At 37.4% G+C, this 62,190-nt stretch overlaps 1 protein-coding gene and 3 long non-coding RNA genes across 5 annotated transcripts; 2 read left to right on the top strand and 2 right to left on the bottom strand.

Moving 5' to 3' along the window:
- Nucleotides 1-4,239: 4,239 nt before the first annotated feature.
- On the bottom strand, nt 4,240-5,617 carry LOC138124829 (uncharacterized). The gene is made up of 2 exons (XR_011157288.1): nt 4,988-5,617; nt 4,240-4,933 (listed from the first exon to the last, which is right to left on the bottom strand). It is a non-coding gene; the product is annotated as an uncharacterized lncRNA (long non-coding RNA).
- A 5,251-nt stretch (nt 5,618-10,868) lies between these two features.
- LOC138123626 (uncharacterized) lies at nt 10,869-12,396 on the top strand. 2 transcript variants are annotated; one of them, XR_011156868.1, is made up of 2 exons: nt 10,869-12,124; nt 12,222-12,396. It is a non-coding gene; the product is annotated as an uncharacterized lncRNA (long non-coding RNA). The 2 variants fall into 2 exon arrangements; XR_011156867.1 differs by having other exon boundaries at nt 10,869-12,170.
- On the bottom strand, nt 12,334-13,568 carry LOC138123627 (uncharacterized). The gene is made up of 2 exons (XR_011156869.1): nt 12,680-13,568; nt 12,334-12,562 (listed from the first exon to the last, which is right to left on the bottom strand). It is a non-coding gene; the product is annotated as an uncharacterized lncRNA (long non-coding RNA).
- A 12,977-nt stretch (nt 13,569-26,545) lies between these two features.
- Nucleotides 26,546-27,929, top strand: LOC138124093 (putative nuclease HARBI1). Its single transcript, XM_069039024.1, has one exon. It carries the CDS (start codon nt 26,623-26,625, stop codon nt 27,694-27,696), a length of 1,074 nt encoding a protein of 357 aa, XP_068895125.1. The 5' UTR covers nt 26,546-26,622; the 3' UTR covers nt 27,697-27,929.
- The last annotated feature ends 34,261 nt before the right edge of the window (nt 27,930-62,190 follow it).

Raw genomic sequence — 62,190 nt, 5'->3', positions numbered from 1 at the left:
CTTTTGTATTTAATGTTTTGTTGGAAAATAATGACACTAGTTTTATTGTTTTGTAATATTTTGAAAACTTGTGGTATGTTTGAACGGGCTACAGCTAGAACAAACACGGAAATGGACAGCAAGAATCAACAATTGGAGAGCGAACCTCCCAGGAATGAGCTTCAGCAGAATGAATTTTCCTCCGAAAAACCTGTAACGTTCGAAGATAAGGGTACTCAGTTTTACTTTTTCGAAGAAACAAGAGAAAATTACAAGTTGATCGTTGCAACCGTACGCGCGATGGAAATTTGAGCGAAGCTGGAACTTAAACCTATATCCCTGCTTCAAAAGAAAAAATTATTGTTGAGGCTCAAATCAAACCAATCACCAAAGATAAATGTTGTGGCGAGGAAGAAATTTTAGTTAATACTGCAGTTGGGTCTGATCGTGATATTCGAGTTTGAAGAAATTATGAGAGAAGTTGTTTGATTATTTACAATACACCTGAACAGCCTCCAAATATCTCCTCACAACAACGCACCGCAGAGAACCAGCAATTTGTGACTGACTTTCTTAGTTTTCTGGAACCTGACGCCGCGCCGTCCTGCCGAATTTTACCTGTTCTCGACTAGGAAAATACAACGAGACTCGTACCACTTCACGTCCTATTAAACTACGATTTGACATTGAAGATAATGTGGTTCAAATTTTCCGCAGAATGAAATCTCGCCGTTCTCATCTCTTGGCCAGTCCCAAATACAAAAATCTAAAAGTCTCTTCAGATCGTACGCCTAAACAAAGATCGTTATTCAATAAAGTTAAAAGTGAACTTTAGGCCAGAATTGAGAGCGGTGAAGAAGGTCTCACGTTAAAACATGTAAATGGTATTCCTCGCATCGTTTCTGTCAATTTAAACAATTAAAGCCCAACTCTTCTGATAATTCCATCTATTATCAAAACGTACGCAGTATTCGTAACAAACTAAATATTAGCGTGTCCAGAAAGTTCTGAGCGTTTTTTAGAAAAATAGTTAAAAATAAATAAATACCTATTACTTAAAAAATTAAACAACAATTAAACTAAATATTGCCGTTATTGTCAATGACTTCCAACCATCTTTGTCCCAAAAGCTCAATTCCACAACGATAGAGGATGGGCTCTTTCGTCCCGAAGGATTCTTATCTTCTTCCCCATTCAGCGCAAACCATCGCCGACAAGTGGACTCTTTTACCGTCCCCGCACCTTCAATTCTACATAAATATTTCTTGTGGCTGCTGCTGCTGAATGTCCACATTTAAATTCATATAACATTAAATTACGATTTTGTTCTTTTTCCATGTAAACAATCAATTAACAGAATGTAACCAATTGAAAATTATTTAACTAAGAAACGTCAAATTGTTTATGGACAAGTGTACTTCATATTTTAAAAAACTAACAAAAATTACCAATTGATTTTACATTTATTTTATATCGAGAAACAGAATACCACAAAAACGCTCAGAACTTTCTGGACACCCTAATAATTTTCTTGATGCGTCTAGTTCGCTGGATTGTGATATCATTTGCATTACTGAAACATGGTTGAATGATGATATTTCTACATCGGAATTTATTTCACCTTACTTATATAACGTTGTTAGATGTGATCGTAATTATAACCTCTTGAATTTTCTAGAGGAGGTAGTGTTTTCTTAGCTGCCAAATCCACACTAAAAATTGAACAGATAGATGTCTCGGAGTTGCGTGTTGCACTTAATTATCTTATAGAGTTTGTTGGTTGTAAATATTTCTTAGGCAAGGATGAGTTTCTTATATTTGTTGTTTATTTTCCTAGAACCCCATCTTTGCCTAAGCTGACTACTTTCTGTAACTATTTTGAACATAATTTTGTGTCTACCAACAATATTATTGGTGACTTTAATATACCGCAGTTTATCCAAAAGGATAATTATAATTGAAATCTTGTTACGGTAATTAACAGATCTAGCCAATATTTGAGTTTAAAACAATTTAGTGATGTCAAGAATTTATCTCACAGATTGTTGAACCTCGTTTTTTCCAGCCTTGAGTGGGTAGTTATACATGATTCTACACCATTTGTGAATGAGGACTGGTACCACCCTGTACTATCAATATTTGTATGTTTGTCTACTTATGATATAAATTTCGTTCCATCTAATAATGCTAAAACTTACAATTTTAAGACAGCTAATTATGTCCTATTGTATCAGGAACTATTAGCTACTGACTGGTCATTTCTTAATTATTACCAGAGATTTAAGGAATATCGCAGGTTGATCAAAAGGCAAATCGCCTCTGCGCGTGTTGCTTACTTAAGTAGCATACAAAATAACATAAGAGATGATCCACGTAAATTCTGGTCATATATTAACTCAAAAAAAGGTGTCTCTAGAATTCCGGGAAGAGTAACGTGCAATGGTGATGTCTTTGATGCACCTCAAAATATAGTTGATGCATTTGCTTCCTTTTTCCAATCTGTCTTTATAGCATCTGATCCAGATCCCCTGATCTCGGACGTTAATGTAGTATCCGACTCATCTTTAAATATAATTCAAATTTCTGAAGCTGATATTTCTGCAGCTATAGTCTTGATTAAGAATTCTTTCACTGCAGGACATGACCAAATACCAGCCTTGTTGGTAAAAGACTGTAAAACCATGTTTATTCAGCCGCTGTTGACAATCTTTAATGCTTCACTTCGGCAATCTAAATTTCCTTCTTTGTGGAAAATATCCAAAATTATTCCGGTTTTCAAAAACGGTGATCGTTCTATTATAGACAATTATCGCCCAATATCTATTCTATCCAATTTTTCCAAGATTTTTGAAATCGTTTTATATTTTATATACAGTGCATTTTTTTTAACTGTTGCCATAGGGAATTGCATGGTAAAACTTATACCCCCCTGTTAACTTTTGTTCTGATGAAAATATTCAAACCATTTTTGGAATAAAGTTTGAAGATTTTTTAAACTATCGAACAGAATAGAATTCAATATCCTAAACTGTCGAAAAAGTTGTGAAAAAAATATTTTCTAGCGCGCTGGAATAATAGTACGTCGAGCGGCCGCCAGAATAGCGTCCCTGTCGGCTCAACCAGCACCTGACCGACCATCTCCACTTTTGACTTTTGTCACTTTCATTTAAAAAATAGCGAGCGGGTTGCACACAAAATGTTGTGTACACCTTGGCTACGAAATCCTTTGACGACCTCGAGATTGTCTTGTCTCGGCCGCAAAGCGGCCTTGACGACAATTTTTCTCTCGGTTCGTCAAAGTAGGATTTCGCAGCCTTGCTATACAAATAACTGTTTCTGCATTAGGAGTTTTATTTGCTGTTCATCGAACAGTTTCGATAATTTTTTATTCCTTACTCGAAGAAATGGCCCAAACATGCAGCAACTTTGTCCAATGACCACCAAAAGAAACTATTCAGGCTTTAATGCCACAAGAGTTTCGTGATTTCAACGAAAATTGTCGCGTTATTATTGATTGTACAGAATTCCGGCTGAGCAACCTGCAGACATCTCCCAGTGAGTTTACTAGTATTCTCATTATACAGGTGTCCCAGAACTCGCGGATCAAACTTACAGTGCGTTTTCCTTGGTGATAACTGAAAGCAATGCCGTTTAAAAAAAAGGACAGGGTATAATCGATTTTTTGTAATGAATAATTAAAGTTAACCAATCAGAAGGACGCTGTTAATTTGAATTTCACGTAAATTTAACCAAAGGTTTGAATTGCCTAGCAACATAATTCTAATAAGAATAGTATGGAATTTCAAGTAAATGTTTGGGCAACTGCGAAGATTTTGACAACGTCAAGTTATAATTTCATTCGAAATTGTCAAACTTCGTATTGAAATCATGTATACAGCTGCAGAGAATGCCGAAATGCTCATAATTTATGGAGAGTGCCGGTGCAATGCACGTGAGGATGGAAGGGAATATGCAATACGTTTTCCACATCCAAATTATAACGTATTTCTACGGTTGGTGTACCGTGCTCGAGACATTGGGTCCTTGGTGCCTAGCTGACAAGAAATTGGTGGTCCCCCGCGAGAAGTTAGAACGCCAGAGACTGAAGATGCTGTTCTTCAGTACTTTGATGACGACGGTAGAAGAAGTATATTTGAAGAACAATATTTACCGCGAACCTATCAATATTTTAGAAGAAATAAATGACCAAATTCACGAAAGACTGGCTACTGTTATTCCTAATATGCTTAGACTGAACACTTGTTATAAATTATTCTTTTTATTTTGCATGTTTCTTATTTCATTTGTTGCATTCTACATCGTTTAGTTATAAAATTTGATCTTAAATTTTTACTAATAATGATGCTAAAATAAATAGGTTAGTTCAATCCAGTTTTGTCTTCTTTTTTTCAGAACTGCCACTGTCGGGGCGTAGAGCCACCCCCCTCCTTTCAGAACCGAGAACCACCCCTGCGTGGGTGAAGAGAGAGATTTGAGACGACAGTACCGAGATGGACTCAGGGTAGAACAGTCAGAGTCACAAGTCAGAAGTCATTCTTACCCAACATCTCGAGTACGGTCGTACGGTCCAAAGAATTGTATAAATGTAAATAAAGGTTTTACACAAAGCGATACGGTGTGTCAGTTCACGCGCGCCTACAGTCAAACCAGTGAAGCCTCCATTAGGCTGAGCAAACCCAGGAGCCCCATTTGGTTCCGAGCAATTCCTGGAGCCCCCATTAGGCCCCAAACAGCCACTATGCTTGATCTGTTGCTCAAAACCTACGTGTAACTCCAGCTTTTTTTGCATTGTCAAAAATGTTCCTAAAAGTCTTTTCTTTCATTTCGACGATGACGAGTCCCGCTCGTGTAGCTGCGCTAATACGTTGCAGATGCAGTGTGATGCACAGGAGTCAGGATAAATTTCTTGTGATTCCGATTCACTTCACAGGCCCTGCATATTTCACTTTTTACTAAGATTTTTAAGGTAGTAATATGTATTACTTACTTGACGCTACGTCGCCATTTTACCTTCCTTCAACAAAGGTTCAATTCATCATATCCCTCCCGTCAATTTGCCATACCCCTCAAGGTTACAATTGCTCTGGAAATTTTCACTCATAACATAACAAACCATATTTCATTCATTGTCGGAATAAGAAACTAACTTCTTGCGTTCCCTGATTTAGATTCTATACATTTGTTCGCCTGCCTTTGGCGAAATTATCCCATTTTTGGTTATTTCAAAAATAGCTGTCACTTTTGACGTCTGTTTCGACAAGTTGACCAGATAAATATTGAAAATAATTTTATTATTCATCGAATTATACGTTGCTTGGCAATTGAGGGAAGGTACTCAATTTTCTCATAAAGGGAAAATTAGATCGAGCTCTATTGGTCAATTTGATTAATTCATAACTAAAAAGCTGTTGCACCCTGAATATTTTTCTAAACGTTTTTTACCTTCATTACCATCAAGGAATATACAGTTTCAATTTGATCCGCGAGTTCTGGGACACCCTGTATAAAGGGGTTTCGAGTAAAAATATTGGTCGGTTGTACAACCCATAGGCAAATATCGTTCGTGTCTGAAGCATACGGAGGTAGAACTACCCATTCCCAAATCACGACAAGCAGTAATTTCTTGCTTTTGCTGGAAGCGGGACATGTTGTTTTAGCGGATAAAGATTTTACTCAATTAAAAACACTTTTGGATGACTCTGGAAAAGCACTACTTGTCATGTCTCCATTTTTGCGAAACGAAGTTTTTACTGCGAATTTAGTCTCCTGCTCGGACCCCATGAGACTTATTGGAACCGCGCCTTCAAGTTTTGGAATTTCCAAAGAAGAACAAAGAATGGTAAAATTTCTTGGTTTTGATCCAAAGTTAACAATAAAATATCTACTTTCTTAACATGTAAACTGAAAACAAGCAGACCTCTATCATCTGTTAGAACAATGCCATTGATTATTATTTACGGGGCAGGACTCTACATCAAGATTCTCTTGAGCTATTTGTTTGGGGTTACAAGAGGCTGTGGGTCTAGGGACAATCCACAGCAACCCAATTTATTGCTAGCTTAAAAACTCAAATTTTAAATGGCCTAACAAATCAAAATCTTTCTGGAACAAATTGTGTCGATGACTAACACTATCTTCTGAGCAACTTGGTTTCATTTATAACAACGCATAAAGAACCGACATCAGCTGACCCGACCTGTTTCGTTAAAAATTTTGAAAGTTTTATAGATTGTTCTGCAGTGATACACAATCATTCCTGAATTTTTTGTAGAAGTGGGTATTTTCGCTCGGGCGGTAATATGGCGGCAAAGCTAAAATAGGGACAAATGCACCAGCCTACATGAAGGCACAAGTAGATTTTTCACGGTTGGATTGTGGAAATCATGATAAAATTGTTTTAAATGCCACTCTTCGCGAAGCGATAAGAATGGGATTCCTTGGTGGTGCAAAAGACACACTGCTTCACAAAAACAACTGCAAAAAGAGGCTCGAGAGACGAAGAGAGTGAAACAGGCACAAAAGAAAGTTGCTCGTGAGACAACAAAGAAAATTAAACATTCTTTCACACAATTAATTGTTACAGTGAATATGAATAAATATAATGGTGCTATTCTCTAAGCAAAAGTTGCCCACTGTAACTCTATAACTCTATAAGCTACAGTCTGTAACACAAAGTAGGATTCTCTAAGGGAAATTGTCTCTGTAACATACATTCTATAGCTTACAGTCGCTGTAAATTTATGATGCGACAAATCGTCACCATAAGCACTGTAAAGCCTCTGTAAGTCATAATAAATGTCACTCCATGTAATCTTGACGTTTGGTTTCTTCTTAATTCTGCCTGGTTCTACCGATTTTACCGACTCACTATCACAAATATAAACATGAACAACGCCGACAGAGTTGTCCCAATAATAATATATCTTCTGCTAGATGAATATGACAGAAGGTAAAGCTTTTTCCATATACTTACCCACCCTATTCTTATCTGTAAAAAAACATATTATTATCGTAGAAATCACATGCGAATTGAACGCCGACGTCTGCGTGACTAAATGAATCCATTCGAGGCTCCAGACAGTGAATTTATGAATAACTTTAGGTTATCTAAAGAATTAACCCAAAATTTAATTGAATGGTTGAGGCCTTACGTTCCAGGCCGCATCAGATCAACCGGCTTACCACTTTTTTTGAGAGTTCTCTCCACTCTGCATTTTTTGGCAAAAGGATCTTATCAGCATGCAGTAGGTGCTTGTTTCTGGGTTTCTGTTAGTCAGACATCGATTAGTCGATCAGTAAATGAAATTTGTCGCCTTATTGTTGATATATTAATGCCCGAATGGATTCAATTTCCGACAGAACCTGCCGAAAAGGCCCAAATAAAACAGAAATTTTTTGAAAAAACAGGTTTTAGAGGTGTTTTAGGATGCATTGATGGATCGCATATTGCAATAATAACTCCACCGATCACTGATGAGAATCACCCTCCTCATGTTTATATTAATAGAAAAGGATTTCACAGCATAAATGTTATGACGATTGGTGATTCTGAGGGTCGAATTCTTGCATGTGATGCGCAAAAGTAGGGTTTTCAAATTTGTATTTTTCTACTTCAAATTTAAACTTCGCTGCTTCTAATTCTAATTTCTTTTCTTCCAATTTCAGCTGTTTTTCATTATAATTATCTTTTTTATATTCTTCAAGCAATTCCTCTCCTATTGTTTTAATGGAGCGATTTTCTTTTGGCATCCTTGTTCTTTTAAAAAGTTTTCTTTTTACATTTTTTCTTACGCTAAATTTATGTTCACAAATAGGTTTACTTTGTTCAGGAGAATTTTCTTTTTCAAACATTGCCGTCGCTTCTTTTATCTCATTATCCAGTGAAATGTGTTCGTCACTAATTCTATTATCATCGCCGCTACAACCAGGTTGGGGTGAATGATTTTTTCTCTGCTGCTGCAAACCCGCAACTACAAGAACTTCTGGAGATCCCGTCACCACCACCTTGCCCCAAACAGCAAGACCTCGATCTTCTAACGCTGACAATTTAATTTCTTCACCGACACCGCCACCAGTTTTTAGTCTGCTTGCGGCAATTTTTCTATATTTCGCTCTAGTGGCATTTTTCCAGTCACCAAATCGCTGTCAATTTATAAATATGAATAGACGAAGTAATAAAAAATGTATTTCTTACCTTTGCCCATTCTTTTGACGATAAAACGGGACCAGCACCAATCGCGTTTAATTTATTGGTCAAATTATCCCAAGATTCCAAAATGTAATTTGGTGAAATCGTTGGAGTTAATTTGCCAGAACGAAAAATATCATCTGTTTCCATTAGTTTCACATATTCTTCGTATTGTTCGGAAGTTGTGTTTTGGCACCTTTTACGTTTTGCAATGTTCATTCTGACACTTTCCACTTTTGATAAGTACGAAATTTGTATTGTTCATTCTGGCAAAGCTTACTCCACTAATTTTCAAATGTATTAAATAGCTCTGTAAGGCAAATGCTTACAGAGGTATTTAGAGAATACGAATTTTATGTATCTCTGTAAGGACGTTCCTTACATTGCTCTGTTAGCTACATACTGTAACTTTTTACATCGTGTAGTGAAATTTTAGAGAATAGCACTATAAAAGTATAAAACGACATCAGATTCAATTTTGACCAATACCTCTGTATTCTAATCTTCAATTACAAAAATCGTTTGTTAGCGTCAAAATTTAAAGTACCACAAAAAAATACTTATACAAGTCAAATCATGCCTTGTATCAATGCAAGGAGTTTCTCAGTTTAGCGGTAGCAGAACGGAGCAAATAAACAAACGAAAACTTTGTAAAAATTGCTTAAAAACCAATCATGACTCAGACAGCTGCACAGGTGGTTATTGCCGGGTGTGTGGCAGTAATACACACAACACATTATTACATAAGAACACATCGGAGCAATTGGGTGAAATTAACAATGAAGTAAATGTCCTAAATTCGAGCACTCCAATCAATGTAATTTTGTCAACAGCAATGGTGCAAGTCCGAGATCACGCAGGTAATTTCACCCAGTTACGAGCTTTCCTCGACGGTGGGTCACAGTCCAATTTCATTACAGAATCAGTTTTGAAAAAGTTAAATTTGCCATGCTACAATACAAATATCAGTTTGTGTGGAGTTAACAACAGGCACAGCAAGGTTAATAAGAGCACACGCTGATTTTCAAATCAAATATCAATAATTTTCAAGCATCAGTAAAATGTTTGGTGTTGCCGACCACTACTAAAAACATCCCAGCCAGTCCGTTTACGACACTCATCGTTGTTATACCGGTGTCCCGAAAATGGCGCACTTCCCATGCACTACGGTGTAGAAGAGATTACCATAAACGTGAGAAAAATGTTAAAAAAATTCTATTGGACTTATTTTCTGATTTGGCGGTCTTTAAAAGTGGCACTTAACAGGTCAGGTCAGGTCAGGTCAGGTTTCGAAATAGTTATTTGTGCAACGAGATAGGAAAAGTGACTTTTTTCCGTACGAGATGCGGGATTTTTAATCGAGACGTAGTCGAGATTAAAAACGCGTCAAGTACGGAAAAAAACACTTTTCCTTCGTGTTGCACACATAATTTTTTCTAATGAGGTAGAGAAAACCCTTACCTCTTGAGGATTTATTGAAAATTTTGGATACAAAATTCGAAAAATCGAGTAGCTCATTTTGGTCGTTATGGAATCAATGTAAACACAAATTTTCACATTAGAAAAATTTGCGAGTTCGTTTAGTTGTGAATGTATTTGCGATTAAAAATGTCCGAAGATGCTGAATTTGTTAGCTCGGACGTAGAAGAATCAGCAGCATTAGCAGTCAATAAGTTATTACCCGTGAAATCGCGGAAAAAAACATGATAAAGCTTACCAACAATTTGAGGATTGGTGCCGTGAAAAGCGAGTGCGTGATATTACTGAAGAAGTTCTACTGGCCTATTTTGAGCAAAAATCAAGAAAACTCAAAGGCTCGACATTATGGAGATAGAAAAGTTCCTAAGGGAAGCGGATAATGGCACTTATTTAATGATGAAGGTAAAGGTGACTTTTATGTGATTCAAAAAATAACTGTTTTACTCTTTAAAGGTGATGTTGATAATCGGGATCAGTGGGGCATGCCGTCGCGAGGAATTGACTTTTCTTGACGTGAAGAACATTACAGACAAGGGGTCTTATATCATTATCCAGATTCCAGACACTAAAACAAACGTCAGGCGAGAATTTACAATATCACCAGGCAATTTTGAAGGTTTGGATTTATTAGAAATATTCAGGACATACTTTGTTACTTTGTTTGTTAAAAGAATGCAATAATGTTGTAGTACATATTTATAATAAATACTTAATATAATTGCTGGTTTTCATTTGTTTTACTGTTCCTAACTAGGTAGGAAAAGTAGTACTTTTCCTAACCGAAATGAATGTGGAAATGTAACAGTTTTCGATACCGAATTAGAAAAAAAATGTATTAAAATGTCATGAAAACTACCTCTAATCGTATATATTATCTCAAGGTACAAGATCACTCACTATCAATATCCGATTCTGCATAATAGAGAATTTAGAAGTTTAGGAAATTGTAAAAATTATCTTAAATTCACCAAGGCAACACTGCAAGGTAATGATGTAGAGATATTTTCATATTTGATGGCGGAAATAAAAAAAGACTGAGAAATGTCACAAATTTGTATTGTCAGTGTCAAATTTCTCAAAGACGTTCCTGATTTCGACAGAAATGCAGCAAATTGGCAATAAGAAAATTATTTATCGTCGAACTAGAGACAAAATTTGTAATACGTTTGATTATATGAGAATAACTTTTCCTTTTGAATCATTGACAAAAATTGGTTTCCTTAGAATTTATTTTTTCAATCTACAGGGTGTTTATAAATGTCTGTGATCGCGGTTTGCCATGAAATTAGATTCATACAAGTGGTAACCAGTACTATAATAAATTTGAAGTTAAGTGTAATCTGACAACAAATGTCAGTGCAAAATGTCAATGCCATCAATGTTTTATCCTTTTACCAATAAAGTGATAGCCGTAGTACAGGGTTATTATAAATGTTTGTAGTCCAAGTAGGCCATGAATTTGTGCCGCCTTGTTTCGATTGTGCACTGTATCTAGTGGAATATTGGTATGAGTGAGCTCCTGACCAACTGAAACGGTAAAAGTCGCTGTTAATGTCAAATCACTTGATTACCGCATTTTTTTCCTTCGAATCAAAATAAGTCTTTAGTAAAAGTTAAGAGTGTTAAGACCACAGACGACGACGATGAGTATACAACAGTGATCAAGGTTAGGTTAGTAAAATTCTGTAAGTTTCAAGTAAATTTATTTTCAGGTTAACTGTTCTCTTCCAAATTCTCTCTTCTAATTATCAGTTTCTCCTAAACACATTTTGATTTTTAGGATTGCAATGGGGTACACCGTGGAACAGACTACTTTCATTATTATTTCATTTTATTAAAATGGTGTACGAGATGAAAACAGAATGCAATCATGTAAGGATCAATATCTCGCAAAGTTTCCTAATTTAGAGATAGAGGAACAATCTTTAATGACCCACATTCGATGGATTGTGAATAGACAAAACTAGAGATGCTTCAAAGGAAAAGTTATCGAGAAGGCTTCAAGTTGGTGAAGTTTTGAGAGAGAGAATGGAACAAAATCCCAGAACATCATTGCTGTCAGCACAGTCAGGTGTAGCACTGACCACTGAGCACATGTCAGAAAATTGTGAAGAAAAGATTAAATTTGCACCCTTATAAAATGTCATTGTTTCAAGAACTGAAACCAGCAGATTATCCATGTCGTGTTGCATATTGCAGCTGGTTTTTAAACAACCTAAATGATAACAGAACTTTGGATTTGTCATTCTTTTCCAACAAGGCATGGTCCTGCAAGGGCGTAGCAATGATTTTTTGCTGGGGTGGGCCAGACTTTAAACCAGACAGATGATAGATAGATATTGCAGATGTATCTTGTTTTTAATGTGTTTTACTTTTATTCTGGAGTGGGCCAGAAGGATTCTGGGGTGGGCCGGGCCCACTTGGCCTCCCCCTTTACTACACCCTTGTGGTCCTGCTGTAAGTTCATAACCTGATGTACTCAGGGAGACGTTAGAACTAATAAGTATACCTCCTCTTCCATATTTGTTGCTGATTTCATTAACAACTATTCCAGATTGGATCAACACATCCACCTGTCTGACGTCGCCCATCTTGTGTATCCTGCTCCTCCACATTATAACATTGGAAATCATTTAATGCACATTAACAACAATAAAACCTTGCTGGACAGTTAAATAGCTTTAATTTGTTGCCATATAACACATAAATAAAATGTCTATTTACAATGATTTCATTCTCTCATTTTCCATCAACAGTTTTGGAATCTTGTGGTACTTAACATTGTTTCCTCGAAACTTTTAAAACAAAAATGATTCAGTACCCATTGAATAATTTAACAGCAACAATTCAGTTCTACACACCTGCGGTTAAACACCAGTGGATAAGTTTACAAAACTGAAATAGAGAAAATTAAATTTTATTGTCCGTATGAGATGGATTGAACTATATGAACTTTAAAATTCACTTTGATAACAAATCCCGTCTTGATGGATTTAAGTCACTGTTACTCACGGTATTAAAACGTTGGAACAATCTCTTTAAACGAATCTTCACTGTTGTGGTTAATAATTCAAAGAATTTTTCGAAGGTAAACATAACCTCCTAATGTCAAGAATAATAATCTACTTCGTATCATTTTCGTATTGAACTATGAACGGCAAAAGAAAAAATTTCATTTGTTTTCATGGGCTCGTTGACTACAAACATTTATAATAACCCTGTATAAGTGGTAGGTAAACGTGAAATAGACTTATCCAATTCAGGCAGATTTGATTTCAGTCAAATCTGTCTTAAGCCAGGTTGAAAAAGAATGAAGGTTAGAGGAGGAACAATCTCAAAAAAAAAACAGGATTCATCTGGTCCGGATGATAGCACCCTAGAAGAGCTTAGGGTTACCAGATGAACATACGAATGGTGAGAAAAGCAAACGAGAGCAGAGGAGCAGATCAGTGGATTTAGACTGAAGTGCCAATCTCCGCAAAGAAATGTTTGGATTATCTTCAATTCTTTCGCGGATATCTTCCACAATGTCTTGAGCAACTGGTGGCCTACCTGAAGACTTGCTTTTTACGACGCTCCCAGTTTCCTGAATGCGTTCTAAAGTTCGTCTGATTTTCTGACGTAGACAATGATGGTAATCTGGAAATCTGATGCGGAATTGATCGAGATAAGGCTCGACAGAGTATGCCCAGACACCATCGTTACCTATACCGTTCCTAAAATAAGCCTCTAAAATGAATTTATTTTGTTCGAATTCCATCTTTCACAATCTGTCTACTTGACGTATAATTATTTTGACGTGCATTGCTAGTCAAGTTCACGATTTTGTAGAGAATTAGCTTTTTTCAAAGGCAACGTGATAACAGACATTTATAAACACGCTGTATTTAGCGAAAATTTAAATTTACCTAGACATCCTTTTTACCGCGTTTATGAGAAATTTGACACTGACAATACATTTTTGTGACATTTCTCAGTCTTTTGTTTCCGCCACCAAATATGAAAATACCTCTACGAGTATATACAGGGTGGACCATCGTATGGCATTTTTTAAATTTAACCTATTTAAAATGGTCAAAAAAAGATAAAAATTGGAGGAAATGATCTTGAATTTTGATACTATAACATGGCATAATTATTTTTTTGAAAACAAAATTGATGTGAAAGTTGATTTTGATAGCAATTTATTATCAAATTATTAAAGCTATCAGATTTTTTTTCTTCCACTGCATCTACGTAATGCGTACATTATGATGATATGCAAAACGGAATTTAGATTGGTATAGTAATTGAATAAATCGAAATATTAAATAATGTAATGGAAAACACGTTTATTTATACCCGAGTTCTTAACTGACAAACCTCGTCAACTGGTGTCAGGCTGATTTACAACAAGAGTAAAAAATAAGGTTATTAACGTAAAGGTTGTTTTAGAGTTTATATCATGGCATTGACAATACTGCCCGAAATTTTAATTCCACAACTGTACCATCGACACGAGCTATGAGTAATAAGATCCAGGTCAGTACTTGAATCTTCTATTTTTGAATTGAATTTTTGAAAGTGACTGATTGTTAAAATAGTTTTGCTTACTCATTCAATGCTAAGCATCGAAGAACGAATTACATTTAGCTAGTTATTTTACCCGCTTATTAATCCAGGTAAAATCAAGATTAGTTGAAAATTTAAGTAGCCACTATTCAAATCCTATCTACTCAAGGGTATTTTCTCGGTTTATTAGATTTGTTAAGTACTAGGAAAAATGATTTATTTGAATTTTGAAAATTTACCTGCTTGCTGTTCTTTTAAGAATTTACCTGATTGTAACAAAATGTTTAGTTTAATATCACCCGTACCATCTGAAACCACACCAAGAGTTACATGGTGAAGATTTTGCAAATCGAGTGACTTTTGCGAATGGGCAGAGGAAAAAATCCGGAATGATGAACATTTTTTTGAAAGAGTTGTGTTTACCGACGAATGTTGTGTGAAAAATAATGGTGCGGTAAATAATAGTATATTGTATATCAAGAGTTGAAAATGAAAGATTTCACACGAGTTTGCAGAATTGAGCCACAAGCCGTAGGCGCGTGGCTTAAGCAAACGAGTGTGAAATCGAATTTTCAACACGTGGTATACACGATATTTTTCCGACGACCACAAAAAAAACGCTAATATTCGGCATCCCTTCAAACTTCAAATATCATTCGACAGAGCTGCGGACAAAATAATTATGCCGTTGCGCGGAGATAGACATCGTTAATCATCGGCCCGTGTACAATATAAAAACACACAGCTGTCGGCCAATCAGATTTCTCAAATTTTTCATTGTACACGGTTAGGCTGTTCGTTCGTGTTCGTGTTGAAATCGTTTGCAATTTTAAATTTTCACTAAGGAAAAACCGTGTGAAATGTGCCATATTTCACAGTGGTCGTCTGAAAACACAATTTTCCGACGACCACTATGAAAAATGCGTAAATTCGCACAAATAACTATTAGTGAAAGTTGGGTATTGCATGCAAATAGCGAACCCGTGTGCAATGAAACTGGTTAGCCAATCAGATACCTTCTAGCCTGTGCGCAATGAAATGATTGCACACGGTTGTAATAACCATGGCCACCAATGTATGTTTTGTCCGCAGCTCTGTCGAATAATATTTGAAGTTTGAAGGGATGCCGAATATTAGCGTTTTTTTTTTGTGGTCGTCGGAAAAATATCGTGTATACCACGTGTCGAAAATTCGATTTCACACTCGTTTGTTTAAGCCACGCGCCTACGGCTTGTGGCTCAATTCTGCAAACTCGTGTGAAATCTTTCATTTTCAACTCTTGATATACTTACAATATACTATTACACTATTGGGCAATACAAAATCCGCATTGGATGAGGGAACAAGATATCTAAAATCGCTGGTCCCTTAATGTCTCTGGAGGTGTTGTCAACAATAGGATTGTGGGGCCGTTTTTTTTTTGAAGGGCCAATGAATGGTGAGAGATACACCACCTTTTTGCAAGACGAGCTAAATGATTTGCTAGATGCAATTGTCCCAGTAAATGAAAGGTTTCGGTTGTGGTTCCAACAAGATGGAGCGCCTCCATCCAATTAAAAATCAACTATTTTATCTGAATCTGATTAACAAAAAAATTTTAAGTCCGGCCCTGAAATAAACACTACCCTCGGCTCGTCAGAGGTACCTTTTGTGATTTATGGTTGGTTGTAATACTTTACAGCGGGCATTGTGAACGCAAATTTGTTGCGGACAGAAGTTACAGCAATAAATCCCTTATACTTTCACGACAAAAATCACAAAATCTCAATTAATTTAAAATCAAAGGTTCCTATCAAATTTTAAATTTCGGGAATACATTCTCCATAATATTTTAAATGTAATTATTAAAAAAAAGAAAATTGGATTTCTGATTTTTTTCACTTTATAGCGTCTCGACGCTGTTTAGAAACTTAATTCAAAAAAATAAAATTACTATGGTGTAGTACTTTAATTGAAGATTGTTACCTGCAAGTTTCAATTTTTTTTAACAACTAGAAATAGGTTAAATCTTCAAAATGCCATACGATGGTCCACCTGTATATCTTTGTTTACATTGTACAGGGTTATTCTAAATGATTGTAGTCGAAGTAGGCGTGAAAACTCAATGTAAAATTTATGGTTGCCGCTCCACATAAAAAAAAAACATCAAAATGATGTGAATAAGTGAGTACACACGGGAGTTAAATTGGGTGCAAAACAACTCAATTTTTCTGGATTCAATCGTTAATTTAACAAAAATAAATAAAAATCTCATCACCGCACTAAAGCTAAAAAATGACAGTGACAGCGACAAAACTGACAGTTCACATGAAAGCGGCAAAAATGTAATAACATGGGCATGGCCTACTTCGACTACAATCATTTAGAATAACCCTGTACATACTATCATTTTTGCAATAATTGATTTTTTTGTCTGAAAATTTTTTTCCATATTTTTTCATGTACATTTAAATATCCTCGTTTTGTGATTCAACAGTTTACTGATTAAACTCTTTTAACCAAAATTTTAAGACAATATAGTTATTTTTATATTAAGTGCGCGAAGAGAGTGTTTTTTGTGCATGAAAAGATCTTTTACGCCGAGACGAAGGTCGAGGCAGTATAAGCCTTTGAATGCACAAAAACATCTTCGCGCACGAAATATAAACAATATTTTTTCTATAATTGATTCAAAAAATTGAAATTAAAAATTCAAATTTTTGAAGGAACTCTGAAGTTTCAATGCAGTGACCATGTTGCTAGGTAACTAATAAAAAACAGTGCGTGAAATGAAAAACAGAAATAGTCGTATGCGTGAAATTGCATTTCACACACTGTTTTGTATGGTTTCTATGGTTTCGATCTTACTAACAATGCAAAAAAAAATACACGTCAGAAAATGACCCACTTCAGGCACAGATAACTATGCGTGAATTTCAATTTTTTGAATCAATTATAGAAAAAAAAAGTTTTTTAAAACTACACTACTCAAAAAATAAAAGTATTCACTTTTTTGAACTTCGATATTTTTAACTTAACCGACCAAAGGTAGGTAAGTTATTGTGATCGGTCCAAAATTTCGAATTGCTAATTTCATCAGATCTTTACGTTTTGAGGTCCTCTGAACACGTTTATGAAGTTTTTAGAATGATGTCTGTCTGTGCGTCTGTCTGTCCCACTTTTCGTTCTCCCACGATTACTCAAAAACGCTTTGACCGATTGCTTTCAAATTTGACCAACACAAACTTACCCGTGGTCTCTCGAGTTGAAAAGCTTTTGGTGTCAATCGGACCACGGGGGGTGGAAGAGGGTGGGGGTAGGTCGAAAAAATTATAAGGGAACATGGAAATTTGACTTTACCGTTTGAAAGGGCATGTGTTTTTATGTCGGAAACGATGTTTACTATTTGCGGATTTTTCCAATATGGCGGACTTATGAAGTAATTTACGTCTTCATAGATCGACGGCGATAACCGCTGAAACTTTTAACAAAAAAATCTCGGATCTTGCCATTGGAAATAACTCTGTAATAGTAACCACCGAATAGAGTTTGGTGTCAATTCGACTACGAGGGGTGGAAGAGGGTGGGGGTTGCTCGAAAAAATAATGAGGTGACATGGAATTTTTTGTTTTTTTTTGTTTGATAAGTTGACCAACAGGATGTCCCAATTATAGGTCAACTAAGTACTGATGAATTAAGAGACAAAGCTAAAGCAGAAACCAAAGGAAACGATGGAACCACCATTGAGAATTAACAAAACCATCTCAAGCCATACCAAGCAACTAGCATTCTATTGCTGGTCTCGAACAAGAGGGTTGAGATAGCACTTCCTGATAGCATCGATGCCACAACAAAATATGTCAACCGTATCCTCAATGTTTCCGTAATTGATCATCATCCGGACGACGGGCGACGAGAGTCCAGTATTTGTCCGTCTAGTCGGAAGAGAGAATGTGTTTTTCGTGCGACAAGCCGGACGATTAACCTTAAAAGTAACTTGCGATAATAAATCTGAACAGTTGAGAAGACCATGGATCAATTTGAACAGGAAAACCACTGAGTGCTCAGCACGTCTTGAAAGTAGTGATGACATTCCAAGCTGTCCCAAAAGAAGATCGTTTGGATGGCCTCTGGGTGGGTAACTACCAGTTAACATATGTACCCCATTCTTCAAAAACCTGCGTTGAACACGTTCTAGAGAGGCTATGTGATTGTTGTACATAGGCGACCAAACTAATGATGCATACTTCAAGCGAGATCGAACGAAGGTGAAGTAGAGCAGCTTTAATGTGTCAACATCCGAGAATTCTCTGCCGTTCCTCAAAACAAAGCCGAGAGACTTAAATGACGAATTGACGATGGACTCAATATGGTCAGTGAACGACAGCCTGGAGTCAAAAATAACACCAAGATCTCGAACTAAATTACTACGCGAAAGTATTCTGCCGTTGATGTTATAATTGAACAGAAGAGGTTTAGTTTTCTTGGTGAAACTGACCACCTTGCATTTGGCGCAGTTCAAATGTAAATTATTGTCAACGCACCACCGAACGATGTCGTCGATACCATCCTGCAGTCGTAGGGCATCATCGTAGCAACCAATCAACGAGTAAACCTTCATGTCATCGGCAAAAAGCAAACATGGCAAGTCCAAGGATTCCACGATGTCATTTATGTAGATGTTGAAAAACAGCGGACCCAGAACTGATCCCTGGGGGACTCCGGAATCCTGTCTAAAAAAGTAGGATTTGAAACCATTCAAATATACATATAAATACCGGTCATGTAAGTATGACCGAAGGAGTAACCGCAGATTGTCGGAGAAACCAAAGGAATCAAGTTTTTTGAACAATATATCGTGATCTATGCTATCAAATGCACTAGAGAAGTCCGTATAAATTACATCCACCTGCCGCCGTTCGTCCAGAGCACCACTTAGAAATTCAGTGATTGTACACAAATTCGTTACAGTGGAACGACCCCCGACAAATCCATGCTGACAGCAGGATATCATTGGATGAACATTGAAGCTAAAAAAATTAAAAAGTAAATATTCAAAGACCTTCGCGAAGTTGGGGATAATTGAGATAGGCCGGTAGTTGCATATATCCTTTTTTACACCCTTCTTGTAGACAGGACAAATTTTACAATATTTTCATTTTTCCGGAAATTGACAAGGCTTCAGAATCAGATTAAAAATGATTGCCAACGGTTCCACGAAAACACAGGCACAGTCCCGAACCAGGAACGCCGGGATTTGATCGTGACCCTGGGTCATATTCGGCTTCAGCTTCCTAATAGCAGTCAGCACTTACTCCTCAGTCACCGAATCTAGACTAAATGTGTTGTTGGACGCGGGAGGTACGTAGGTGTTATTTTTAGCAGGAGTAAAAAACTTAGAAAAGTGATCCGCAAAACCGTTAACAATCTCTTGCGGACCTGTAATGGTCTCAGACTGGTAAGTCATGACAGACGGAATAAAATTCGATTTTCTTTTATCCTCAATGAATGCCCAAAACTGTCGGGGGTTAGATCTTATATCGCTGTTCATCCGTTTGACGTAACTGCTGTAAGCAGTTCTGATGTCGGTCTTGAGTTTACATCTTATGGCTTTAAATGATTCACAATCAACAGTTGACCCAGAAGTTTTGTATCTTTTCCTGGCAGCATCCTTCAACTTCAGCGACTTGATTATGTTACTATCGAAGAACGCAGGATAACTGTTAGATTTGGATCTCTTCAATGGAACATACTGCTGAAAAACGCCTTTTAGTACCGAGTAAAAGCTGGACACGGCGGCATCAACATCCTGACCACCACGTAAAAAGGACCACTCAACACTTTGCAGTGCAGAATAGAGCAGACTAAGATTGCATTTCCTAAAGTTAAATTCCGATAACTTACGAATGGGAAGCTTCTTATGACGAACGCACATTGTGACAGTCAACTCCAAAGCAGGATGATGGATATCTTCGTTGATAAGAGGATGATCAATCTTACCGACTTCACAGCATATGGGCTCAGAAACCATAACAAGATCAAGCAGCCGACCATTCATGTTCAAAATGCCATTGCATTGCTTCAAATTGTAGAAATTGATAAAACGATTGACAACTCTACAGGAAGCTGACACAGAAGCCGAGTTAGAAACATGAGAACTAAAGTCCGGTACATTAAAATCGCCTAAAATGAGTAAGTCAGAACCATATAGTACATGCAAATACATTAGAAAGTCGAAAAATATAGTAAAGGAATTGATGTCACATTGCGGAGGAATGTAAGTAACTAGTACGTAAAGTGATCTAAATCTGAAATGAATTCTTACTAGTAAGGTGTCAATGATAGGTAAGAAGTCACAGACTACATTTTCGCAGATTGAAGAGTTGAATTTATTGTCAACTGCTATTAAAACACCTCCTCCACGTACATGATCAGTCAAGCCGCAGTTTCTATCCTTCCTATAAACATTATAATCAGAAATGTTGAACAACTCACTGTTGTTAATGCTGTCGTTCAGCCAAGTCTCGGTTAAAGCTAAAATGTTGAAATCGTGCGCAAGGGAAGCAATGTAAAATGATTTAGTTCTACTACACAGGCCTCTAACATTCTTATAGTAACACGAAAGTAAGACTGAACAGAAAGAGGACCCTCGAGAAGAGACAGAAACGTCACTCAATTCAATATGATCGCTCGCCGCATCCTTTGATTGCTATTTATCATTGAGCATACGATCTCTTAATATGCCTAACTGAGTTTTATACGCTGTACAATTGCTGGTATCCCATGCAGCATGGTTGACATCAATGTCTGGGTGTTTAGCCTTCAAAGAAGTACAATTAATGCACGTTAAATTGGTGGCCGAGCAATTTTTTAAAAGATGGTTCTGACTACATTTGGGACATGTAGGTTCACTCTGAGAGCAATGCTTCGAAAGGTGATGAAAGCGAGAGCAGTTGAAGCAACGTCGAATATCGACAGCATCCCAGACCCTACAATAGCTGTATCCGATTAGCAATTTGCCAGAGTCCAAAATGGATTTATAAGATTTAACATCCACCTCGAGAACGGCTTGGAACCGAGAAGCGTTGTTGCGCAGTTTACAAAATTTGATTAATTTACAGGTGTAGTTCGTTCCAAAAAGTGATTTATTTTGATTTACAACGTAATGCAATAATTGTTCTTGTTTTATAGAATCATCAATAGACGAAACTCTTATTTTTGGATTTAAAGTGGATAACTGCTTAAAAGTGTAGTTAGGCAGATTATTTGAGATCATTTCTTTTATTTTGTTGGAATCGTCGGAATTATCGCATGTGATTATCACGCTTCCATCACGACCATCGCTAACCTTGCTTATTTTAATATTAGATTTGACAGGATCGATATTAACCAAAAGATCTTTTTTAGTTACAGAAACAGACTGATGAGTATCAATTTTGGGTTTGAGGATCACAGAGGATTTATCAGATACAATTTCAGCATAAGATGGCTTGACAGCTCCGTTCAAAGATTCGGACTGTTGTTTTGTTTTTCCCGTTCTTTATCGGAACTGATAAGTTTTTCTACCAGCGTCGTACACTTACTCACGGATTCCACAATCCGATCCATCTTCGAGGATCCCTCAATCACTAGACATTTGTCGCATACAAATCTGAAATTTTTTAGTGTACTTATAAATTTAAACGAAATTTGACATTATCAGTTGAAAGGGCATGTGTTTTTATGTTGGAAATGATATTTACTATTTGCGAGAATTAGAAGACGACTTATGTGGGTTAACACGGACAAGGTAGGTATCTAGGGTCAATTCAGATTGGTTTAAATTGATGGCGGGTAAGTTACTAGGCCGAGTCTTCGACTCGGCTCCATCACAATTTTTTTTGTATATTTTAAGAGATTTCATTCAAACTTAAAATATGTAAGGAACCATTAATTATTGAACTTATTTTAACAAATTAAAAACAGAGAGACACTGGAGCAACCTACTACTAACTTTTATGTACTAACATGTGCAAAAATAAAGAGTTTGAAATCAAATTGGATTAAAAATGTCCGACAACTTGGCTAATTTGTACCCATTGTGATGTTAATATCTCTTGCTTGGCAAACGTCGTTGCAGGCTTCGAATAAGCCTTTGCAACCCATCTTGGGGAAAATTGACCCGTTCTTCAACTAAAGCCTATGCCAACTGTTCAGTTGTAATTGGAGGATTTGGACGTCCTCGAACACGTTTCCCTAATTATTCCCAAACATTTTCGATTATGTCAGCGCTGCATGCGAGTAATGTGCTGTTTGGCATTACCTTGCATAAAAACTAAATTTTGTCAACAACATTTGCTCTTGGGATCACTTGACGTTCTAAAATCTCTTCAATTTCCTTCGAGCTGTTAGGCCATCATTGCGAAGAAAAACAAGGTCCTTACGAGTGTTTATTGTTATTCCCACCAAACCACTATGGATCCACCACCAAAAGGGACGGTTTCATCCACTGTATTTGACATGAAATGTTCTAAAGCCCTCCTCCAGACTCTTACACCTTCACCATTACCTGACAGAACAAACTTGGACTCATCACTAAACATGACAGGAGTCCAATGACGAAGTTGCCAGTTTAAGTGTAATCTTTCAAATTCAAATCTTCTTTAACGATGTTCTCTGGTCAATTTGGGCAATTTTGCAGAACGTCTTGCTCTCAATTCAGCCTCTCTTAACCTATTGCAGACTGTTTGGTCGCTAATTCTTGCTCCTCTTGTCCTCACTAGATGTTTTTGCAGGTTCTGCGCAGTATGTGTGCTATTTCGAAGGGCTTGCAATCGCAGAAAACGCTCATCCCAAAAAGTTGGAGTGTGGTTAGCAGTTTCTCGCAGACGAGTATATGGGCCCCATCTTCTTTCATGAAACCATTAGGCTGTTGCCTAGTGGTTGGCCAAGCAATGGTAAAGCGCGCTAAACGGATTCTAATTATTTTTCCACAGTTTATGTTTGAAGCTATGGTGACTATATTTTTTGTTAAACATTAACGTATTTCACGGGGCTACTGTCTCAGTTTTTTGAAAAATCGCTTCATTCTTTTAAAAAAAATTAATAACGTTTTTCAGTAATTCTCCTTATTTTTGCTCAATTTTTCATTTAGAGACTATTTAAAAAGTGCATTGGATTCAGAAGAACGTATCTCATTGGGCTACTGTCTCAGTTTTTGGAAAAACAAATTAGATTGGAAGCAAAAAAATAAACAAAAGCGTCAACAAAACGCATAAAATTCGGTTATTAGGCAGTCCACTATATGTACTTCTCAACTACCTGCAGCCCCTGGAGGTCGTAAACTCGGGTTGACATAATCACTACTTAACGCCCGCAATGCAACTTTTGTTGGGAAGATACTTGCACTGGGCTCACGGGACACCCTCGGGGCAGGCCCGGCGTGCCGCGATGGTCAACTTATGAATCCCATTTTTAAAATATACCTGAAAGGAGATGGCCGGATTGCCGCGGTGCGGTATCATAACCTTTTTATCTTTTTAACAAAGTAAACCAATCACTAATTCTAATAATAGCGAGTAATTAAAATACCTAATACCTACATATAACACTTTTTTTAATCGAGCACCAATTATACAGGTGTCCAAAAAAAAATACGAGTCCATAGCTCCCTTATTTATCGGACGATTTTAATTATCTATACACCAAATTAATTTGTTGTGAGTAGGCTACAAAATGGCCTACTAAATTCACGTAAAGCCCTAACGACTTCAAGGTTAAACTGTCAAATATTTTTTGTCTTTTTCACTTTTCAATATCAGATTTGATGTATAAAAATAAAACAGCCCGTTAGGTGTTGCTTAGTGACACTTTCCGGCTCTGATATTGTTATTATAACTTACTTACCGGACTCAAATTGATGATGCAATTGAACATCTACCGGATAGTATGAAATAAAAATTTAAACTATGTACCGGGTGTCCCATCACTTATGACAAGCACGAAAATGACTTTAAAACTAAATTATATTTATATGAAAGTATTATAGATGCATAAATACTGTTCACCGCCACAAAAATTGGGTATTACTTTTTCTCCCTACCGGTTAGAAATGTAGGGTGTGGATACCTCATTTGAGGTGAGAAAATTCAACTTTCTCGCTAAGGTAAGAAAGTTAATCATGAAATGTTTATGGTAAAACTGTACCAAAATACAAATGTCAAAAGTGTCAAAAGTGAAATAAGTTATTGATAAATGAAAAATGAAAGCCAATTCAATAAAGCAAGTTGGTAGATCAATCATATAATCTGGAAAATAAACAGATAAGCTAGGTAGGTAGATTACTTTACCCTGTTTATATCAAATTTTCGAACAAACCTCAAATCTTCAAATGCGATGACAAGTTAATTAAACAAATAACACAGCCTACTATTCAATTCTCAAAATTTTCGTTTTAATCACGAATATAACCATCTTTTTTGACTTTTTTCAACAAAGTTGTGCCGGTAGGGAAAAAATTGTATTCAAACCTTGTTAAGAAAGTGTCCTTGCAGACCTTAGGCATTTACAAACCTCGTCTACGACTCGGTTTATAATCTTTGCCTGCGGTCTGCAAGAAACCACTTTCTTACCTTGGTTTGAAATATACTATTTTGTTAAAATTAATTACCTAGGTACAGCAGTCAAAAAACTATCACTTTAAAAATTAAATTTTGTTCGATGCAGTTCAAATTTGGTACACGTTATGAAACCATAATACATAGAGAAATAAAATCCGTGATGTTTTGATGTAAAGATATTTGGTTTATTTAATTTGGGGCGTTTTACTTTATGAAAATGGATTGAAAAAAATTAAATTAAGAAACCTAAGTTAAAATAGGTATATCATCTAATTATTATTAACCTAAAAACTATATAATCTCAGAATGTGACACTCAAAATGCAATCACGAAACGGAAAATATTTATCCCAATTATACCGTGTGTCCCGTCACTTGTGTCCCGTAGGAAAATGACTTTAAAACTAAATTATATTTATATGAACGTATTATAGATGCATAAATACTGTTCACCGCCACAAAAGTTGGGTATTACTTTTTTGTTAAAATTAATTACCTAGGTGCAGCAGGCAAAAAACTATCACTTTAAAAATTAAACTTTGTTCGATGCAGTTCAAATTTAGTATACGTTATGAAATAGTTATAGAGAAATAAAATCCGTAATTAGAATTTAATTAAAATGTTTTGATGTCTCGAGAGGGTACCTGCTGCCGTGTTTGACCGATCCAAGAATTCTGAATACTTCTGCAACTTGAACTACACCTCGCCCAAAAGTTTTATTACTGTGCAACAGCCTTAATGGAGAACGATACAGAGAACAACTTTTAGAACCATTCATCAATCAACTGGATGATGAAGAACTTGAGTTTGGGTATTTCCAACAAGATGGGGCCACAGCACACACTGCAGGTGCAACTTTGGCTTATTTGCAACAGTTTTATAATAACCAAGTGATAAGCCGGGGACTTAATCCTGCATTTCCGCCACGTTGTTCCTGATCTGACACCACTGCATTTTTCAATATTTGGTTATCTAAAGGAACGAGTATTCAAACGACATTTAAATAATTTAGAAGAGCTGCAAGAGGAAATCACACACTGCTGCCAAAATATAGATCAAGAAATGCTGCACAATATTTTTGAAAGCAAGAGACGAAGAGTGGTCAAGTGTTTGGAGAATAACGGTGAACATTTTGAACATTTATTGTAATTGGCGATTTTGGCCACCGTTAAGAGAAATCAGCTTCAAACGTCATCACATAGGTAACAAAATGATTAGTCACTATAAGTTAATAACTGATCATTGGTATTGCATTTTAGTTTAAGAATTTGTGGGGGTAATTCAATAAGTGTGGTGGAAGGAATCGTACTATTTCCTAAAAAGAAACACTTTACACTTTTAAACATACCAATATGTAATTTAATAATTTATTCAAGTAAGTCTAAAAGTTTTCTAGTTAAATCTATGCCATTTGATGAAGAATTTGCAAAAAAACTAGGGATGCGAGTAAGCAATAATTATTTGAATAAAGTCATACATTTTGCATGCGTTCATATCTTCAGTTTTTTTGCATATTAAATATTAGAGTGCGCCCGTTCTAATACCCGGTTGCACAAAAGTTAATTGGCCATTAATCGGTTGATAACGAATAATTAAAAATTAATGAATTATTAACGGTTTGTTAAATATTTAACAAACGTCAATGCTAATCTATCATCAACGAGTAATTAAGACAAGTTTGCGTTGCACAAACATTAATTGATTGTTAAACAAGTGTTAATCGTTGATTAATGTAATAAATGACATTTGGGCAATTAACCAAATATTAATTTCTATTAGCCTGTGTGTACGTGTACATTTGTTGAAAATAATTTAAAAATACAAACACATGATGCTATCCGACTTGTCTTCTACATCCAGTGATGAACATGACGTAGAACCACCACGAAGACCAGCACGACGAATTCGATTCATACGTGATCGAGAAAACCCGTTTGAACTTCACGATGATGTTGAGTTTAAGAAAAGATTTCGTCTTAACAAAACAACACTGATGAATTTAGTTCATTTAATAGGGGACGCAACTGAACCAAGGACCCGTAGAAATAAATCTCTCGATGCACGTGCGCAGATTTTAGTTACACTGCGATTTTATGCCACAGGCGGTTTTCTGGAGTTAATTGGTGATTACATGCATATTCACAAATCAAATATTTGTAGAATAATTCGGCGTGTTACTAGTCAAATCGCACGGCTTTCACGACAATATATAAAGATGCCCAATAACAATCAGGAATTAATGGCAACAAAACCGGGATTTTTCCAAATTGCTGGCTTTCCACGGGTTGTGGGTGCGGTCGATTGCACGCATGTGAGTATCCAGTCCCCTGGTGGACCCACTGCTGAATTATATAGAAACAGGAAAGGATACTTTAGCATCAATGTTCAAGCGATTTGTGACTCCGAATTAAAACTGCTACATATCATTTCTCGATGGCCAGGATCCGTGCATGACAGTACTATATTTAACGATTCCCCTCTTCCTGTTGAATTTCGTATGGGTAGATATGGCAGTGGCTTCTTACTAGGCGACAGTGGTTACCCCTGTAAACCGCATCTTTTAACGCCTGTGACTGTGAATCAAATGAATGCCAGTCAAGAGGCTTATAATAGGGCTCATATCGCTACTCGCAATACAGTGGAGAGGTTTTTTGGAGTTCTTAAGCGCAGATTTCCCTGCTTAAAAAATGGTCTACGACTCAAACTAGTCACTACTGTTAAAGTGATTGTGGCTTGTGGAGTACTACATAACATCTGTAAGGAACAAAATGACGAGATTGAAGATTATTTTGAACCAATTGAGGATGAGGAAGAAGATGAATTCGTTTTCCACGAAGGGAACAATAATAACCCAAATTACGCAGTGCGAAATGCATTGATTGCTACCGTATTTGCCAGATAAATAAAAGTACATATTAAATTGTATTAATGCTTTAATTTATTTATTTCCAAACGTAACTTTTTTACTTGTAAATTTAAAACGGTTCTTTGAATTTTTTCATTTCTAATTTTTTCCCGGTAATATTGCTTCCTCAAATCTTCGCTTGTTACAGTAACAGCAGGTTTTCTTTTTCTGGACAATTTGGATAGTTGGGATTGAATTACACGAATTGATCTTGATGAGAGGGACCAGGTTCGGGGTCAAGGATATTCACAATTTCCGTTTCATCTGTTATCAACACAGCTTAAAATTAATATAGAAATATAATTATTTTGTATAGTAAATTACTAAAGTAGTCAGCTGCGTTGTCAAATTCATTTTGCAACGGTTGTACTTGCTCTCTAATACTAGCCAACAAAATTTCTTGCTCCGAAGATAAAACAAGATCAGCAGCTCCACCACCCGTTTTAGAAATTTCTCGCTTAAAGTTTAATAATTTTTTTTTTTATAATGACAAAAACAAATATTTACAACTGCCTTGAGTTAAAGATATTAGAAAAATTTGCTACCTTATCATTATTCGCAGCGCGTTTTGCCTCTTGCTCTAATAATTTTGCTTTATAGTTGCCATGCTAGATTTATATAAATTAATTAAACAAACAAAAATGTTGCATTGTTATCAATTTTTGGTGATTACAATTGAAGGGGTGAAAAGAGGTCAAGCGCATTTTCAGAATTTTAAAATTAATTGAAGTTAAATTATATAAGTAATAGTAAATAAAATTTTAACAGCTATATTACATCCTTTTAAGGCAGAAAATGGACTTGAATTATATACTGTAATGTTATACTTCATCCAGTGAGATTGGGAGATTTTAAATTAACCCAACACTACAAAATGCACTAGAATACATTAATGAGACCAAAATTTCAAGACAAAAATGTTACTGCTTGAAGGATATATTTCAAACTTTACGTGCGCTAGGTAGTACTTTCTCTACATAGAATTTAGTGACTCTTATGTCAACCAATCTCTCGGTGGACAAACTTTATAATTCCAGTTGTTTACAATAATTTTCACTTGTCATTTTTCATTAAAAAAAAACCGCTTAAATTCTTTCACTTCTGACCCCAGCAATTATTCTAGGCTTACATGTTGCTCAGCCACAGATTTTTTGGTTTCTCTTTTTAAATTTTCATACAGCACTTTTAATTGTTTGCTGTTTCGAGGTCCAGTCTCAGCCGAGCAATTATAATGGTTTTCAATTTGTTCCCATGCTTTTTTCTTTCTGTCTACCATGAAGGCTTTGGTTGATTTGTCTTCTACTATATCTTTATAACTAAAATAGAGGATTAAAGGATTGGAAGCGGACAAATTGAGATTTTAGGTTATGTTAGGGCTTTGTTGTAACTATAATAATAACACACGAACATTCTCATTAGAATCGTAAATACTCACTTGGCCACAACGGAAATGAGAGTTTCTTTTTAACGTTGGGTGAAATTAACCCGTTTTCTGGCTTCCATATCAATTAATACGGCAGGTTAGGACGCTACAAACGAATATCCGCGTTAAATGTCAAAAATGAATCACCAATCAGAGCAGTCAGAGCACTATTTTGGAGGTGTTGTCAAGTTCACTTATAATTAATGACCAATTACGAAATGAACGATTAAGGAATCATCAAATTATAACTATTGTGCAACGGGATTATTTTTTAACAAGCAATCAAATATGATGAGCCGTTAAGTAATCATCAATTAACAATAGCTTTGTGCAACCGGGCATAAGAGTAGCACACCAATAAACCTGCGTTGATGACAAATTTGAGTCGGACCGAATCCACTTTTAAAAATAAGAGGTGTTCTACCTGCGCAGTGGCGCCCGTGTCGAAAGTCTAGTTTCGGCGATTCCAGATTCATTTCGAATTTACGTCGCACGTTGATGATTTCGTGTGTTGTTTCCGAGTCTTTTTAGTCGTTTTTATAAAATCAGTTCTTTTCAGGGCTACACAGTTTTACAGTATTCTTTACTATAATCTTTAATACCAAAATAAAAAAATTACCAGTTAATTTATTTTATTTATTCGCACCGGGCAAAAACTATAAATAGCTGTAAAAATGATAAGCTAAAAGTTTTCGTAAAATTGAAAAATTCATTCGATAAAAAATTTGGTCTTGTTATTTTATCTTCGATTAATTCCGGTGTGCATCAAACGTGTGTGTTCAGTTTTTAATAACTGTAGGTATTATAAAAAGATAATTAACGTTAAGTTTGTATTCTGGAATTAATCTTGCCAAAAATAACACGATCTCCTTGAATTTGAGCATTTTTATTCAAAGGTTAAACCCGCGAGCTAAAAATGCCTAAATTCAATTCGTAAAATTGTCAAAGCAAAAAGTTTTCGTAAGATTGAAAAATTTATCCTATAAAAAAATTTGGTTTTGTTATTTTACCTTCGATTGAATCCTTTTTACAATATCTTTTTTAACCATTTGATTTCAGTGAAGTGCGCACACGTTACGCCACTGGTAAGATTCTACTTGTCAGATTCGCATGACACATGGCCGGTTGCACAAAAGTTAATAAGCCATTAATCGGTTGTTAACGAATAATTAAAATTTGACAACTGATTAATGGATGGTTAATGGCTTGTTAACGGTTCATCAAATATCGAGCTTGATTAATGATTAACGGCCAATTAAGGCTACTTTGCGTTGCACAAACAATAATCGATTGTTAAACACTCATTAACGGATGATTTATTTAATTAGTGACAGTTGGGCAATTAATGAAGAATTAAGTTATATTTTACGGTTTTTTATTACGTAAGTTTGTAAAAAATATAAAATAACTAAATAATAATTAAAAATATACGGGCACATGATGCTATCTGACATATCTTCTTTGTCCGCGACGAATTCGGTTCATCCGCGATAGAGAAAATCCATTTGACCTTCACGATAACGTTTTTAAGAAACGATTTCGTCTAAATAAAGCAACGGTGATGAATTTAGTGCATTTAATTGGGCATACACTTGAACCAAGAACTCACAGAAACAAATCTCTCGATGCACGTTGTCAAATTGTAATTACACTTCGGTTTTATGCCACAGGAGGCTTTCTTGAGTTAATCGGCGACTGCATGCACATTCACAAATCGAATATCTGTAGAGTAGTTCGTCGTGTTACTTGTCAAATAGCACAACTTTCTCGACACAACATAAAAATGCCTTGTAACAATCAGGAATTGATGGCAATAAAACAAGGATTTTTCAACACTGCTGGTTTCCCACGGGTTATAGGTGCCCTCGACTGCACTCATGTAAATATCCAATCCCCCTGGTGGTGCCAATGCTGAATTGTATAGAAACAGAAAAGGATATTTCAGCATAAACACGCAAGCAATTTATGATTCGCAGTTGAAATTAATGCACATAATTGCTCGTTGGCCAGGATCTGTACATGATAGTACCATATTTAATGATTCTCCTCTTCCCGTTGAGTTTGGTATGGGTCGATATGGTAATGGTTTCTTATTAGGCGACAGCGGGTACCCATGTAAACCACATCTTTTGACTCCCGTGTTAAATCCAATAAATGCCAGCCAAGAGGCTTACAATACGGCCCATATTGCTACTCGTAATACAGTCGAAAGATTTTTTGGAGTTCTCAAGCGGAGATTTCCTTGTTTAAGAAATGGTCTGCGACTCAAATTAGATACCACTGTGAAAGTGATAGTAGCTTGTGGGGTGTTACATAACATCTATAAAGAACAAGATGACGATATTGAGAATTATTTTGAAGAAATCGAACATGAGGAAGAAGATAATTTCATTTTCAACGAACCCAACGACAATAACAATGTAAATTATGCAGTGCGAAATGCATTAATTGCAATAGTATTTGCTAGCTAAATAAAAGTAAAATATTTTAGTTTTTTAATTTATTTATTTCCAAACGGAGTTTTTTAATTTGCAAATTTAAAACAATTCGCTGTAATTTTTCATTCTTAATTTTCTCAAAATAATATTTTTTTCTTAATTCTTCGCCTGTTACCGTCCTTTTTCTTTTTTTCGAAACGGGTTTGGGTCGGGGTACGGTCACGGGAGCATTACTTTCGGCGGCAGCGGAGTTCCTCCCGGGGTTAGAAATTCTCATAAAAATGATGGGGTTGCGTGATGAAAGTATCATTTTTATAATCGATGTTGGAAAAAAAATTTAGTTTAATTATTTCTTTAAAAGCGTCAGCATGGAAACTGAGTGAAAAAGTGCGAGATGTTTTCAAAAGTTTTTTTATTGCAAAAATAGATATACCTTGAGTTTTTTTTTTTAATGACTAGATAATATTATTGTTTAATATAAAAACAGTGCTAGGCTTTGTAATTTTCACAAAAATAAAATTAATAGGGGGTTGAAAAATTAGCATGTAAAACCCTATGGCCAGTCTTAAAAAAACTCGCTGTATACTCATATCATGTACACAAATTTTAATTTACCCATTTAAATAAAATTGTTTCTCCCTCTCATCAGTGTATTTATTGCCAATTTCAAGCAAAATACTCGCCATAATAATCTAGTCCGGCTACCACTCGTCGACTACCTATCGCAGTAATCCCCCATAACTTCGGGAGGAACTCGTCCGTTAAAAAGTGTTATGCAGGTAAAGAAGTGACCACCGGGAGGAACTCGGATACGCCCTTACTTTCTTGATTAGAGGAACCAGGTATGGGATTAGGGATTTCAATTTCATCTGGTATATTCGTAAACAAATATCAAAGTTAGTATAGAAACATACTTATTTAGACCAGTAAAATTACTAAAGTAATCAGCCGCGCAGTCGAATTCGTTTTCCAACGGTTGGACGTGGTCGCGAATACTGGCTAGCAAGATTTCTTGTTCAGCAGACAAGACAAGGTCTGCCCCTCCTCCCCCAGTTTTAAACAGTTCTCTCTTAAAATCATTTTTAATTTATCTATTATTTTTTATAAACACAGTGATAAACAGGAATGTTTATCACTACCATGATTTGAATATACTAAAAAAATTTGGTGTGTACCTTATCAGAACTCGCGGCATGTTTTGCTTCTCGCTCCAACAATTTTGCTTCATATTGTTCATGCTACATATACTATCCCACCTCCACCCGGCGGCACGGCAATTTTGCCGGAGTACATACACTATTACGGATATTACTATCAAGTAATAGTACAGTGCTTATCAACATAATTACCGGCGTCTCGCCTCCGCATTTTGACTTTGTTGTGTATTATGTTCTGTGTCAATGTTAAGGAACTTCCTCACGATGTGACATGAGTATAATAATATACCTTTTTGAATTTCAACTACCAATGTGTTATCTAAATCCAGAATTTTTAAATTTTTAAAAAGAGATTGCGGTACTATTCCCGTTGCTGAAATTACAAGTGGTAAAATCGAAATTTTTTCTAAACACCAAAGATTTCTCATAGCAACGGACAGCTCTAAATATTTATTAATTTTTGTGTTATATGTCTGTGTTATATTATGTGAATTTGGAACAGCTATATCTAAAAGATATGCTTGCTTTTGTTGTTTATTTAAAATTATAATGTCTGGTCTGTTATGCTTAATATGAATGTCAGTTAAAATTGTTCTATCAAAATATAACTTGTAACTGTCATTTTCCAAACAACTTTCTGGTGTATAACTATAGTCTTTGCCAAAGCCAAATAACCACCAACACTGCATTCCATCCTGCGGTCCATCAACTTTAACGGTTTGTTAAAAAAAATCGGGTTGCACAAAACTAGTTAATGGTCCGTTAATCGTTCATTTCATAATTGGCCATTAATTAGAGGTGAATGTGGCAACGCTGGAAAATAGTCGGTAAATTAGGTACGCTGCTAGTTGACGTAGGGTCAGTGATGCCAGGTCTAGGGAAATTTCCCTAGATCTAGGGAATTTTTAACGATTTAGGGAAAAAGGGAATTTTTCTCAAAAAAGGCCAAATTCTAGGGAAATTTGAAACAAATTGTCAAATCCATCATTTTAAATAATTTTCAAAATTTAAAAATCTCTGCATAAAAAATTCCAGACTCGTGTTTGCAATAACTTTTGTTTAGCCCTCTAGCGAAAAATAATGAATGCAAGATTTAAAACAGATGTAGGTAAGACAGATCTCGTATTTAGTATACGTTTCTATAAATTTAAGCGGGAATTCTTAATTACTTGAAGAAAAATTGGTTTTTCCCCGAAAATTTGACCAGCCCGAGGCTATAAATAGGGGTACCAACAATTTTGCGTCCATTTAACGCTCTGCTTTCGTTTGTGTATTTTACTTTGAGTTTTTATTCGGTCTTTAAGTTATTCTGTGCAGAATTTAAATTCAAAATAAATACCTAGTGAGTGTTGTTTAGTGAAAATTTCCGGTGAGTACCTATATATTTTATTAATGAACTTTTCTTCCGTTTTTCCACTTCACAACAGTGCATTATATGCTTTCGACATGTATTTTTACTACATTAAAAAAAATTAACAAATTTTGCAGTGGGATATCGAGTTGGACACAATCATGGCATCTACTTCAAGGGAGCCTCTGTCATCACCGTCACCATCATCTTCAGAAGAAGCCAGAACTTTGTCTAAGAAAAGAAAGAAGAAATCGTACGCTCAGAAGTACCAGTCAAATTGGGAACAGGAACCTGAGTTTAAGGGATGGCTTCAACCCAGCAAAAAAGGAATTACGTTTGCTCACTGCAGATGCTGCAATAAAGACTTTGTATGTGGGAAGTCCGAAATAGAAAAACATTCGAAGGGGAAAAATCATTTAAGTAAGGTGAAAAGTTTATTAAAACAACCAACATTAACTGCACTGCCCAGCGTCTCTAGAGCGAACTTATTGACAACCAAAGTAAAAACCGCTGAAATTAAACTTTCTGCTTTTGTAATTGAACATAACATTTCGTTCAACACTATGGATCACCTAAGTGAACTAATACGCACAACGTTCAGTGATTCAGAAATCGCCAAAAATGTAAAATGTAACAGAACAAAAACTAGGGCCATTATTACTAATGTAATAGGTAGTTATAGCAGTGATATTATTATTGACGTATTACAAAAAGAAAAATTTTCACTTATAGTAGATGAATCTACCGATAAGGGGACAATTAAACATTTGGCATTAGTTGCTCGTTCTTTTTATGAGAACGATGCACAGGATTATTTTTTGGGTTTAATACAGGTACCTATTGCCACAGCAGAAGCCCTATATGAAGCAATAACAAGTTATTTTGAAAAAAATAAAATTAATTACAAGGACAATTTCATTGGTTTCGCTTCAGATGGGGCCAACGTGATGATGGGTGCCCATAATTCATTAGCATCTAGATTGCAGCAAGATATACCACATTTATTTATTATGAAATGCGTTTGTCATTCATTTAACTTATGTGCAAGTTATGCATGTGAAAAACTACCTAGAGTAGTTGAAGATATTGCCAGAGATGTGTACACGTATCTAAACTATAGTTTTAAGAGGCAAACTGAATTTAATGAGTTTCAAAAATTCTTAGATATAAAACCTCACAAAATTTTGCAGTTATCACAAACCAGGTGGCTCTCTTTGCATTCAGTGGTTCAGAGACTAGTAGAGCAATATGATGCTTTAATTTTATATTTTACAAACGCACATTTAAGTGACAGAATAATAGCTGCGGAGACGATTTTAACTAGATTGCGGGATCCATCCATTAAAATGTACTTACACTTTCTGAATTATGTTTTGCCATATTTCACGAAACTAAATTTAGAAATGCAAGCGGAAAATATAAAAATTGATTCACTATATGATAAAATTGAAAATACATTCCGTTGTATAGCAGACTCTTACTTGAAAAGGGATTATTTGGAAAAAACTCAGACCGAAGATATTCAATTTCGAAATCCGCATAACTTTGTGGAAATTGAGCAAATTTACTTGGGTGCGAATGTTATGAGTTCAATTGCAAATAATACACACGGATTGGATGAACAAGGCTTGCTAGATTTTAGAAAAAGATGTTTAGAGTTTTATGTTGAAAGTTGTCGACAGATATATGAAAGATTTAAATTTAGAGAACCTGAACCAGTGACATTGAAACTTTTAAAAATTATTTCACCTCAGGAGGTGATAAATAAAAAACACAATTCAATTGCGCCATTGGCCTCTAGGTTTCCAAATTTAATTACGAATGAACAGTTAAATGAACTGGACAGAGAATGGCGGCAATTGAGAAATTTTAATTTTACTGCAGATTTTGAAAATTTGAACGTTAAGGAATTTTGGTTAAAATGTGCCAAATTAAAATTAGGTGACAATACAGTTATGTTTGGTACATTGTGCGATTTTGTTTTTAAAATGTTTACCTTACCGCATTCTAGTCAGTAGAAAGGGTATTTTCACAAATAAACTTAAATAAAACTAAAATTCGTAATAGGTTAAACACCGAAACTCTTAATGGAATTATGTTGAGCAAAAATCTGTTTAAAAAATCAAATTGTACTAACTTTGAAGTTGAAAAAGAGTTGCTTGTTAAATTCAACGACAGTATGTATGCTCAGGCAGATACATAATTCATTTTATTTAATATTTTTCTTTGTTCTGTATATGTAAATAGATTATATTATTGTTTATTATTGTGCTCTTTTCACAATTTTTTATACAGGGTGTCTCAAAAATGGCGCCCAATCTCCTAAGGGTCTTAAAGAATAGAAGTCTGGTAAGGTAAATCTCAACACAAAGTTTGATCGGAACAATAGATTTTGTACAACTTGCTCTTAAATATGCTGATTTCAAAGAGATGTATCTCCTTTATTAACAAATTTTACAAGTGAATTATAAATTATTTTACAGTTTTAGTTTTTCCAAGACCCTTTTGGGTAGTGGAAAAACACAGAAGTCCTTCTTTTTAGAGTAATGACCTACCAAAATACGCTAAAATAACAACGGCAACACTGAGCTCAAAGGAGAATTGGTTTAGTTGATTGTGCATACCAACCGATGTTGCCACATTTGCTTACTATAAACTCTGTGTAACTTGGAAACTAGCCAAAGGAAAAAAAAATTGACAACGAAATTTAACTCAACTCTACAAATGTCTTAACCACTCAAGAGATTGGGCGCCATTTTTGAGACACCCTGTATATTTTTATATTTTACATATTTGTTATTGTTTATTTAAATTTGTGTTGTATTTTGAACGTTATATAAAATATTATTTGTTATAATGCGTTTTTTATTTTGTTATAAAAAATTTTTGCGCTTTTAAATACCTGTAGATAGGTAAGTAGCAGCTTAGTAAGTACTATTGCGGGCAAAAAAAGTGGGACATCAAATTTCTGTCAGTTTTGAAAAATTCGATGTAGTTCAAGCTTTATTGTCATTTTTTTTTGACACTATTCCAGCTGACAGTTTAAGAATTTATTTTATACTCCTATTTTCCTTTTCCAAATGCCCTCTTCTTTTGATAAAGGTAGATTTTGATTGGAACTTTACATTAAATAAATATTCACTACGTGCTTACTTACAATCATTCCCTACAACCTACAATACTTAATGACAACGTCAATCAATTCAAAGTAGGGTTAGAATCAGGTAAAGGTTATTTCACATTAAAAGTCAAGACAATGACGTTGATGTCCCACTTTTTTTGCCCGCAATAGTACTTTATTTAAATATCGTTGTGAAAAAATTAATAAAAAATCAAGGTCAGTTTGTAGTTGAAATAATGTAAAATAGGTACCTATATGGATTACGTAATATGCTGGGTAGTTTATTTTTGGTAAAGTTCTGTATGGGCGGGTGTTTTAAAGCAAAAAGGTCTAGGGAAATCTAGGGAATTTTTACGGTAAATTATAGGGAGAAATTACTGAGACCACCTGGCAACACTGCGTAGGGATGACGTTAACATTTATCATAAAGAAAATGGAGACGAAGCGCAGAAATTTTACGCAGCGGGAAAAGGAAACGCTTCTTTCTGTGGTGGCAAAGTGAGTACTTATTCGGAATCCCTATTGAAGTATTCCTGCTTGTTATTATTGCTTTCATCTGTTATGAATGTGATACCATGACATAACCTAAAATCTTTATTTCTCCTGTTCCAATCCTTGAGTCCTCTTTTATTATCTATTACAGATATAAACATATAGTGGAAGATAAATGCACGAAGGCATTTATGGTCCAAAAGAAAAATTCCGTGTGGGAAGAAATTGCCACCAATTTTAACGCGTGCGCGGAAACGGGATCGAGAAACAGCAAACAATTGCGGGTTTTATATGAAAATATAAAAAGGGAAACAAAAAAAACTGTGGCGGAGCAGCATGTAAGAGTAGAATCACTGCAATCGCGAAAAAATAATAACAATTAACTGTTTTTGTTTAATTTATATTATGTAGCATGAACAATATGAAGCAAAATTGTTGGAGCGAGAAGCAAAACATGCCGCGAGTTCTGATAAGGTACACACCAAATTTTTTTAGTATATTCAAATCATGGTAGTGGTAAACATTCCTGTTTATCACTGTGTTTATAAAAAATAATAGATAAATTAAAAATGATTTTAAGAGAGAACTGTTTAAAACTGTGGGAGCAGGGGCAGACCTTGTCTTGTTTGCTGAACAAGAAATCTTGCTAGCCAGTATTCGCGACCACGTCCAACCGTTGGAAAACGAATTCGACTGCGCGGCTGATTACTTTAGTAATTTTACTGGTCGAAATAAGTAGGTATGTTTCTATACTAATTTCGATTATTGTTTACGAGTATACTCGTACCTACCAGATGAAATTGAAATCCCTAATCCCATACCTGGTTCCTCTAATCAAAAAAGTAATGCTCCCGTGACCGTACCCCGACCCAAACCCGTTTCGAAAAAAAGAAAAAGGACGGTAACAGGCGAAGAATTAAGAAAAAAATATTATTTTGAGAAAATTGAAAATGAAAAATTACAGCGAATTGTTTTAAATTTGCAAATTAAAAAACTCCGTTTGGAAATAAATAAATTAAAAAACTAAAATATTTTACTTTCATTTAGCTAGCAAATACTATTGCAATTAATGCATTTCGCACTGCATAATTTACATTGTTATTGTCGTTGGGTTCGTTGAAAATGAAATTATCTTCTTCCTCATGTTCGATTTCTTCAAAATAATTCTCAATATCGTCATCTTGTTCTTTATAGATGTTATGTAACACCCCACAAGCTACTATCACTTTCACAGTGGTATCTAATTTGAGTCGCAGACCATTTCTTAAACAAGGAAATCTCCGCTTGAGAACTCCAAAAAATCTTTCGACTGTATTACGAGTAGCAATATGGGCCGTATTGTAAGCCTCTTGGGTACCCGCTGTCGCCTAATAAGAAACCATTAGCATATCGACCCATACCAAACTCAACGGGAAGAGGAGAATCATTAAATATGGTACTATCATGTACAGATCCTGGCCAATGAGCAATTATGTGCATTAATTTCAACTGCGAATCACAAATTGCTTGTGTGTTTATGCTGAAATATCCTTTTCTGTTTCTATACAATTCAGCATTGGCACCACCAGGGGATTGGATATTTACATGAGTGCAGTCGAGGGCACCTATAACCCATGGGAAACCAGCAATGTTGAAAAATCCTTGTTGACAAGTAACACGACGAATTACTCTACAGATATTCGATTTGTGAATGTGCATGCAGTCGCCGATTAACTCAAGAAAGCCTCCTGTGGCATAAAACCGAAGTGTAATTACAATTTGACAACGTGCATCGAGAGATTTGTTTCTGTGAGTTCTTGGTTCAAGTGTATGCCCAATTAAATGCATTAAATTCATCACCGTTGCTTTATTTAGACCAAATCGTTTCTTGAAATCGTTATCGTGAGGGTCAAATGGATTTTCTCTATCGCGGATGAACCGAATTCGTCGCGGAAGTCTTCGTAGTGGCTCTTGATCATCTTCGTCACTTGACAAAGAAGATATGTCAGATAGCATCATGTGTGCCTGTATATTTTTATTTATTATTTAGTTATTTTATATTTTTTACAAACTTACGTAATAAAAAACCGTAAAATATAACTTAATTCTTCATTAATTGCCCAACTGTCACTAATTAAATAAATCGTTAATGAGCGTTTAACAATCGATTATTGTTTGTGCAACGCAAAGTAGCCTTAATTGGCCGTTAATCATTAATCAAGCTGGATATTTGATGAACCGTTAACAAGCCATTAACCATCCATTAATCAGTTGTCAAATTTTAATTATTCGTTAACAACCGATTAATGGCTTATTAACTTTTGTGCAACCGGCCATTAGAACGGGCGGACTCTATTAAAGTAGATTATCGTGGCAAAAAGAACCGACTCTCAGAGGTGTAGAACCGGAGGAGTTTCTTATCGCTCCGCGATAAGAGAAAAAAAAAAAAAAAAAAAAAAAAGGTGCCCGGGGGCACGTTTATTGCACAGACTGCGCCAAATTGGGCGCCATATCCACAGCTATATAATATATAACTAATTATATATCTATATATATACAAGGTATCCAAAGTAATTTATAAAACGACTAACATACTAGATGTCAACAGGACAAACGTTAGATGCACAAGTTTTAGTGTTCTGGGTTTTGCACAGATACCACTTGGCTAGGTTCAATTGTCTCGCAGTCTCGCCGGCTGAAAACACACCGCAAAGTTTGTTCCAACATAGTCCAGGTGTGAGGCACAGTCACTGTTCACCAGAAACAAGTCGCAGCACCGCGCCACTCTGGAGGCTTCTCAAGGATACGTTCTCGCTCCAGGTCTATGTACCGATCAAGTGTGTCAGGCTGTCGTGTCGGATGTGTCCTTTGCGAAGCCTTCCAGATGTTCCATGGGAATACCTACAAGATCTGGCAACCTGTAGCCATATCCGAGCGAGTCCTCCAGTGTCGCACGGTCTTCGGCGAAAAGCGGGCACGATTGAATCCTGTGGATGGGATCGTCACAACGGCCGCAGACATTGCAGTTATCGCTTCTGACTTTGCCGATCCTCCAGAGGTGCGAAACGAAGTTTCCATGCCCCGTGAGCACTTGCGTGCTCTTTTTGGTGAAGTTAAAACGGGGACCACCGGGAACTTGGGGAAAGAAGGAGAAAGTGGTCCTGCCTTTAAGTGAGCTCTCCCACCTATGTTGCCATATATCCAGTGCCGCTAACGCTAGGAACTCTCCCAGATGTCGGGGGGAATCGAAGTCTCTCCTGTTGATCTGCAGGTGATGAAAGGATGCAACCTCCACTCTTCGTAGGGCATTCCTGCAGGCCTGCTGTCCAACTTGCAGATCGAGTGGTAGAATCCCGGCAATCACCCCCGCCGCCTCATGGGAAACTGAGGAATATCCAGAGATGATAATCTTTGCTGCTAGTCCGTAAACCGCCTCCAGCTTCCTTCTGTTTTTCGAGACGGCCAGGCGGTGAGCCCAAACCTCACTAGCATAAGCCACAATGGGAATAATGCCGCACTTGTAGATGGTGTGCAGTGAGTCGACAATCTCGTCTCCCCAGCTCAGGAACAGCTTCTTCCTTAGCGTTACCAGCACTTTTTTGGCTTTGTCGCAGACTGCGCGGATATGGTTGTTGAAATTTAGCTTAGGGTCTATTAGGATGCCCAGGTATCTCATTTCCTTAACAATCCCAAGTGTTTTATTGTTAATGACCACTCTGAGGTCGCGGTTGTGAGATTTTCTGTTCGGCCTGTGAACCATTATTTTCGATTTTGCTGTGGAGATTGTAAGTTTGTTACGGTAAGCCCATCCATCCAGAACCTCGACAGCTCGCTGCATTGCCCCCCTAAGTTGTTTTCTGCTATTCGACCTGATGATCAGAGCAATGTCATCAGCGTATGCAATGACTTTCACTTCCTCTGGGAGGTCCTCCTCGAGAAATACATCGAGGACCAAATTCCAGAGGGTGGGACCTAGCACGGATCCTTGTGGGCAGCCCTTCGTGCAAGTCTTCCTGACTTCCAGGTCGCCATTTTGGTAGATTACCAATCTGTCCGTCACATAGCTCTTCACTGTTGCAATAAGATACTCGGGGATGTTTTTCCGACGTAGAGCCTTTATCATTGCTGGCCACCATACGTTGTCGAAAGCCCCGCTGATGTCAGCAAACACAGTGGCACACTGGTGGAAATTCGGATCCGTGACTAGCTCTTGGTACTTTAGGAGGGCATCTGTCGTCGACCTACCCGGGACGAAGCCGTATTGGCTAGGTGAGTGGAGGTTCTCCCTGTTGATAAAAAGTCTCTTCTTTATAATCTTTTCGAAGATCTTACCTAACTCGGACAGGAGCGTAATTGGCCTGTAGTTTTTGGTGCTGGAGGGATCTCCTGTCGGATTTTTTGGAAGGACTTTGAGGTCGCCCACCTTCCATAGTTGTGGAAAATATCCTGATTTGAGGCACGAATTATATACGTGGACCAAGAACGGTGCAATTTCAGGCATGATGATTTTTAAGATGCGACCCCTAATCTTGTCTGTTCCTGGAGCTTTCCTCGACTTCAGGGAACTCACCAACATGTAAACCTCCTCTTCCGTGACTTCCATGGTATTGTTGTGGTACCCCGGTTGAATGGCCTCGAAGTCTTGGCGCCAATCTCTATGCGTGGCGTCTTCCCCAGCTACTACATCGTCCGGCAGCAGTGAGTGCAACAGATAGCTCATGGCCTCCTCTTTTGACAGTGTAGTGCCCTCGTCGTTTTTGAAAGCCCCAAGAGGGCCAGTACGGCGTAGTTTCTCTGCTGCCAATTTGTAGACCACACCCCATGGGTTTGGTCCCAGATCATTTTTCACGAATTCTTTCCAGGACCTCTCCTGTGCCTTTTTGATCTCGCTTTTGAACCTTTCTCTGGCGGTCTTCATGTTTGTGAAGAGTATGTCGCTCATCGCGGGATTTTTATTTTTGTACAAGCTGGTTTTCTTTGCGAGGTACGTTTTACGGAGTTTCTCCACTTTCCTGTTCCACCATTCCGGTTTACCGGCAAACGATCTTCGAGTCCTGGCGCAGCACTGGAGGACCATTTCGAGCTCAGTGTAGAACTCTGAAATGGCTAAGTCTATTTTTCTTGGAGAGACGAGCACCGGATACCTTTCTAATAGGCCGCTGCACATATTACCGAGCCGTGGCCCAATTTCTTCCATATTAGGGTCGCAGTACTCTACTCTTTTGTTTAGCTTTGGGTTAGTTTGGGAGCGGCATAGCCTGATGTTGAAGGTTATCGGTCTATGATCTGATGAAGAGACATTGTCGAGGACTGCCCAGGAGTCGAGATCATCTATTGTGGAGTACGAGCCTAGTGTTAGGTCGATGTTGCTCGAGCCATTTACGGTCTGGAAGGTGGGAGGGAAGTTTCCTTCGTTAAAAATCGCCAAGTCATTGGTTAGAATGAAGTCTTCCAACAGCTGACAGTTATTGTCGCTAATCCTGTCATGCCAGAGGACCGACCTGCTGTTGAAGTCACCACACAGGAGGATGGAGTGGCCGTGCAGCCGGCCCAGGATGTGCTGAAGTTCCCTTGTTGTTTCCCTCAGGTGTTGCGGGGATGGAGGACTATAAACCGAGATTATGAACAGCAGCGGCAGGTCTGTGCGCTGCAGTGATATTACAGTTATGTGGCTGGTAGATATGTTGCTCAGATGTAAGATATTCAGTCTTGGATTGTTACACAAGATACAGCTATAGAATTTTTGTGATTGTTCGGCAATAAGTACGATTGAGCCGAGATTGGGAATAGTAAAGTTTCCGAGGCCTTTCTTATAGCAATACGGCTCTTGCACTAAGGCGATTTGAAAATTTTCGTCATTCATGAGGTTCATGACTTCAGTCGTTGCCGTCTTATCTTTATGGGCATTTATCTGAATTATTTTGACCTTACTCCCCATAATCGATGTTTTCAAGATATTCGGCCAATTTTCTTTTGTAGATGGGGCAGGTTTGGTCACTCGCTCGATGATTATGGTCTCTAAGTTTGGCGTTTATACAATTTTGGCAACGGTGTTTGTCTGGTGAGTGTGCATGCGGACAAACGGTCGCGGTGTGTTCCGACGAGGTGCACGTTGCACAGACATCCTCTGAGCTGCACTTGGCCGCGACATGACCAAATCTCTGGCATTTGAAGCATCTTGAAATCCTAGCATAGTTCTCCACCTTGAAAGCTTCCCAGCCGAGGTAGACTCTCCCTTCCGACGTGAGTTTCCTCCAAAGTGCAGGATGAAGCTCAAGCTTCCAGTTGTTCAATTTAGGCTTTTTAGGGCCGACTTTCCCTGCAAAGGTGCACCAAGAGTCAGGAATGTTTTCCTCACCTCTGGTGTTTTCCTGGATTAGATTTAACAGCTCGTCCTCCCCGACTTCCTCGTTGACGTCGTATATGATTACCTTTGGCCAGATCCTTTTTGGCGTACGGGCTGTTAGCTTAACTTTGCGAAGTGTTTCGCTGCCGATTAGGTTCTCAACCTCCTTTGATGTTGATTCTATAAGAATCCCGCTGTCTTTAATTCTTATCACTCTGTCGGGTTTGATTCCAAACTTTTTGGGATCCACTGCCTTCGTTAGGATAGCTTTGGTGTCGTCCGAGGATTTGGCCTCCTTAAGCTCCTTGTTTGGGAAGATCATCACCTTGAACTTTTTCTGTTTAGGGCCAGCAGGGTATTGGGTGGATGTGCAGGGGTTCATGCTTGCTGCGGCCGCTTGGGCGTAGGAGGGGACCTGTATGCCACTGTTTACCGCCTCAGATACGGCGCCCTTCACCTTGTCGACAACGTCATCCTCACTTCTTCGCTTGCAGACATTGAATGTGTATAGGCGGCTAATGTCGTTTAGGTGTGCGTGGAGACCCGTTACCGCCTGTATGGCCTGAGACCGTTTGCCGAAAGGCTCTTTGGTTGAAATTACGAAGTCAACCATTATGTCCATACATGTGTTGATTTTCTCAAGAATGCACTTGAGGGCTTTGTCCTCAGGCAGCGTTGGGTTGTCCATCAGGCCGGCAACACTGATCGTCTCCAGCTGCTTCAACCTTTCAATGTCCTGCGTCGTTGCCATGTTTCAAACACGCTACAAATCCAAAGACGCCGAGTGACCAGCCCGTCTCCCAAGGGGGGGGCGGCAGAGGGCCCAGTGCCCTCTACCTGGAGGCTCAGGAGAAGGATTTGCCCCGGAGAGCTCTGCAACCCGCACTGCGAACTCCCGTTTTGTTGGTTGCCTATGTCCAAAGCAATTGTTGCGAGTCAACCGCAGAAAACGTTCCCACGTTTTCGAACCCAGTTCCCGCAATCCGTGATTTCTGAGCTTCCTGTGAGCCCTACGATGGTGCCCAACTACACTTTGATCACGTGTTAGTATTTCCACTCTAGCTAGCGCGGTAGTACAGGAGGAGGCCGAGCACGTGGCCACCAACGTGCTCGACGAGTTTTTCGGTTCGTAGACTAAATAATCGCACTGGATGCAGAAATTCACTACAAACGCACTCACAAAACAAAACAAACGTCTCCTGTTTCACAATTCCACAATTTTAGCCACGAACTTTAGTCACATCACCAACTCGGTGCAGAGCTTTCAACACATCCGATCGCTACGACTGTTCGACCGGGAGTCCGCGATAAGAGAAAGTTGAACGCCAAACAATGAAGAAATGAGGGGTCTTAGAGAGGATGCTAGAATTATGGAGACGAATTAGGAGAAAGGAGAGATGGAACTAAGAGACAAACTAACGAAAGCAGAAGAAAAGTTGAAAAAACTGGACCAAGACTAATTAGGACGAGTTTAGGAAATTCAAACAAATGTAGAGTAATTCTTAGAAGTGTCACCCCAATTTAGGTTTTAAAATAATGTTTATTTGTTTCATTTTATCTCTGTTTTCTTTGTATAGAGTCAATAGTGTAGAGCCATTTTCAGATTTGTAATCCGACCACAAATTAAGTAGGTACATTCAGTCTGGTCCTAAGAGTATTGTGGAAGAAACACCACTAACGATGCGATAAGAAACAGGTAAGTAAAAACTGAACAGAAATAAAAACCACATGTTATAGGTACTTCACGAAGGAGGCCCTCTGAAGGCCAGGATTACCTGGACCCCGCACAAGTCCAATTTTCTATTGCCGCGCCCGAACACTTCGATTTTTACGACTGATAATAGCCGTATATTTCATTCTTGACAATGTCTTCGACAATCGTTAAAGCTACTGACGATGCAGGTGAAGCACCTACAGCTGCTAAGGCCCAGCCAAACAAGACCGGTAAAGGATCGCGTCAAAAACGCATTGATGGCTTCAGAAAGCGTAAGAACGCAGAGACTGACGCGTCGATTCTGGCAGGAGTTTTCGCACGACTGAAGATCGCCGACCCCACAGCCGTCGCTTCAATACCAATATCGAGAGAGACGCACCCAGTCACGGTGCCTGTTACGTTTAACAAATTTCCTTCCTACTTGGATAGAGTTTGGGATACTATGCAGGCGATTGGAACGCGCCCCTTTTCTCAACTAGATACTATTGTGAATAAGGCAATCTTTTTAAAAGGAATGCTTATTCTGAGCGCAGCGCGCACACATCGACAAACCTGATGAAGATTTACCATCAAAACGACTCTACAGTGAGGAGGAACTTAGGGATTTCAACAACATGGCGTCCATCTTACCTTACCCTCTGGCAATCTGGCTTGAGTCTATTGGAAACGCGAGTGATGGGAAGCAAATTGTTACCCCCGTCCTTGCTGAATATATCGGGAACGAGAGATGTTCTTGGAGCACTAACATTTGCACCCAGACAACTTCTCGCTTTGTTGAGGATTCTGCGAACAGGAGTTCCAGACGCGCAAGACGTCCATAACGTAGCCCAAGCGCTCAACGGTATCCCGGGATGTGCATGGGAGCAATTTGATGGTCCAGCAGTGCCACCCGCTGTACAGGGACCACGAATGGTAAGGATCACGAGAGCAACAAGGAACAGAACTAGTCGACCAGGAAATGGAAGAACGAGAAATACGATCGACCGACGAGGAATACCGCATTTTCCGGAAGATAGTTCAGTCAATGGGCTCCAAGAGGGGTTTCAATATCGCCATCGACCTATCATCAGGTCAGGGATCACTGTCTCAAACAGTTCAAGTTCCCAATTGGAGAGTGGAACGAAGTTGTGAGTGGTGTGAGTGACGTTTCGCAGTACGATCAAAAACTCGGAGTGGCTTTTGGATTTGCAATCAACACGGGAGACACCCAACCCTCACGATTCAAAGGCAGTTACACTACATCGTATTGGCGTGGAGAGATAACTCCTAGACGCGTAATGGCGGCCATACTGGCAGGACAGGAGTAAACAGACACTTCTTTATCTGCACCATCAAGGACGTGACCGATGCGGTGGTTGTGTGTTTTGCGGAATTTCTGTAGTTTTGGTTTTGTCGTTTTGTAGTATTTTTGTTTTTGTAGTTTGGATGATCTTATTTCCTTTTATTGTGTTCGATCCAATAGCCTCAGCCTGTCCAAGCATCACGTCGGCCGAGCCTGTTATCAGGTAAATGGTATCCGGCGCTTCACGCTGTGATAGTGTACCCTTTAGTGGGAACAAGTCTATTATTATGTTGTTACAAAATTTAGGACTGGTTTACAAATCTATGAGGGGCATGATGACCAACTCAATAGACCGGGACCAATGGCTTAACGTGACTTCCGAATCACGAGATAGAATATAGCCTTTTTTTTCCGCCCTGGGTCAGAATCGAACCCGCGACCCTCGCGTCCCTGAGCCGAAACGGACTACCTTAGGCTATATTCTGCCTTTTTTATTATTATGAAAATTTCATTTTGCATGTCGTGAATTTCAAAGTATTTCTTCCTCTGTAATGAGAGTATGTCTTCTAATGTATTTCACTAGAAATGTGTCTTGAATTTGGTCAGGAAAGTTTGCATCACTTTAATGTACCGTTGTGGTAGTAAGACATAACAAAAATGTGTTCTGCTCCAAAGAATAACCCATTGTTTGTTCTGTCTGCTAAACTAATAATGTAGATTTGAATTTTGATAAAATTGGATATTTTAGAACTTACTCACCGATTAGTTTTGGGAAAAACTTTTTTTAAATAACGGAGTTTAATCAGCGTGTTAAATCACAAAATCGCAACGAAACTAAGCCACTCTAAACAATAAAGACAAAGTAAACATACTATTCCGGACACGGAATCTTGGCCAACATTTTTTTCACATTTCTAAAAAAAATGATGTAAACCAATCATTAGCGTCATTAATAAATGACAATTATTAAAAATCACTTTGAAGTTTTAATTCTGACAAAAAGCAAGGAAATGGCATTATCGGGTCAAACGTTGGGTTATATTCAATAAAGGCCAGTTAACACATATTTGTCAGTTATGGCCAAGATTCCGTGTCCGGAATAGTACATTAACATGAGCATGACAATTGAGACAAATTGAGATTGAGAATTGACAGATTTCTCGCAGGAAAAACTTTCGGTAATGTCGCCAGTGACACCTACCGGTGATATTAGTCTGACTCATGCCACAAGACTTGCGGCACATTCAACTAAGCAACCAACTCCAACTACGATGGGACAATCATTTACAATGACTCTATACTAACCTTTGTATTTTCGCTCGCCGCCTTAACTTACAAATTTTTTTGTGCTAACCGTCACATCAACGTCACATCAAATCGCACTGCTACTGAATCCGCCCAGTCGGTTTCGGGAACATGTTTATTTATTTTTTTATTTTTTTTTATTCATGAAGTCTACCCGTATACAACTCGAGGATGGAAAATTCTCGATTATACTTGACGTGTTCTAAAAGACAAAAAAAAAACGAAACACATACAAGGAGTTTGATTTTTGAGATGAAATTTAGCAGATAGCTGACGGGTCTAACAAGCAACAAATGATGAAAGTTTGAACGAAATTCGGCATGTAAAGAGCGACAAAGTATGCCCCTAGATAGAAGACGTAATCAATTTCACCAATTAAGTTCTTTTGAACGAGGGCGCATAATTGGTCTACGAGAAGCAGGATTTTCGTACAGAACACAAACGGCAACAACTAGATTGGTGCCGGACACGAGAACACTGGGACATCGAATCGAACACTATTGTCTTTTCTGATGAATCCCGCTTTTGTTTGGGACATCATGACGTTCGGTAAAGGCTTAGAAGACGACGTGTTGAATGGCGCAATTTGGAGTTTTCTGTGGTGCGCCACGTAGCTCGCAATGAAGACATTATGGTTTGGGACGCTATGTGTTGCGGAAGTAGATCTCCTCTGATATTCATCTAGGGCTCCATGACTGCACAGCGATGCATCCAAGAAGTTTTGCAACCGGTAACAATTCCTTTTATATATGGCCACGAAGGAACCCTCTTCCAACAAGATAACGCTAGATCACATATAGCGCGGATATCTATGCAATGTCTAGAAGAAGCTGGCGTAGATGTGCCTTCCTGGTCGCCCCGTTCGCCACATTTGTCGTCCATCGAACATGTGTGGGACATAAGATGAAAATTTTCAAATTTAGCGCGTCCCCCACAGACACTGGCACAACAACTTAGGTATGAATTTCAGGTTGCCTGGAATAGTGTGCCTCAGGAGGATATCGATTACCTGATCTATGCTTCCTCGAGTGGCAGAGTGCATAAACACACGTGGAGGGGCTACTCATTTATTAACATGTCAATTGTTTTATGTTACACAAATTTGTTCCAATTTTCCTCGTTTGTATATGTATTTAGTTGATGTAAATTATTACACCAAGCTTTGTCTTAAAAATCAAACTCTTTGTATGTGTTTCGTTTCATTTAGTATACATACAACGTGTAACAGAAATAAGTACATTAATTTTAACTGGTAATAGAACTCATCAAAAGGAACAACTTTTCTCTCTGCCATTTTGGCGAAAAACGTTGCGTAACAGCTTAAAAAAATAGGAAAGATTTTCCTAAAACCGATCATATCTCCAAAACCAAGCTACCTAAAAACGTGAAACAATCAGATTCTTACGAAGTGGATTTTTTGCTATACGGCTAGATTTATTTGAATTTCGATTTCTGCGTTAAAACACGTTTTCTGGATGAAAATGGATGTTTTTTTCATATTAGCGCTGATCTCAATTAGCCATTGCAGTATTTAGTGGCGTAGGGCTATTTTAGTGAAAAATCTCTCTAATTTTTTTTTGGAATTAAACATCGATTTTCGGCAAAATGGTAGATAGAAAAGTTGTTCCTTTTGACGAGTTCTATTACCAGTTAAAATTAATGTACAGTTGCGGCCGTTGAAATCTCAGACAGGAAAGATTCAAACACTCTGTATAAATGCCGAAATTTGATTAGCGTAAACAGGATTTTCATCAAGGATTATAAAGTCAGTGTCAGTATTTGACATATTAGCGCAGAATCGCGCGTAACTTTTAAAATGCCGCAATTATCTGATTTGCAAAAATGTGTTTGACTGAGGGACGGTGTGAGTATAAGAGCCATTGCGAGAGAAATTAATGTGGATAATGTTTGAGTGACATTTTGAGGAACGTCACTTTCAATCCCATTTACAAAGCCAAAAGTTTGGCGTTGTCAAAGTGTATGAGTTTTCAACGGCCGCAACTGTACCTATTTCAGAAACACCCTGTATATGAAAATCTATTTTACAAAGTAACGTCAGATACTAAATTAAAATTGCTCATTCATTCAATCAGTAACAAAACGGATATTGTAAACGGTAATTTTAGTGAGTCAAACCCTCAGGTAAAATTACCCAACATTCAGTTACCATCTTTCAGTGGTTCGTTTACTGAATGGATAACGTTCCGCAAAAATTGAAAAATTTCACTACTTGAAAAGTAGCGTAAAGTCAACAGCATCACAAACAATTTAGCACTTAACCCCAGCAGACAGCAACTATGAGTCTGCATGGTCGTTATTAACTTCGAGGTACGAAAACAAGAGGTTAATAACGCAACATCACGTCAAAGCGTTGTTTTCATTACCAAATGCCAGTAAAGACGCAAAAACATTGCGACATCTTTTGCATGGGCTAACTTCCAACATGAAGGCTTTGGAAGCAGTAAATCGGCCAGTAAATCATTGGGATGATCTTTTAATTCATTTAATCGGTCAAAAGTTCGACAAGCAGACAGCAGTCGCATCGGAAAATACGTTGTCAACTAATTCACCAACAATCAAAGACCACACAGTTTTTTGACACAAGGTTGCCAAACCCTAGAATCATTAGAAATCAATTCAAATTATGCAGTCTGTTGGAACTTCCTCCAACCACTTTTGGAACACCCCCTCTGTCGAAGGGGTGGGGACGTCCAGAACCAGAAGAACCTCGAAGACAGAACGACACAAGACTCAACTATCGTCTCTTCTATACAAACACACTACTTACTTATATTTTAAATCACTCAATAAATTGTTAGTGTTACTTAATACGACTATCAATTTTGGTCCTTCGACACAACGAGAACATTGGTACATTCGAGCCGGACCGACACCAGCGAAGGGAATAATCCAGCACCAGAGCCAACAGCGCGACGAGGGTCAAAATTCCCACAATCGAATCCAGCACCAGAGCCAACACCGCAACGACGGTCAAAAATTCCTACAATCTCCAGAGCCCAGCAGCGCAGCGCAACGACGAAGAAAAGTCCTCACAATCGAAGCCATCACTAGAGCCCAGGAGCGCGACGACGGTGAAAAGCTCCCGACATCTCCAGAGCCCAGCAGCGCGACGACGGAGAAAAGTCCTCACAATCGAAGCCATCACCAGAGCCCAACAGCGCGACGACGATGAAAAGCTCCCAGCCCACAACTGAAGACATCTCCAGAGCCCAGCAGCGCGACGACGGAAAAAAGTCCTCACAATCAAACCCATCACCAGAGCCCAGCAGCAACAACGGTGAAAAGCTCCCGGCCCACAACAGAAGTCATCCCCAGAGCCAGGCATCAATCACAACAGGCAGTCACACCCAAACCAATCGTTTGTCGAGATGGGAACTCGTAGAACGATTACGACAGCAGTGGTGGAGCCGATGGTCCCACGAATACTTGCACCAGCTTCAATCAAGAGCCAAGTGGAGGTCCAAGTCGTCGGACATCAGACCTGGCAAAATGCTCGTCATAAAAGAAGACAATGTGCCGCCCCTACTGTGGAGGCTAGGATGCATCCACGACCTACACCCAGGAGACGACGGTGCAGTTCGGGTCGTCACCATCAAGACTGCTAGAGGCATCATCAAACGGGCGGTGCACAAGGTGTGCCCCTTACCTATTGTGGATTAATTCATTTTCAGGGGCGGAGGATGTTGGAACTTCGTCCAACCACTTTTGGAACACCCCCTCTGTCGAAGGGGTGAGGACGTCCAGAACCAGAAAAACCTCGAAGACAGAACGACAAGACTCACAAGACTCAACTATCGTCTCTATACAAACACACTACTTACTTGTATTTTAAATCACTCAATAAATTGTTATTGTGTCTTAATACAACTATCAATTTTGGTCCTTCGATACAACGAGAACACAGTCTAATGCAGTCTAATGTAAATTCGTCTTTCAAACAACAAAAAAACATCTTTTTGTTCGTCAAACACTTCACAACAAAACAAACTTACAATAATAATTTATGCATCATTTGCAAAGAGGAGCATAAATTATATCAGTGCAAAGATTTCCTGTCCATGGCATCCAATTATTTTTAAAATTTAAACCACTGAAAAAAGAAAATAGAGTAGATCTAAAAAGAGTAGGTACGACATCCCGTGACGCTTGCGCAACATTGCATTTTGCATTCTGCATTGCATTTCTGACAAATTAATTGCGTCATTTCAATCGTTTCACGTGCTTTTTACCGTTGTTTTAATTTTTCACGTCAGTTTCCCTCGTCGTTTGAAGTTTATTATGTGATGCAGCATGCCGAAAAACAAAATTAGCGTGTGGGATTACTTTGAGAAAGATTCGTTTGGGCTTCCTCAGGCTAATTGCTGTAAGTGTCGAAAAACTTATAAAACAAGTGGAAACACTAGTAACTTATGGGATCATCTTCAAAGAACTCATAAAATCAATCCCAAAAATCCACAAAATGGTGGAATCTGTTGCCTTAATTACAGATTTATAGACTTCAAATTATTCCACGATTTCATATGACAGTTACATGCCATTTTTTGAAAGAGAAAAAATTAGTCAGTACTTTTTTAGATACTTTACAGTTAGCAGGAACTCACAATGCTGAGAATATAAGTACTTGCCTACAGGTGTGTGTTTTTAAAACAGTAAACTTGAGCACTTACCTTGCTTCGCGCACACCCTAAACTTGATAGTTGAAGACGGTATTAAGAAGACTGAAAACTTGAAAGAGTTGTTAAAAAAATGTAGAGATATAGTATCTTACTTTAAGACAAGTACCAAGGCGAGAGACTGCCTTAGAAAAGAACAACACTTAAAGTAATCCAGGTAGAAATAAACTTTTCAAATTTAACATTTGTTAAAAATATATATTACAAGACGTGTCAACAAGATGGAACAGCACTTTCTTAATGATTGAAAGAATTCTAAAACTAGGTGACAGTGTTACCATAAGTAACTCTTGTGAAACTAAAGTCTGCTCCTAGCTTTTTAACTATGGATGATCAAATTGTTTTACAAGATGTATGTGCGATTTTGAGAATATTTAATTTAGCAACAGAAAAGATTTCTGGAGATCTGTATCCTACAATTTCTCTAATAATACCATTAATATCTGGACTTTTTTGTAAACTAAATGAAATTGAAAAGTCACTGAAAACAGAAAAAAAGTGGGGGTTGTCATTTAAAAAAATTGGTGATGACGTCATTGCGCAAGAACCAATGACGTCATTTAAACAAGTTATGACCCAAAATGGGCCAGTGACAGCACCGGGCTCTCATGGGGTTTTTCGGGGCAAGGGTGTGGGTTCAAAATGGGCGCCAGGCAACTTACTTTTCTGAGCTGGTGTTTGTCTTGCCCAGTTGCCGGGACAAGTGCTCAATACTTATTCGTCGGAGGTAATGAAATTCGTTTTGAGCGTTAATAAAAATTAATTTATTCGGTCACTCCAAAAATTTTCACACTGAGCAGGTTTCGGTGATTTTGTACTGGCTCGCACGAATACGAAAATGGTTCGTTTGTAACTGTTAATAAAAAAATGAAAAATCTGTGGAACCAGTACTTGGTCGTAACCAGAAAAGCTTTTCTTCACAATTGACCGAATCTTAAATTAAAACAATGGATTCTCCGACAAAATAAAAAGGTATCTGTTCCTTAATGAATAACTTTCCGAACTTAAGATTCCTTTTGATCTAATAAATTCCGCTCTCGGGGATGATTGCGGATCCCGAACGCCACGCACGTAATTCGCTTTTCCGCGACTTGCGGCACAGCCGCCCGCTCGGCGGTCGCCAACCGAGTCCCCTGATTTCCGCTCACGATCGGTTTTTTTCGTTACCCCCACATCTAGGAGCGCAATACGAAATAGCTGGACCTTATTCTCCGCTGTAATAAGGCGTCCCGATGATTGCACGAACAGCGCATCTTGATGACCATTTCCGGCGGTTCTACACGTGCGCGCTAAAATGACAGATGGACCATCATGGCGCCGGTTTGTTTACGTTGGAATTCACCGACCGGGAAATTCACTGATGTTGTTGCGGTAAAGTGTCGGTGAGTCCGCGCGAATCTCACGATAGATGGTAACAACCATTTTCCGCAGGATCTCAAAAGGTTGAACACCACGAACAAAGGAAGAAGGTTGGGAAAAAGAAGAGAAGAAGATAACTTTCCGGCAAGTCACGGGAACAAAAGGGAATCGGGACTGACCTTGCCGTACGGTTACCCGAGCTGAGAAGAAGAAGAGAGGAATTGAAGGAAAAGGAAAGGAGAAAGAAGAAAAAAGAGAACGATAAAAAGATAGACCGCAGCTAGACAGCCTAGAGGCGTAAAGCCACCTCAGCCTTAAATTTAGGGGCCAACGTGTGTTGTTCCAGCCGCCCCGAAATGGCTGCACAGTCTCTACAAAAGAAAACTCTAAATGAAACCGAAAGGAAACGCGAAAGAAAACTGAAAGTGAAACGATAAACAAAAAATGAATGCTGAACTGACGAAACAAACAAGCAAAACTGAATGATCTCGAAATGAGCGTCCCGAAAAAGGTTACGGCAGGGTGGGCGCGTCGCGTCGTCATGTGCCGTGCGTTATCTTGCTAGCTCCAGGTCTTTGAGCAGCGATCTGATTGTCCCGCGAGCAATAGTAGGATCTCTAGGGCCTCCTACCCCGGCCAAAAGAATAGTGGCATTTTGACATGCTACAAAGTTGTACGTCACAGAATGGCATTTTTTAAAATAAAATCGATCTCTCCGAGCGATTTTCCAAAAAACATCACATAACGCTACTATGAATTTTGTTCCAAACTTTATGTTCACACTGTATATGACAAACATAACCAACCACATACTTGTCGCGTATTGTTGGACAGCGGTTCACAAACGCTGTTTCATCAAAACAAATCTTTGGAAAAGATTAGTTTTGAAACTGAAATCAAGCAATATTTCAGTTGTCGGCATAAATCTTTCAGTAAATAATATTGTACATGAGGCCAATATTAAAATTAAATCGTGCACATCATTTTCTTTAAATATTCGAAAATTACTCAAAAATTACCAGTTTCGGAATTTCCCATTTCACAAATTAGCATACCGTCTATCATAAAACTTGCTGACCCAAACTTCAATACTTCAGCGGAAATAGATCTATGTATTGTTAGGTGCAGACGTATTTTGGAATCCGGCGCAAACGAGTTCCTCCAAATGCAGGTACCAAGGTGGATGTGAGGTCAGGTAGCAAAATGTAGAGGATTATCAGGGACGGGTTAATTTCACGAAAATGACATGGCAAAGCAGGTACACTTCAAAGTATTTATTCTTTCTCAAAACTTTTCTGTGCACCTCCAGCGTGTTTTTCCATCTTTCATCACACTAGCTTTAAAAAATTTTGCACCATTAATAACCAATAAAGAGTTTCCTTTTTCACTGTAAATAACTTTTTGAACATTCGTTGTTCGCAGAGACAGAATGTTAACTTGTCACAAGAAAAATTGATACTAAGTGTTATATACTTACCCTTAATTTTAAGTGGGGTGGGTAGGGGTACCTACCTTATTGAAAATATTGGAAAAAATTAAACATTTTACTCAATCTTAACTGGTGGCTAATGGCCAGTCCAGATGGACGGCCGCCGCCGGTCTCTAATCCGATTACAGGTACTTGGAGGAATTCGTTTGCCGATAAGGATCAAAAAGGTAGAGCCCTGCAAAAATTGGACCGCGTGGAGGAACTCGTTTGCGACCTTGGAATCTTTTGGGCTCAACAAAGATTCCCACAAATTTACCGGGTTTATTTCTTTATGAGACCCAATTGGGCTTTATTGCAGGCGGTAAGATCGGCAATATCGCCTGCAATTTGACGGTCGACAAATTGGACAAACAACTGACAAAATTTTGAGAACTTGACAAACTTGAGGGTAGTAAATCATTGTCTTCAGACGATCAAGTCTACGAAAAACAACCATATCAATGTCCAGCTGAGATACCGGAAATAAAAACAACTTGTTCGAACAACGCGGTGACTATTCCTAAATCTAATTTCATTTCGTTACACAAATATTCTTCATTAAAAAAATGTTTGCGCGTGTAACCGCATATGTGTTACGTTTTATTGACAATATTAGGAACCCGACAAACAAACAAATCACAGCATTTTTGACGGTATCTGAGATTCGCAATGCATATACTGTTGTGATAAATCTTAATTAGAATCATTTGCTGAAGACATCCGCAAGCTTAAAAAACATGGTGAACTTGGAAAGGGCAGTAAACTAATTAAGCTAAATCCTTATTTAGATCAAGATGGTTTATTGAGAGTTGGTGGTAGACTCAAATTTGCAAAAATGAATGAAGATCAAAAACATTAACTTACCTTGCCTAAATCACGTCACATTACTAAATCTATCATACACTTACGTCAGAAATATTGGATTATGTGTTGTCGCAGCGTGGTGCGTCAGATTATTTTCAAATGTGTGAAATGCTTCAGGACAAAACGTTTATCTTACGACTAATTGATGGGCGATTTACCTCTGGGTAGAATTATTCCGTCTAGGCCTTTTACCTGCACTGCAATAGACTATATGGGTCCTACATGGTCACTTGCGAACAACAAAGGCATTAAAGAGTTACATTGCAATATTTGTTTGTTTCACGACATCTAGAATTAGTCTACGATTTCACATCCTCGACTTTTTTAAACGCGTTGAAACGATTCATGTCCAGACGGGGTAAAGTGTCGTTACTTTATTCTGATAACGGTTCCAATTTCAAAGGAGCAAATCGCGAACTTTCAAATTTATTTCAATCACAAAAGTTTACATCGGAAGTAATCAACTCATTATCCAACGATGAAATAAAATGGCAATTCATTCCGCCAAAATCACCACACATGAATGGATTAGTAGAAGCAAGTGTAAAGTCGGTTAAAGCACATTTGAAAAGAATTCTATGTAACATTCTTTTAAATTACGAGGAATTTTACACCATTCTCGTCCGATCACTCCTTTGTACAATGATCCTACAGACCTTCCTGCATTAACACCAGGACATTTTTTAATTGGGGACACATTGATGTCACCACCCCAACACGACCTCAAGGATGTGCCAACTACGAGGTTATCGAGATACCAAGCACTCCAAAAATTAAAACAACATTTTTGGACCAGGTGGTCTAAAGAATATTTGCATCAACGTCAGCAACGAGGAAAATGGCACAAGACTTAGAAACCACCTCCATTGGGTCATCTAGTTCTTCTCCGAGAAGATAATCTACCACCACAACAATGGATTATGGGAACAATTTCCGAATATCACCCAGGTGCGGACGGAATTACAAGAGCTGTGTCTGTGAAAACAGACTATATAAACGCTACACTATTGGAAAGCTTGACAAAAAAGCTTTCGACTAGTGCAATAATAAATACAGGGTGCCATTTAAAAAAATGAGTTTTTGACATTTCTAATTTGTTATGTTTAAAAAATCGCAGTAGGCATATGCGACTGAACAGGTTGTTTAGTAAACGCTCAGCAGATGCGGCAAACATTCAGAAATCAAACAACGTCAATCATTTATTATGTGCAACGATTTGGGAGGTACGAATTTTCGAACGGACCCCTGCAATTCAAAATTCTGGTAAAGAAGGTGACAGAGATAAAAAACGATGGCAGATAATTAAAAACGACCTCTATGGATTTGATTCATAATTTAGCATAGAATTCAAAAATGAAATCAAAATGGGTAGATTCCGTTTAAAAAAAACATAACTTTAATGTTTTTATAATATTGAGACACTGTACTGTCGCGAGCAATAAATTTTGGTCGTCAATGTCATTTCAAAATTTGGTGAGATTGTCACAAATTTAAAAAAATTCCCTGCCTGATTATGCCCACGTCAACAAAGTGTCAAAAAATTGAGAACAAAAATGACAATTAATGTCATACAATATGATGATAGGTTATGATATTTACGACTGTTTTACAATGGAGCATTTTCGATTACGTCAAAGAATGGCCTTGACGACCAAAATTTATTGCTTGCGACTGTACATATACCGCAATATTCTCCGAATGTGCAGTAAAAGCGTAGCCATCCTCTAGACAAAACAAAAAGTTGATATCTTTTTCCGGAAATAGTCTTGAAAACAGCATTTTCCTGCTTATTTACGCGCAGGAAAATTGAATTTTCCGGACTAGTACTGTAAAGACTTGACAAGACGCAAAATAATTTTTTTTGATGTTTTTTACTTTGTAACTATAGTTGCCAACAAAATTGACAAACTTGATTTTTGTGGAATTTGTAAAAAAAAATTTCTCCAGCCGTTTTTAATACCAATTTTGAAAGATAAAATAGACGTTTTTGTAACTAAGAAAAAAAAATCTGTATTACTAAGGCAACAAAAAAGTATTTTTTCGCTACGCTCCGCCTCGCAAATGCAAAATTTGCTCGTCAAAAATGTGACACTTTTTATCCTTATAAAACAATCTACTCAGGTTTTGCCGCTGAAATGGCTTGCAAACGCAAACATAGCAAATATAGTTCAATCATTTCGTCAAACTACGTGTTTAAAGGTTTAGCATTTGAAACATTAGGCCCTTGGTGCAAAGAAGCCATCGATTTCATTAATGTCATCGGAGACCGACTTATCGCGGAATCAGGCGATTCAAAATCAAAGAAATTCCTTTTCGAGAGGATTTCCCTTGCCATTCAACGTGGAAACGCTGCAAGCATTCGGGGCACTTTTCCAGATTCCGCAATATTATCGGAAATTTTTGTATTATAAAACAAAAATGTTTATGTAATTATGTTATAATATAATATTTTTATACATCTACTACATATTTCTGGAATTTGTAAATTTCATCTTTTTTACGATTTCCGAAAAAATTTAATACAAAACACGTCAGTAAAATCTCTTACTTGACTCGGAGCTTTAAAATACTCGGCACAAAATGCCTCGTATTTCAATTTAGCTCCTCTTCAGTAATGTGAGATTTTCCTGACTTTTATGTAAATAACTATAATAACAAAGTTATGGAGGTTTTTCGCAACTCTGGGACACTCTGTACATACTTTAGATGCAATACTTAGAATAAGATATCTGTTGCAAAAATTTTATGTTAGTCAAAAGATGATAAAATCATTTACTTTTAGCACATCCCGAATTAAGAAAGGGAAAATTTAATTCAGAATTTAATCACAAAAAAGCTCAGCAGTTATGGGAGTTAAGTAACCATACAATTAAACCAAGTAAACGGGGCTTCCAAAGAATAGAACGCCTAGCGTAAAGAATTATATCAGTTTTTGAGACCATTTTATACCGACTAAAAATGTTTAGACCTGGCAAGATCAATGCAATTTAACCCCAAGAAAAAACGAAGTGCCATTAAACAGCATGAGAGGGTTACTGGTGGAGGGCGTAAGTGTCCAGAAACATTAACTCAGTTTGAAGAGACCGTTACGAACCTTATTGGCGAAGTGCCCGGGGATGGGACGTTTCGCCACGGCCGATTCGCCGCGGCCGTTTCGCCGCCAGCCGTTTCGCCACTGGGCCAGTTCGCCGCCGCCGTTTCGCCGCCAGCCGTTGCGCCGCTTGGCCAGAGAGGGTTAATATTACCTGAGCGTTAACGTTATATCTTTATAGATATTCTGAAAATTTGTTACTGGATACCTTCCTATAGTAAAATTATTAATTTAATTCGTAGCTAATTTTGTTTTTACCAAATCCTACAGGTAATCTCGCCATGAAGATTTTTTATGAAATTTTAATTAGGGCGCAATAATTATTATACTAATTGATTACAGACATGCATTGACCTGTGTTTTTTTTTAACTAAACATAGGGACCAAGTGTGGACTATGTTCAGAGTTAAAATGTCGGGTATAAACCTTAAAGCTCTAATGGACTAATAATAGTAGTTTTTTTTCATATGAGTAGCGCTGTGAGATTAATTTTCAGGTATGAGGCCGAAATTTGAAGCACGAATTATACAAAACAGCCCGATTACCTGAAAAGTGACAGCGCACGAATAACGTTTTTCCGACGACCACTATGAAAAATGCGTAAATTCGCGCAAATAACTATTATTGAAAGTTGGCTATTGCATGCAAATAGCGAACCCGTGTGCAATGAAACTGGTTAGCCAATCAGATACCTTCTAGCCTGTGCGCAATGAAATGATTGCACACAGTTGTAGTAACCATGGCCACCAATGTATGTTTTGTCCGCAGCTCTGTCGAATAATATTTGAAGTTTGAAGAATTACCGAATATTAGCGTTTTTTTTTGTCGTCGTCGGAAAAATATCGTGTATACCACGTGTTGAAAATTCGATTTCACACTCGTTTGCTTAAGCCACGCGCCTACGGCTTGTGGCTCAATTCTGCAAACTCGTGTGAAATCTTTCATTTTCAACTCTTGATATACAATATACTATTTCGTTTTCAACTCTTGATATACAATGTACTATTTCGTGTTCGTTTGGGTAAGGTTTTAAAAAACATTCTTTAGTTCAAAATTTACAATTTACGTACTAAATATTAAATACAATTGTTTCCCTGGGTCCTTTTTTTATCTTTCGAATTGGGAAATCTAATAATAATAATAATAATAAATATAAAATATAAAAGAAAATTTAGAAAAACAATTTTATTTAAGAATTAAATCTATTTTAAAATCAAAATTAAACGGTAATAATTTAATTAAAGCAGTTAATACATATGCTGTTCCATTGTTGACCTATTCTTTTGGTGTTATAAAATGGTCCAAAACTAATTTACAGAATATAAATATTCAAACTAGAGTTCTCTTTACAAAATTTTGTAAACATCACCCCAAATCTGCTATTGAAAGATTTAATTTACCACGCGAAAATGGTGGTAGGGGTTTTTCAAATCTAGAAATTCTACAACATAATCAAATTGCTTCACTAAAAAATTATTTTCTCAATAGAGCTCGTGATAACACTTTTTTTAATGCTTTGGTTTCAGCGGATAAAGGTTACACACCTTTAAATTTAAGCGATAAAATAATTTCAGATATTGTTGAGCCAAATATACCTGACACTATAGCAAATATAAAACAAAAGTCTTTACATGGGAGATATTTTAAAGAACTAGAACAACCAGAAATTAATATTAAAGCTTCTCATGCATGGCTTAAAAAATCAAATATTCATCCTGAGACTGAGGGTTTTATATTTGCAATACAAGATCGTGTTATAAATACAAGAAATTATAAAAAACACATATGCGGATTACAATCGATCATTGATAAATGTAGGATTTGCGGAACTGAAGGGGAAACCATTGAACACATAATTTCTTCTTGCACCGTTTTGGCTCAAAGCGAATATAAAAAACGTCATGATATATTCGCAAAAATTATACACATGAATTTAGCAGTTAAATTCAACTTATTAAAGGATACACAACCACATTATATTTATAAACCCGAAAGTTGTTTGGAAAATGACAATTGCAAATTATATTTTGATCGTACAGTTTTAACCGACATTCATATTCAGCATAACAGACCAGACATTATTATTTTAAATAAACAACAAAAGCAAGCATATCTTTTAGATATAGCTGTTCCAAATTCACACAATATAACACAGACATATAACACAAAAATTAATAAATATTTAGAACTCTCCGTTGCTATGAGAAATCTTTGGTGTTTAGAAAAAAATTCGATTTTACCATTTATAATTTCAGCAACAGGAATAGTACCGCAATCTCTTTTTAAAAATTTAAAAATTTTGGACTTAGACAACAAATTGGTGGTTGAAATTCAAAAAGGTATATTATTATACTCATGTCATATCGTGAGGAAATTCCTTAACATTGACACAGAACATAAAACACAA

The sequence above is a fragment of the Tenebrio molitor genome, chromosome 2 (assembly GCF_963966145.1).
Source record: "Tenebrio molitor chromosome 2, icTenMoli1.1, whole genome shotgun sequence".
NCBI lineage: Eukaryota > Metazoa > Arthropoda > Insecta > Coleoptera > Tenebrionidae > Tenebrio > Tenebrio molitor.
The sequence above is the reverse complement of the archived record's forward strand: the minus strand, read 5'-3'. Positions and strand labels throughout refer to the sequence as shown.

What these genes read in the sequence shown, in the direction of transcription:
- LOC138124093 (XM_069039024.1), top strand. Translation starts at nt 26,623, where the DNA reads ATGATGCTATCCGACTTGTCTTCTACATCCAGTGATGAACATGACGTA.